The sequence below is a fragment of the Pinus tabuliformis genome, chromosome 2_1 (genome assembly GCF_031772625.1).
Source record: "Pinus tabuliformis cultivar Carrire ecotype Pingquan chromosome 2_1, CPIR1, whole genome shotgun sequence".
Classification (NCBI taxonomy): Eukaryota; Viridiplantae; Streptophyta; class Pinopsida; order Pinales; family Pinaceae; genus Pinus; species Pinus tabuliformis.
In genome coordinates, this window is record NC_142299.1 from 857,941,797 (window position 1) to 858,013,885 (window position 72,089).

The window sequence follows — 72,089 nt, forward strand, 5'->3', positions numbered from 1 at the left end:
TGGGGCACCCATAACAGGTTTAGCAACCCTGACTGTTTCACTCCACGAATCCACTCCACTAGCCAGCGCGGTGACACTTGATCCTTTATAGAATGCCCTCGTCATGTAATTTTCTATGGCTAAGTGGGGGAACCTCTCATGGTCCACCAAATCCAAATCTTCCAACTTGTGATGGGGAATCCGGGCCAAGCGCGGACCTTCAAAAGTGATGTGCTCCGTCAGTAGTGGTGTATTAAGGAGGAATATTCATGCATCTGGGTCCTTAGGGACCTTAAATTTCCCTTTGTGTAGAGGGATGTAATCCGGCAACATGGATATTAGATCCACCCCCTCGATGTCGATGTCCTCCATGCCCTCTTCAGCCTCCAAGTCCACCACTTTCCCCTTCTCTTTCGCGCTCGGTTTATCTTTCTTCTGAGCTTGGGTGATTTCATGCTTCCTTGGTGACTCGCGCACTGGCATGGGCTTCTTCTACTTGTCCTTCTTAGGTTTAGGGACTTCCCTCACCAGCGTCGGCTTTGGCCTAGGTGACCTCGGTGCCATAGGCATAACAGTTGGAGCCTCCACGCTCAGAACTTCCAAAACTGCTCCCTCGGAAGCGACATCTCCACTAGTACTCATAGTTTCTATAGGGCTTGGTCCTAACATCATTTCCAGGATGAATGTCCGATTTACCTCTGATAACTTGGAAAATGCAGGGCTTGTAACTAAATCCTCCCAATACGAGCGATTCATAGGCAATCAACAGCACGTCGCAAAAATTCTAAGGATGCAAAGTGTTTTTTGCTGAATGGCCACGCATAATTTGTAGGCGAATTCGAATTCAAAGTCGACCATTACCTACAAAATTCATCCATAAATGCTGATTTGGCAACATATCTCCAAATATTTCAGCCGTAAATGCCACCCCCCACTCCTCTTAACTATCTCCTAGCAGTCAAATCATGAACAGTGATTGTAACAATCACTTTCCGACTGTGCTATGTTGTCCCCCCTATAGTGTAGCACCCTTCACGCTTCTTCTGGTACTATGACAGCATTCATTTTCTCGCAAACCCCCTGTCGCATAGCTCTATCAACAAGAAAGTGTAGTTTAGAGTCCCACGCCTCCTGCAGCTACCTGGAGCACTAAGACTGTGCTACCATCATGTAGTCATTGGGGTGGATCTCCAATGTATGGCTTCAATTGGCTTCTGTTTACCCTTCCCAGAAATGGATTTCCATTCAACTTCTCGAGCTGAACTACCCCACCATCTTTAATCTCTTTGATAACATATGGCCCCATCCAATGCATCTGAAATTTTCCTGGAAACTTATCAAACTTACTGTCATATAATAAAACTAAATCATTTACCTTGAAGGTGCGGATTTTGATGTGCCAATCATTCCAAGCTTTTTCACGTCCCTTCTGAACCTACTGATGGAATCCAGCCAAAACCATATCTTCCTTGAGCTTTGTTAATTGTGTGAGCCTTTCTTCTAAGGCTCTGCGGTCTGCCATTACTATGAAGGCTACTATATGTAGACTAGGCACAATGTATTCCATAGGCATTACAACTTCTACACCATAGAACAATGGAAAAGGTGTCTAACCCATAAGCTTCTTACAAGTAGTTCTATATGCCCATAACACTGCTGGTCACATCCCAATCATTCTGTTGCGTGTTGCAAACCTTCGTCAGTGCATTCTCCACTATCTTATTAAAAGCCTCAACCGTTCCATTGGCCGGAGGATGGTATGGCGTACTCTTCTGATGGTAAACCTGGAACTCCTATGTCAACACGCTGATTGTTTCATTGAGAAAATTCATACCGTGGTCACTCATCAAAACCTTTGGGCAACCAAACTTGGTCAACACATATTCAAATAGAAATTTTGTTGTTATTGCCCCTGTACAGTCTTTCATAGGTTGTGCCTCTGCCCATCTAGTCAAATATTCAGTCGCGGTGATGATATATCGTGTGTCGTCTTCTTGCCTGGAGACTGAATCGGTCCTACAAAATCAATTGCCCATTTCTCAAATGGTTGCAATGACACCTATGGATTCAAAGGCAGCTCTTCCCTCCGCGATGGCCTGCCCATCCTCTAATATGCGTCACATGCCCTGCAATATGCTTTAAAATCCTTATGCAACATCGGCCACCACAACCTAGCGCGCAAAATCTTCTGCATTGTTGATTTTCTTGCATAATGTCCTCCCGCAGATCCTCTATGAGCTTCAGCAAGGATATTGGTTCTTTCAAAGTCTAGCACATAGCATCGAAGTATTTCATCCAAGCCCATATTATATAAATGGCCTGCAATAACTAAAAAGTCTGTCATGCGCACCACCAATAAATTCTTTTGTTGACTAGTGTATCCCTCTAGAGATGTCCTTGTGGTTAGAAAGTGGATAATGCCTGCAAAGTGATTATCCGCTACATGCACCGTGAAGAGTTGTTTCTCAGGCAACCATTCCTCCAAATTGGTAGGCTCCTCTCCTATTTCAATGCGTGAAAGAAGGTATGGCCTTACATTCAACCTTCCTGGCTTCACAATCACATCGAAATTATACTCCTGAAACAACAACAACCATCTGCATATTTTCCGCCCCAACATAGGCTTATTGACTAGGTATTTCAATACATAATGGTATATGTACATCTTAAAATATCTGCCTTGCAGGTAATGTCTGAACTTTTGGAGCACGTACACCATAGCCAACCCTTCATTCTCTGTCATTGAGTAATTATTTTCAGCCTTAGACAACTTCCTGCTCGCAAATGTTATAAGGTGATCCAATTCTCCTTCACCAACCTGTGTCAGCACTGCTCCTAGCGCAATACATGAGGCATCTACATGCACATGGAACTCCTTCTTCCAATCTAGGAAGACTAGGATCAGCGCGATGACCATTTTCTCCTTCAGTACATCCAGGTTGTGCTGACATTCTTTGTCCCAACAAAATGTAGCATCCTTCTTCAGTAAATTTTCCATAGGTGTGGTAATCTGAGCATAACTTTTGATGAACTTCTGATAATATCCAGTATGGCCCAGTGTTGTGCACAACTATTTAATACTTCTTGGCACTTCCAAATTGATGATTATCGCGATCTAAGCAGGATCCACCATAAGTCCTTGCCTACATACCACATGACCCAGCAAGATCCCAAAAGGGACACAGAACAAGCATTTCTTTAGGTTTAGCGCAATCTGATACCTTCAGCATGTATCCAACATTAAGTGCAGACTATCTACATGGCGCTTAAATAGCCCAAACATTGTCCAGTCATCAAAATAGACCTCCAATAACTTTTGAATGAACTCATTGAATACTGCGATGACCACGCACGAAAAGATTGTCGATGCATTCTTAAGTCCAAAAGGCATCATTGTATACTAGAAACATCCCCATTCTATCGCAAAGGTGGTCTTACTTCTGTCTTCTGGCGCAATATTTATCTGATGGTATCCAGAGAACCCATCAGTGAATGAATAGGCCTCCTGCCCACCAACATTATCTAGTACTTCATCTGTGAATGGAGTTGGAAAAGGATCATGAACGCAAGCATCATTGAGCTTCCTGAGATCTACACAAATCCTTATTTCATTCTTTTGCTTCTTTTCCCAGACAACCATTGGACTCACCCAATCAAATTCCTCCACTGGTTCAATAATACCCGTTGCAAGAATCTTGTCCAACTCCAAGTGGACCTTTTCCTTGTATTTGGGATTAAGGCGATATGGCCTCTGCTTAACAGGCTTCGCGTCCGGTTTCAAAGTTATTTTCATCACTCCCAAATCACCTATGATGCCTTTTAAGTCTGAAAATTTGGTAGGGAATAAATCCTGATATTCGCGAAGCAACTCAGTGACTTTATCCATGGTAGCATCATCCCAGTAATCCCCTATCTTCGCAAACTTCGGTTCTGCTTTTGTACCAATGTTTACCTGCTTAGTTTTCAGTGGCGTGGTGATGTCAGGGTTCTCTATCTGCGGTCCCTCTACTTCATGGTGGCCTTCTGCTTCAGGGATGTTAATATTCCTTGGATCCTCATCCTCTCCTTCAGCAGTCATATTATAGCATTCCAGCGCATGGCGCAGCTGGGTGCTCCAATCCGGTTGAATCAATTCCAAGGGATCTTGCGGAATTTTGAAGATTGTTGCCTTAACCTCCTGCAACACTTCATCAATACTCTCGAATCCGTCTTCAAAGTTGAATGTCCTCATGAACCCCTCTCTTAAGATATCCCATTCCATAGTTCCATGGCGGAGCTCTGTTTCCAAATACCAATTCATAGGGATGATGTCCAAAGTGTGACAGAAAATATGCACCCACTCGGGCTATGGCTCCATTCCATAAACCTTAGTCCACTTTGCCAAATGATCGCGCAAATCATTTCTCCCATCATACTTCTCAGTCAACCATATCGGGGGGTGACCAAATTACATCCTCATCATCCTCCTATAGACACGTCATTCTTCAAAAATATCTTTATGCATACCCCACCACCATGCAGGCGTAGTGCACAGTGCCAAATCTAGCGCTTGGAAGCAATGCTTCTCAGGCACTTCCCTTTCAAATGCATCTATAAATTTATCCACATCTGTTAGACCATCATAATAAGGTAAACTTCTTAGCTTGAATGATACGCAGCGCAACGATTTAGTCATCATATTACATCGCAGCGTAGATACTTCGTGTAACCTATTCTGCTAGTGCTCCAATTCTTCGTCCAAATCTAATTTACAGGAGCTTTCGTGGTCCCATGCAATTCATCCATTGATTATCAAATTAACCCAATCTTGGCCTCACGATGTTATCTTATAGATCCGATCAAAATCATCATCGCTTTCCTCATAGTCACAGACCAGTTCAGTATAGCACAGTCCTTCTGTAGGGTCAAATGGTAATACCACACGGAGCATTTTTTTCAAACAACATTATCTGCTTCTTCAAATGATGACCCCATTCACGTCAATAGCCCAATCAATTCCCAGGAGCACGGGATATGGATTTTTGTCATCAACAATCTCTATTACTTCAAAGTCAGCCAACGCGCTCACACCTTCTATATCTACAATTACTCCATGCAATCTCCCCATAGGGATAATCTTCTGTTGATTTTCCATTCTTAATTGAATCAGAGACCACTGCAGTGCAAGCCTCCCCATCTTTTCCCAAGTCTATTTAGGCAAAACATTCACATCCGACCCTAGATCCAAAATAACTTGATCCATCTCATATTCTCCTATTTGCACGGTGAGCCTCATCTCGTGTCATGTTCTCATCTTATGTCTGCCAATCTTTCTGACTACGCAATGCCCATCAGAAGCATTATCCCTTCCCGCACATTTTTTTATCAAATCTCGTAATCCTTCATAGCCCTTTTGTCGCATAGCAGTTTCATGCAAGTCTCCAAGAAAGTAGTAAGCATGGAGGGGTCAACTTCTTCAGATAGCCTATCCTGACTTCCTGAGGTAGAGGCTTCAGCGAAGCTTTTCTTTGCTTCCATGAATGTTTCCCTTGCGCGCTCTAAATCAAACCCAACTTATTTTTCTAGAGCCTTGCGAACCCATCCACCTTCTTCAAGCTGTTTTCCCTTATCGTCATCGGTCATCACACCACTTAGCAGCACGACATTGACATTAGGATCCTCTTCACGAGGCTCTACCCTCATCATCTACAGGTTTTGGGTAGGCTGTTGAGGTTGTGCCTTCTTCTCTTGCATTTTAGCTATCAATATAGGGCATTCTTCTATTGCATGGTCAAACTAAGTATAATACTAGCATGAAGGGCATGTCTGGCTTATACACTCCTGCGCATAGTGTCTTGGCACTCCACAATTATAGAAAATAACTTTCCCTCGACCTCTACCAGGCCCTTCTCCTCCTCGGCCTCACCCGCATCCCTGATATCCTCCATGCACTCCCCCGACGCCTTGATCCAAAGGCCGAGTTTCTATGTGCATCTAATACGCAAGTGTTCTTTCCATCATTAATTCATAGCTACGATAGTTATGCTCATCACGGCCTACCGATTTACAGAAGTTGTAGAATAATTGTTGCGGCGTCTACACAAATTTTTGCAGTAAGTGGCAATTTTTGTTACATGTTTTCCTGCTACTTGATAAATAATGCACCACAACATGGGCCCCGACTTGGTCCTACTAGGGCTTCGTGCCTTAGAGGCATGGACCCTCCTCTTGCCATATAATTTGCAAAAATAGGGAAATTATCCTTATCATGCCCCTGGTTCTTACACTTGAGGCACCAAACTTCTTCGCACACCTCCGGCCGACCCGCTTTCTCCTTTTTCAAGCTCCAAAACTCCAAGCAGAGGTTCTGCAACTCCGCATGAATCTGTTGAACTCCCAACATCGTGTCTTGGATATGTGTCTCGTGTAATCCCATTGTGATCTCCAACTCTTCCGCCTGCATTCCTATCTTTTATTATGATAGAGCAATCCTTAAGTGAGGCAGGAGCACGACTATAAACCAATCGCGGTGTTGATTGTCTGTGAGATTCATATTGGCTTCACGGATTCTGCACTTCAGTCTCTGATCCCACTCCCAAGGTGTTTCATTGATCCTCATTGTGATTTCCTTGAACCACACTACCGATTGTGTTTCAGACTTAGGCCTACTGAATTCCTTGTTCAGAGCAGTCTGAGTGTCTGCTAATGATGCCACCGGGTTAGTGGTGAGCACCAATATTGCAGCAATAATGCTGCAACTCCTGGGCTACCTACTTTACTCTTATCAACCCGGTAGTTCGTAACAAACTTGGAAGCATCGATGCTGTATGCACAAGTACTAGTTCTTACTGCAGGTTGTCACTTGGTCAACTGGTGCAAGATCACTAGGAGCTCAAGCCAACTTCTATGGATTCCAGAAGAAGCTCTATATGTGATGAAAGGAGAGAAATATTACTCTATAGATGCTACTCTAACTGCAGAAAGGAGAAAGACTGAAATGTAAAGCAAACCTAGTAAACCCTAATTAACCAACTAATCCTACTTTTGTAGAAAGCACTATGAAAACCATGAAAGGAATGCCATTACCTACTCAAAGAAGTAAACAGCATCTAACTATGCTATTTCTAGAAGCAAATAAGCAAAGAACATATTTTTGGATTTTTATGTATCTTTATGTGAAATTGACATGCATGTAATTTATTGTGTGTGAGTGTGGTAGCGAATAGGTGGCGTTGGAGGGTGGTTTTGGTACTTGAGAGGATGTAGGATGGTGTGGATGGTTCCTAGAAGGTCTCAGATGGCCTTCTGGAGGATTTTCCCACACTCGGCCTTCAAAAGAAAGGCTACAGTAAAATCTACAGGAGGACACAAGAAATCTACAAGAGGAAAAATAGCGTTCTATAGGAGGCCTACAGGAGGAGGCCGAGAATAGTTTTCACTATTTTGAGGGTGTGAGAGTGGGTGAAAAATATGGATGAATGTTGGAATGAGGCGTTAGGGCACCTATGGTCTACCATGAACCACCAGGAGAGAGAAAGATGGCTGGATTTTCTCAAGGAGAGAGGAAGAAGTTCTAAGAAAAATGCAGGAAACTAAGGCAGAATTGAGGTGAGGTTTAAGTGACCTATAGGGAGTGGATTAGATGGAGGATGTGATGGCTCATAGGCTAGCCTAGTGCAAGAAGAGATTGCAAAGGAACTGACAGTCAACAAATAAGATCAAATAAGCAATGAAATGAGTGCATCTAGAAAAACAGAGTTTTGCATCAAACTAATCTAAACTATGATCTATTAAAGGAAATGCTAAGAAATGATACAAGAAAGGAAAGCATGAAAGAAGACTATTACAAATAAATAAGTGAGTATGATGAAGAATATCTGAAGCAAAACAAAGCTAGACTATTAACCTACTGAAAAGCTCCAAACACTAGAAGTCCTATGAATGAGGAAAATCTGTGCTTTTGGGATAGCAAGAGGGTCTTTGCCTCAAATCATGGTCCCAAAGGGAGGAAGAGAGGCCAAGGCATTGTTGCTAGCCTTTTGAATCTTCTCTTTATCACTACTTAACCTGCTATAGAAAGCAAAAACGAAAGCAAACTACTAAATCATCAAAAGCAACCTATTCTTAATCATAAAAGAAATACTTCTAACAGCAACCTAATCTACAAACTGAAATAAAACATACAAATACAAGTAAAGAGTAGCTTGGCTGCTTGGATTGGGCCATAACCCAAGAGCTTCAACCATCTTAGGTAACTCAGTGCTAGCTCAAAAATGATTCCATCTTTATTTCCAAAAATAATAGCAAGATTACATGAAACTGTCACAAAATAATAAGCTCGAAGTTGAGCAGAGTTTACATAATTAAAAGTCCAACAAAAATCCGACCCTAGTGAGGCCCTAGGCCTCTCTACTTATACAAATGAAGCTACCAACATCTTCCTTAAAATCAGGGAAGCTTGGCTCCCCAACTCGAGATAATCATCAGTGATCCTCCACTTGCTCGGCTGCCTTCCAATGCATGATTTGGCTGCTTGTACTCCGAGCTGAATGAAGGGGAATTCAAAGTGAGGAGTAATAAATGAAGGGGATTCCATCCTATAGGTCCTCTAAGCACAAGATAGACCTTCCTAGAATCTAAAGAAGACCTAATGACAAGCAAACCAACCAGACACTATCTTTCTTTAAATATGCTTTAACAAACAAAGGCAAACAAGTGTTTTTAGGGCCTACCTTAGGTCCAACGCAAGTTTGTGGATGCCCTCGCTCCTTCGATCCAAATGTGCTCCTTTGTCGCGAATCTGCAAACACAAACAAGCAAACAAATTACATAGCACCTAAAAATCCAATATCATAAAACATATTTAACATGAAAGTCAAGGAGTTCATGAAACAAATAACATGAGATACTTGTTGAGAAAAATGAGTTTGATTGTATTAATTCAAAGGAAGAAGAACTTTACAACCTGTGCCTTGATGCTGTACAAGCTCCTCCCAGGGTCCAGCAAGAAGTCTCCTCTACTTTGACAAGTTTCACTCACTTCCCAATGAAGCCAAAAAGGTATGTGATCTCTCCTCTTAAGCTCAACTAGGAAGTCTTAATTTCACCAACATTTACCCTAAAAAATGTTCAGCTTCTAACCTCCTTAGCAACCAGGCCAATGCCTGAATTTATAGTGCAACGGATGGAGGTTACTAGGTCCTCCTTCAAAGGGATAAAGCCCTCCTTCAAAGGAATAGCTCCTCTCATCAAGGGATTAGCTCCTTCTCTTTTGGGATGCATGAACCACCTAATAGCGGCAAATCCACGTCAAAATTCCTTCTAGAATCTTCTAGAATTAACCCAAAGTGAGTGTTTTAGAATAAACTTGCGCCTTTTTTACTTTCACAGGGGTCTGTACCCACACCTTTAGGGACAGAGCGGGCAGGTCCGCAGTTTTTGTAAACAGAAGGTGCAGGACCGCAGGTAAAAGTGAGAGAAAGTGCGGAACTAGAGTTTCATTGATTTTTAATGTCTTTCTCTCATTTTCAAAGATTGACTTGAAGAGATGAGGTCTGAGACTTGCTTAGGAGGACAGTACAAGTGATGATAGACCCATACTGACTGCAAATAATCATGGTGACGATATTTTTGTGTAACACATAGGATTGAAAAGAATGAGTGGCTGATTGGGCATGATATTGAGATGTGAAGGACCAAGGAGGTGGTGTGGACCAGGAAGGATGAGCAGGGGGACCCCAAGAAGGTATGGAGGGCACTTGGTCGGGATTGTAGTATGCCTGAGATGTCCCTTGCATCCCCTGTTGGTATGGTCTAGCTCTAGGCGGCCTTCTTTGGTTTATGAGGTAGAGCTATTCAGTGACTCCCTCAACCCCTTGATATACAGTTTTAAGTCTATGCAAGGAAGGGCACTTATCTGTAGGATGATTTTCTTCACAGACTGAAAAAACCTCTATAGTGTTCAATGGGCATTCATTCCTAGGATGCCTCCTAGTGCATCTAGGGCAAAAAGTGGCCAAAGCCCTCTCTCCTTCCTATTGTTTTCTTTTGATATGTAAGGTGTCCATTTGCATGGCAAGAGTTTGTAACATCTCACTCTTGAAGTCTTCTAGCATGTTTCCAATTTCTCCTTTAGTGGATGAGTTGGAGGAAGAGGTACTGACTATGGGGTGACTCCCCCTACCTTTCTTTCTGGCTGCCCTAGAATGATTTCTAAAAACAGTCCTTATGTCCTCATAGGGTAGTTGGTAGATGTCTCCCCCGGCCAGCAAATGGAGGGTGTCTAGAAGATCTTCCCAACTTCAAAGACTCAGGGTCAAGTGTACACCCAACCCTTTTGTAACTGAGCTGGAACCTCTCTTCAGAGTCTTCCAGGGACTCATCACTTCCTATGGTCATTCGGAAGATTTCTTCTTTAGTATATTTTGACCTAAAATAGTCTCAATACTTGTTGTTAAAGGCTTGTTGCATCTGAGTCGAAGTTGTGATGCTATTTCCAAGTATTCCCATGAACCAGTGTAGTGCTACATCCTTGATAGTAGAAGGGAACAGTTTCAGCTTTTGCTCATCTTTTGCATAGTCATAAGTTCAATAGATGACAACAAACTCGAACAAGAAGGTGTCAGGATCTTCTGTAGTCAGACCATGGAAATGAGGTAGGGTGGAAGGGCTTATATTCTTCATTTTGGTGTCCCCATTGGTCTCCCGAATGGGAAAGGTACCCTCTATTCTCTCTCCATTCCCCCTAGCATTTCTATTTTCAGCCATTGGCTCCAAAGGAATGTTTTCTTCTTCTTCTTCCCATATAGTTTCTTCAAATATGTCTTGTTGTTCACCTAAGGGTTCTTCTTGACCCCGGCCACCGAAAAAGGGAGAAGGCTGGCTGTGTGAAGTAGCGGGGGTGTTGGGCAAATTTTTTCCTGAGTTATCTCTATTCCTACGAGGCATGAAAGGAAACATTTTTGGTTGGTTTTTGTTTCTTTTTTCCCCACACTAATAGTACCTACAAAACTGAAATTGATTTAACAAAACAAATTAAAACTAACTGAAATGAACTTTCTGAAATGGAAATTTGCAGAATTGAAAAGGAAAGCAAGGAAATGCAGAACTTGAAAGGAAAAGAAATGACTAGTCTACTTTTGCTGAAATGAACTATTAGCAGAATGTTGCACTAGGAAATAGAAGAAAGGAGTGATCACAAAATACTTGATGCTTCCCCCGCAATGATGCCAAAAAGTGGTGATCACCAGTATTGTAGCAATAATGCTGCAACTCCTGGGCTACCTACTTTACTCTTATCAACCCGGTAGTTCGTAACAAACTTGGAAGCATTGGTGATGTATGCACAAGTACTAGTTCTTACTGCAAGTTGTCACTTGGTCTGCCGGCACAAGATCACTAGGAGCTCAAACCAACTTCTATGGATTCTAGAAGAAGCTCTATATGTGATGAAAGGAGAGAAATATTACTCTACAGATTCTACTCTAACTGTAGAAAGGAGAAAGACTGAAATGTAAAGCAAACCTAGTAAACCCTAATTAACCAACTAATCCTACTTTTGCATAAAGCACTATGAAAACCATGAAAGGAATGCCATTACCTACTCAAAGAAGTCAAAAACATCTAACTATGCTATTTCTGGAAATAAATAAGAAAATAACATATTTTTGGATTTTTATGTATCTTTATGTGAAATTGACATGTATGTAATTTATTGTGTGTGAGTGTGGCAGCGAATAGGTGGTCTTGGAGGGTGTTTTTGCTACTTGAGAGGATGTAGGATGGTATGGATGGATCCTAGGAGGTCTCAGGTGGCCTTCTGGAGGCTTTTCCCACACTTGGCCTTCAAAAGAAAGCCTACAGGAAAATCTACAGGAGGACACAGGAAATCTATAGGAGGAAAAACAACGTTCTATAGGAGGCCTACAGGAGGAGGCCGAGAGCAGTTTTCACTATTTTGAGGGTGTGAGAGTGGGTGAAAAATATGGATGAAGGTTGGAATGAGGTGTTAGGGTTCCTATGGTCTACCATGAACCACTAGGAGAGAGAAAGATGGTTGGATTTGCTCAAGGAGAGAGGAAGAAGTTCTAGGAAAAATGCAGGAAACTAAGGCAGAATTGAGGTGAGGTTTAGGTGACCTGTAGGTCATGGATCAGATGGAGGATGTGATGGCTGATAGGCTAGCCTAGTGCAAGAAGATATCTACTGCAAAGGAACTAATAGTCAACCAATAAGATCAAACAAGCAATGAAATGAATGCATCTAGAAAAACATAGTTTTGCATCAAACTAGTCTAAACTATGATCTATGAAAGGAAATGCTGAGAAATGATGCAAGAGAGGAAAGCATGAGAGAATACTATTGCAAATAAAGAATTGAGCATGATGAAGAAGATCTGAAGCAAAGCAAATCTGGACTATTAACCTACTGAAAAGCTACAAACACTAGAAGTCCTATGAATGAGGAAAATCTGTGTTTTTGGGGCAGCAAGAGGGTCTTTTCCTCAAATCATGGTCCCAGAGGGAGGAAGAGAGGCCAAGGCACTATTTCTAGCCTTTTGAATATTCTCTTTATCACTACTTAACCTTTTATAGAAAGCACAAATGGAAGCAAACTATTGAATCATCAAAAGCAACATATTCTTAACCATAAAAGAAATACATCTAACAACAACCTAATCTACAAACCGAAATAAAACATACAAATACAAGTAAAGAGGAGCTCGGCTGCTTGGATTGGGCCCTAACCCAAGAGCTTCAGCCCTTTGAGGTAACTCAGTGCTAACTCAAAAAGGATTCCATCTTTATTTCCAAAAGCAATAGCAAGATTGCATGACACTGTCACAAAATAATAAGCTCAAAGTTGAGCAGAGTTTACATAAGAAAAAGTCCAAAAAAAATCCAACCCTAGTGAGGCCCTAGTCCTATCTACTTATACAAATGAAGCTACCAACAGCTTCCTTAAAATCAGGGAAGCTTGGCTCCAAAAACTCAAGATAATCATCAGTGGTCCTCCACTTGCTCCGCTGCCTTCCACTGCATGATTCGACTGCTTGTACTCCGAGCTGAATGAAGGGGAAGTCGAAGTGAGGAGTAATAAATGAGGGGGATTCCCTCCTATAAGTCCTCTCCTCTGTCCACTTCGAGTTATTGCTACCATTTGTCCACTAGATCCTTAACTTTGACTTCAAAAATCATAAATAATCTGCATTAAATACACATTAGACCACATGGCATAATAACTAACTCAACTCACTCTATAAGCATAAATATAATTAGAAAATCATGTAATAAGCTAAGAGAATGGTTGGTTTGACTAAGTTAGGAGGTAAAATGAGCCCATATAATTACCCATTTATGAGGCTCATCAGTTATCAGTGTAGTACTTAATGTACCACGTCAATGCGCGATCTTGTAGAGCAGTAACTAGCTGCACTTTCTTCATATGATCATCTGTAATATTCTGTGTTGTCCACATGACCTTCGTAACAAAACAAAATTGGTCTGGGTCCTCATTTCCTAAGCCCTTGAGAACAGGCAATTTCATTGTATTCGACATATTGAACAATGGTGGAGGTGGTGGTGATGTGGGTGAAGGTGTATGTTGTGGAGGTGAAGGTGGAGGTGGTGTGGATGGATGAGGTATTAGTGGAAACCCTTGCCTTATTAACTGGATAGTGCTCTGTGGTGAAACCTATGTTGCTCCCTTGTTGTCACTCAAAGGAGGCTCGATCAATGGGTTATATTAAGGGCCTGTTCTCCCTCTATCCCTGAAGAGCTTTCCACTTCGTGTAGCTCCAAACATCAAGGTAATGGAATAACCCGCTTTTTACACAAGAGCATCTTAATCCAAATATTCAAGGATCTCAAATAATTACCTCGCAGTCCCTTGAAAAAGCTTCGCTTTGCTTCGTTGTAGCTAAGTGAGGTATCAACAGCGAATTTTGTCACAAATCCTCCTATGACTTGATCAAGACAGTGATTGACAGCGTGTGCGAGCTTATCTTGAGAGGTTTCCAACCTTCGTACTAGTTCCAGGGTCCACACTATTGGACCATCAAGCCTCCACCTTCCTTGGCCATCTACCAATTTAGCGATCCACTCATATAATTTGATCGAGAAGGTGCAGAAGAAGATCTCATGTATTTCTATGTACAAATATCTATCCAACCACTGTTCTTTCATCAGGCACGAATTTCTATTTTCTTGTGCTGCGAATTCGTGGATCTTTCTATCCAGCCACTCCTTAATTTCTTTCTTGGTCGGATTCCATTGATGCAACATCACACCTCTTTATGTAGATCTCAGTCCCGACAACTGAATCATTTGTTGGCTTAGTGGGTCCTGACCCAGGTTCAGAATTAGTTGTGCCAAACAAATTCCTACACTATTGGCCCTTTCGGCATCAATATGCAGAGCGCAGACTGAAGTCTCACCCGGAGTAGTATGGAGGGATGCTGGTACCAAGTTTTCACACCCAAAGATGAGTGTGATGCCGTTTTATGCCCTAGATCTACTTTCGCGCAAATCAATCAGCCTTTAGGGCTTATCGATATAACTACCCTTAATTAGCTTCTATACCTCCACGAATGTTTACGACTATCATTCGTGGACCCTAAATAGGTGAATCCACTACTTACGTGCATCAAATATTACGCATAACCTAGTAATTACTCATATTAGCTTAAGTGTTTGATAACTTCAACATACAACAAGATAATCTTCACGTAAACAGTTAACAGTAATTGTGTTCATATAACAATATAAGTCATGTAAAGTCGCGCATCAATACATCATTATTTCATAAACCCATTATAACATAAGGCGCATTCATATAAACACAAGTATTTCTACAACAATCTTCTTTATTCATACTCAGTTCTGCTTACAGACTCAAGAATTCCTTACGCACTCAACTGCAAGGGTCTGCGCACTCAGCTACGGACTCTACTCTAGGCCTCTGTGCACACAACTGCAGAGCCTTTCTTCCTACTCTTCTTCGCTAACTCTTTAGACTTCTCCCATAGACCAAAACATTACTTCTCCATGACCATGCCTTAGACTCTCTAAGACACACCTATTTATACAATCCCATGGTCTGTGGACCATGGGTATATCTTCAAAAGCCGACTCAACTTACATAAAAGAAGGGTAAAACCCTTTATGACACTTTAACTATCTATGTGCTCCGCGACCACAACTTGTGGAGACTTTACATCTTTATACAACAAAACTTGGGCTTTTGCCCCAAAATTGACCCTAGGGTACCCCATCTCAACACTAGGACAACCTAGTTGTTCCAAGGACAGTCCATGGGAAGAATTATTGACTATTGATTCTAATTAGAACAACATAAAAAAGGTAAAAACAAGCCCCTCCAAACTGTTAAAAGTTTTCTTCCCACTTTCAACTGACCAAGAGGATCAATTACTCACTATCTTGAGGTAGCACATTAATGCATTTGCATAGGATTACAAGGGTACAAAAGGTATACATGCTTATATATGCATCCATCATTAAACATAAAAGAAGATCACAAGTTCATTCATCAGCCTCAAAGGAAAATGAATCCCGCTTTAAAGGACTTTGTTTAAGAAGAATTGTAGAAATTATTCAATGTAGGATTCATCTATCCAATTTTAGATAATGAATGGGTATCTCCTTTGGTTATTGTTCCTAAAAAGAATGGAAAATGGAAAATTTATGTTGATTATAGGGAACTTAATAAAGCCACAAGGAAATATCATTTTCCCTTTCCCTTCATTGACCAAGTCCTTGATGTGCTTGCTAGGAAAAAGTTATTTTCCTTCTTGGATAGGTTTAGTGGGTACAGTTAGATCCAAAACAATCCCGATGATCATGATTAGAGCACTTTCACTTGTCCTTGGAGGACTTTTTCTTACAAGGTCCTCCCATTTGGCTTATGTAATTCCCATGCCACTTTCTAAAGGGTTGTGCTTAGCATATTCTCTAATTTTATACATGATTCAGTAAAAATTTATATGGATTACTTCACACCCTATGGGAATGGCTTTCAAGAAGCTCTCTCTAATATTAGCAAGGTCTTGCAAAGATGTGGGGAGATGAAATTCTCCTTAATCCATGACAAATGTTTGTTCCTAATGAATGAAGGAGTTATTCTAAGACATTTACTCTCCTTAAATGGGATTCAAGTAGATCCTAAGAAGGTTGCAATCCTCAAACACCTTCCTACACCTCAAAGACAAAGATATGTTAGAAGCTTCTTTGTCATTGTAGGATACTATCAGAGGTTTATAAGGATTTCAGTAAAATTTCCTCTCCTTTATTTTCCTTGCTGACCAAAGATGCTAAGCTTTGTTGGACAACTCCATGCCAAGAAGCATTTTAGAGCATAAAGGAAAAGCTAATGACATCACCTGTTTTCAGAGGTCCTAATTGGACCTTGCCCTTTCACATTCACACAAAAGTATCAATCGAGGCAATTGGAGGAGCTTTAAGTCAACTTGAAGGTAAATTTCCTTATCCAATCTACTTCATTAGTAAGAATCTATCTAAGGATGAATTGAATTACACTGTAATTGAAAAAAAAACTCCTCATTGTTGCACACTCTAAGCACTATATTATTGGTTACTAATTATTTGTACATACTGACCATACAACGAGTAAGTATTTAATGAACAAACCATATGTAAATGCAAGGATAATTAAGTGGCTATTGTTTTTTCAACAATTTTACTTAACCATTGTTGACAAACCAAGGAAAGAAACAGTTGTTGTATATTTCTTGTCAAGATTAAACTTTTCTACGGATAAAGGGTTGGTTGATGATCAACTCTCAAATGAGCATCTTTTTTCCATCTCACTTCTCCCTCCATTATTTGTTGAAATTGTGAATTATCTAGCCACTGGCCAACTCCCTCCTCACTTGTCTTCAAGGTATAAATGCAAGATCATTATACAATGTTCCCCCTATACTTTGATTGGGGGAAGCCTCTTCAAGTTGGGACTAGATTATGTTTTAAGAATATGTGTGAGGGAGGATGAAGTCTATGATATCCTCTCAACTTGTCATGATGGACACTGTGGAGGTCATTTTTCTACAAGCATAGCCTACAATATTTTGCAAGTGGGATACTTTTGGCCAACTCTTCATAAAGATGCCCAAAGATACACTACACAATGTGATGAGTGCTAGATAATGGGAACCCTACAAGGATGAAATACCCCTTCAACCTCAAGTCCCTTTTGAGCCATTTGAGAAATGGGGCATGGAATTCATTATTCCTATTGATACCCAATCGAGATTATAGAAAAAGTGCATCATCATATGCACTGATCACCTAACTAAATGGGTTGAAGTGAAAGCCATAAAGGTAGTCACAGAGAAAAAGGTAATTGAGTTCTTAAGAGAGAATATTTTCTACAAGTTTGGTTTTCCAATAGACTTAGTGACAGATCAAGGAACCCAATGTACTTCCAACCTCATTAAGGGGATAATGTAGTAGCATTGCATAACCATAAAAAATTCACCCCCTAGAACCCCAAAGAAAATGGGCAGGTAGAGGTCACTAACAAAGCATTAGATAACACTCTTACTAAGGTAATTAGTGGAAGTAATAAAGACTAGGAAGAGATGCTTATTGAATCCACTTGGGCCTACAACATTACTTGCAAAGTCACCACTGTTTTCACCCCCTATGAGCTAGTTTATGGAAAGAAGGCTTTGTTACTAGTTGAGTTTGAATACAACATTTTAAGGATGGAATCTCAAACAGACATGAATTTTACCAAGACATGAACCAACATGTTACAATAATAAAATTCCTTGGATGAGTATAAGATGTAGGCCTTGTTGCATACTAAGGTATTCAAGATATAAAGGAATATATGGCATGATAGATACATCAGAACTAGAGCTTCCAACAGGTTGAATGTGCTCTCTTGTATGGCTCTAGTTACAAGGGACTCAATGACAAACTCATGAGAAGGTGTTTGGGACCTTACCTGGTGGAAATATGTTATAATAATGGCTTTATCAAGATTATAACCATAGATGAGGAGAAGATACCACTATTATTGAATGGTTACAGACTGAAGGCTTACAAGAAGCCCCTTTCCAAGGTTGAATTTTAAGTTTCAATAAGCAAGGAATTGAATGTGATTGAGAGAATCAATGCTTTGAATCCATCCAACTCATGATTAGTAGAAAAAATAGATAAAAAATTAAAAAAGAAATATAAAGTGAAAACCTTCTTTGAGGCACTTGAGATAGTCTCATTGGTTGAAAACCTCCATGAGGGAGTCAGTGAGCTCGAAAAAAAAAATATAAAGAGAATAAAGCTCCTTGTGAAAACCTCTTCTTAGGCGCTTGAAGCAAGTTTGTTTGTTGAAAACCTCAATGAGGTAGTCATTGAGCCCAAGAAAAGGAAAATAAAAGCAAAAACATATTGATCTCTCATACTGATTATTGTGTAGGAGCATAGTTCCTTATAATAAAAGAAGAAACAACAATTAGGTCAACCAAAAAGGATAGTCCAACACCCATTTCAGGACATTAGCATAGATTTCCTCAAGGTTGGCCCAATTGGAATCGTTGTACCATTTTCCATTCCCTTAGATCATTCCAAACATCATCCATCTCATATGCCCCACTTTCCATAGGTTTTTTGTAGCATTTCTGAAATGCTACATGAAAGTCCAAAACTACTACAGGAAGGACCTGCCTCTAAAAAAGGCTACAGATCCAAGTTTTTTTTTAGTATCTGGTCCAATGAAGAGCACCAATAGGGTCCTAATAATTTCCCTTTCCATGTCCAAGGATCACAAATGTTCTCCTCTCACTATGTTCACCCTATTCCACCTTGTAGCAACCCATTTCTTTAAGCTTTTCATCACATTTAGATATAAAACCTTCTCCATCAAAATTTATCCCATCCCTTTAAATTATCAAGTCACATGCACCAGTTGAGGATAATTTTCGCTAAGCTTGAAAGGCCTCTATTCCTGCTATAAGAAACTACACACTCTTGTAGCAAGTTGCAAAGACGCTAAAGACCTAGTTTTTTAGCACATAAGAAGCCCTATGAGGGGATTATATTCTCCAACAAACTCCAAAAATCCATAAACGCCCTCTAGGAATGATGAAGAGGTTATGAGTAGCTATAGGATCCCTTATGTACTTCTATAGGATGAATTGTACACATCAACCAGCACCAATCTAGTCCCTGAAAATCACTTGTAGCTATGACATCCATCAACACCAAGTGTCCAAAAGGTAAACACGAGGTATGAATCTCTGAAATATCCTTGAATTCATCTAAAGAATAGTGAAAATCATCATTTTGTGCAAATCAAGGTTCAAATAGACTAGAAACTAAAATCTAACTAACTAGCAACCAAAATCTAACCAACAACCCACACCCACTTTTCTAAAGTTCTCTTCCCATATATGAAAGGCAAGTAAGAAAAATGGGCTTATCTCATTGACTTATACAAAATTGTAGTTGTCTTTTTATGTTGTAATGGTGAGGTGTGGAGTATGATTGAGGATTACATCGAGTGGAGTGGTAGACGGGACAACTAACCATTGCACTTTGAGTCCCATCCGTATTGTCAGTTTGTTACTACTTTATACTTTATGTTCACCATCATTGTGAGAAAAAAAATATGGTAATATCATTGTCGACAAAGTGCACGCAACAGATAGAAACCATAGATTGCTATATAGATTGTCACAAGTTGCTACAAGAGTTATCAAATGTTACTACATGAACTATTACAAATAGTTACAAATCTGCAGGGGTTTGCTACAAGATTGCATAAACACTTCCCAGTTTCCCTCACCAAGCTCTCTGCATGTGTTAAAAAGGTTGGTAATCCAAAACAACTCCTGCATTTTTTACGAAGTCCCCTTCCCGAGAAATTATTGAGTCTGGATAACCTATTATATGTTAAACTAGGCACATGGTCTAAATAGAAAAAGAAAAAAAATTGTGTTAAATTGTATGTGGGAGGAGAGGAGAATCACCATTTTCTCATTCATATTTGATGTCTAAATTTTTGGAGGTGTAGAATCAAGATCGTACTAATATTATGAAACTTTGTCCATTCTAAAAAACACATAGAGGTGCTACAAAAAGAAACATTGCTTCCTATAGTAGTATAACCAGACCATCTCCTCTAAAAAATGTTATAACCATAGAGAAAACCATTTAATTAGACTAAGTTTTTAGGAGTTATAAGAAGGAAATTTATGAGTGTGGTTTGAAATTGGTTTCCAAAACCTAATTGAGGTAACTCTACGAGGATAGAATGGGGGCAAATTTTAATAGGATAAATCCCATTGACACCAACAAAATTTACCAGCACCCTGGAGTTGTAACATTCCGCATCAACCCCACACCCAAGTAGTGCAGCTCTTTCTGTACACTCGTAGTCCCTCAGGTTGTGTCATTACCTCCACAATGCACATGGGAACATCGACTCCAAAACATATACACACACATGCACATGGGCACACCAAGCCCCGAAAATTAATCCTTGGCTCAACAACCTAATTAGTATGTATCGACTCACCAACCTAAGTTTTTTATGTGCATGTTATTTACAATCCAAGTGTCAAGTTGGGGTGTTACAAATTTTTTCATATATCATCATACCATCCTAAATCTAATGGGAAAACTAATATTGTGAGTAAATGTTTAGAAGGATATCCACATTGCTTTTCATCTGATAAATAGACACATTGGGTCAAATGGTTGCCTTTACTAGAATGGTGGTATAACACATCCTTCCATACCTCATAAAAAATGTCACCTTTTGTGGCACTTTGTGGATATCATCCTTCATCCAGCACATCACCCATGAAAAGGACTATAAATGACACATATGAAACCAACAAGAGGTTCTCAAACTATTAGAGGACAAGTTGGTTATGGCACAAAATAGGATGAAACAACAAGTAGATTACAATCGTAATGAAAGGTAATTTGAAGTGGGGGATTGGGTATTTGTTAGACTACAATGATATAAATAGATGTCCCTCAAGGAACAAAATAATGACAATAAACTAGCACCAAAGTATTATGGCCCCTATAAGGTTTTGTAGAGGATTGGAAGTATGGACTACAAATTAGAGTTGTGTCCATTTTCACGTGTACATCTAGTCTTCGATGTTTCTTGCTTAAATAAGGTAGTCAATCACAAGATCCTAGTCCAAACTATTCTACCAAATATTTTATGAATAAGGAAAAATAATACTAGAACTAGAAACAATCTTGGAAACAAGGATTAAGTCACTGAGAAGTTGAGCAATTACTAATTACGTCATTAGATGCAATAACCTTCCAATGGAAGAAACGACATGGGAAGATGAGTTGTTCATGCAGAAACACCCACAGATAGTCAAGTGTTGAGGAAAACTCTTCTTTGAAGGGGAGGGGCATGTTAAGCCCTATATAATCCCCATGTTAACCCTATAACCCCTTCTTAAGCCCAAATATTGAGTGATTACATTTCTATTGTTATATTGTTATATAGGCTAGAATCTCTCATGTTCCCATTTTATTATAAGTATACCCTTTGTCTCGTATATATATATAAAGGAAACCTGGTCTTAGAATCATCAAAGCGTGTCTTCTATATTGTATTCATTGTAAAAGGAGGTTTCCCTCTCAAAGAGGACTATAATTATTGGTTTCTTATCATTTCTAAGGTTCAAGGTTCATAACATTATATCATTGCTTGTGAATATGCAAAATTAATGTTTGATTTTGTTATGGAAATATTTGTGTTTTGCATGTGTGTGTGATTATGCTTAAATATGGTCATGGACATTGATTTCCATGAACTTATGTTAGTCAATACTTATTTAATTCCATTGCATTGTAGGGAATTGCGCCTATGTGTGCATTTGGTTTAATTATGGTCCTTCTTAGGAGGTCTTCTCTCTTGGTATTGTGGAGATTTGGCCACTCAAGGCTAGAAATTGAAAGCCCTATAATATGGCAACCTATCCCATGGTTGGGAGCGATGGGTGGGGAGGCTACAATACAATACTGGACTCTCATCATTAATCCTTAACTACATTATTCCCAACAGCAATCAATTTTGAAAGGTCCTCTATTCACATTATATTGGTTTGTACTAATACATCGATAACCATTTTCATCATCAATGGGCCACTTCATCTTTAGCAATGATTTTGATTATTGATTACTAGGCATGGAGTTTCTACCATGCTTTACCAATTCATTATCACATCATGAGGATTTGTACTTGGTGATGTATTGGTCCATATCCAATCACAAACTATAGGCATGTACAATGCTTCTCCATAATTATCATGAACCTACATCTTAAGTTGATCTCTAGTAAACTTGTCCCAACCCTTTGACCACTAAGGGGCTCCTCTTATGTGTATATGTGCCCCCACCAAGTGACTTTGTTGCCTCACATGTATTTATGAATGAAAGAAACATTCATCTTCATTTGTAACATGACCTAGATTCATTTTTACCATCTTACATAGCCATGATATCCTATTGTACTTTACTTCCTCATCAAGAAAGAATTGATATACTAGCCTCACTTTGAGAGATTGTATATACACTCAATTTCCATATGCTTTGCAAATGGTTTCCTTTATATCTCATACAAGGATCCTCTTGATTTCAATGCATTTTCTATATATTTTATAGAAAAGTAGCAACTATTTCAACTATATGACGGTCTCATGACCTTAAACACCAAGGAGCTTTTCTTATCCATACCACTTTCATCCTCTTATGAAATTTATTTATTTTGACCAAACACATTGTAAATAACTTTAAAGCATATGTGTAACCTAAAAATACAGTAGAAAAGTTCAATTTAAGAAGAACAATCAAAGTTCATCACAAGTTTGAGCAATGAAAAACCATGTGATTACCCATTTATTAAGTGCATGGTTGCACACTTAAATCTTTGAAAAATGCACAATCCTTAATCAAGCATGAATTTTATCAAATTATGTGGCCTGTTTATGATGAATTCATCTCGTGGTGGCCTTTGGTAAGATGATGCCTATTAGAGTTGAGCTAACTCATTAAATTGAAGAGTCCTTGGGAATTCATGGAGTTATTACACTCACATGGGATAATACTCTCCATTTAAGTTTCAAATATATCTATAAAAAAGACCTCCATCCTACATTTTCATAAGCTCAAATTTAGTAGTGTTATGCTACAATATTTCTTTAAAGGTTAATTAAGTACCCACTTGCACAAATTCTTCCCTTGAGCCATCTTATCTTTATGTTGCCAAAGGTTATCCTCAATATTGACATTTCATAGGAGGAAATGATGTTGAATTCGTTGTTGAATATGTGTGTGTGTGTGAGTGTGTGCATGCGTGCGCACTAATTGAGGAAATAATTTTCTAAAGAGAGCATTGGAGACTACCTTTAAGACTTCTTAAGGTGAAATTCTCATTTTGTTTATATCTTTTCTCATTGATGATAATATAGATCTAATTTTCTTTCCCAGTGATCTGAGCTTAAACAGGAACACAACAAATTACAGATATAACCATAAATACAAAGATGCAACAAAAATAACACTTCATTTCATTAATGTCAAATAATTCAACATGCTTACAAACAAAAAGGAAATAAAACCAGCTCGGGTGATGGTAGCTTATCTCTAAGGAGAGATTGGTGGCTACATGCCTCTAAACTATGTTACAATGAGGCTTGAAGGCCTATTTATTATTGAGAAACAATGAAAAACCATAAACATCCAAAAACCTAACCCTAAGAGATGAAACAACAAAACTATGGGCCCCGTTTAGGTAAATTGGTACAACAACTTCCCCGGGTCATAATTTTGGCATACAATCTTTGTTTGATGTGCAAAATACTTCGTTAGAAAGATCTATCGAGTACTACAACTTTTGAGTGGAAAAAATTAGTCAAAAAGTTATGTGTACCCCTATTTTCCCAAAAAGCGTCGTTCAGGGCCTCAAAACAGCTCCAAAAGTTTAGGACCTGAAAAATTGCCAAAAATAGTAAATTGTGCTACAATTAAGGAAACTAAAAAACTAAAAGAGACATCGGTGGGGGTCCAGGTGGAATAGGTGGGTGGCCACCAACATCCACCTGGATCATTCCTCCCCCTAGGAAGCAATGGTCCCCATTGCATTGAGTACCTCCATGAGATGGGGAAACTTCTGCTGAACTTGGTCCATAGTGAGCCACTTGCCTTGGTTCAGGAGTTGGCCAACTTTGACAACCTGATATAGTTAGATCTTTTGATGGCGAGTGTTCTTGATTTGTGTGTCCATGATCTGATCATTTGGGGCATGTTCCATGCAGTCTGGGTTTAGCTTCGTTGGTGTGAGTGGTTTTGCAATGTCAAATGTGTCCAACAATGGTGGAAAGTGTGGCAGAAGATGGTCTACATTGCACATTGGGTGTAGACCGAGGAAAGGTGGAATGTTGAGCTCGAAGGCATTGTCCCCTACAACCTTGGTGATGGTGTATGGCCCATATCAGAGTAGGTGAATCTTGCGGTGGGGTCCAGCGAGGCGCTCCTTCCACAAATGTAGCCAAACTTTGTCGACCACCTGGAACTTGTGTGACACCCAATGTTGATCATGGCATTGTTTGTACTTAGCATTGGCCTTGTCCAATATATCATGGACTTGTTGGTGGATATGTTGAATTCACTCAATGAATTTGTTAGCCCTGTCATCTTCAGACTAGACGTGGGTTGAATCTACCTTAGTGGCTGCAAATGGTATGGCCACATCAATGGGACATAATGGTTGAAATCCTAGCCCTACCTAAAAGGGATTGTGGCCTGTTGAGCTATGGAGAGCTCTGTTGTAGCTGTGTTGGACATAGGGGAGACTTTCATCCCATGTGTGTGGATGCTTCAATTTGTACATGCACAAAATGTGTACAATCATCTTGTTGACGACCTTTGTTTGGCCATCAGTTTGGGGGTGGAAAGTCATGGACTTCGTGAGTTTGGTAACCAACATCGACCAAAGACTTAACCAAAATGCACTGAGGAATCTTCTCTCCCGATCTGAGACAATGGATTGTGGGATCCCAAAGTGTACCCACTCTTGCTCAAAGAAGAGCTTAGCATTGGCCTCTGCTATGATACTCTTCTTGCAGACTGCCATAATGGCCATCTTAGAGAATCTATCGATGACCACAAAAATGCAGTTGTTGTCATGCTTAGTAGAAGGAAGGCCAACATGTAATCCATGGGGATGGATTCCTAAGGTCAACTAGGAGTAGGTAGAGGAGTATATAAGCCTTTCTTCTTGATGGTTGGTTTGGCAATGACGTAAGCAGTGCAGGATCGAATGTACTTCCCAACATCCTAGTGAAGGTTCGACCAATAAAAATACTTCTGCAATACTGCCATTGTTTTCTCTACTCCGAAATGTCTAGTGACCCAGCAGTGTGCCTCCCAAATCATATTGGCATGCTTGCTTGAAGGAACACAGATGTGTCCTAGGTGGCATAATAATGCATCCTGGAGATGGAAATTTGGGAATTTCTTACCTTCCAAGAGTGTCTGGTATGTGTTGTCGAATTCTAGATTGCTCTTATAAAGATGTGGCCACCCTAAAGTGTCATGCCTAAAGGAGTTGAGCACAATGATCAGCACCATGATTGGTGGCCGACTAAGGCAGTCGGCAACATTATTGGTGCTGCCCTTCTTGTACTTAATGTTCAAATGGAACTGTTGTAGGTATGTGGACCATTTCTGATGGCGATCGTTTTGCAACTTCCCTTGTGTCTGTATGAACTACAGGGGTCGGTGATCTGTGTGGATGACCGTTTCCTTCCCCATAATGTAATGCTTCCATTGACGACAGGTCTGCATAATGGAATACATTTATTTTTCATATGTGGGAAGCTTTCGAACTATGTCTGAAAGTGTCTCACTGTGGTAAGCCACTAGATGCCCCTGTTGAGTAAGAACTACACCAATAGCATAGTCAGAGGCATCTTTCCTCAATCTCAAATGGTTGTTACAAGTCTGATAATGTGAGCACTGGTGCAGAGCAGAGGAAATGCTTCAACTTGACAAGCTCCTTCTATTGGGTTTCAGACCAAAATAACTCTGCTTTTGCTATGCCCTTGGTGACTTGACTTAAAGGCCAAGTGATATGAGAGAACCCCAACACAAACCTGCGATAGAAATTGGCAAGACCCAGAAAGTTGCGGAGCTTTGTTAGAGTGGTTGGGACTTGCCAATCTCAAATGACTTGTATCTTGGTTGGGTCAACATGCACACCCTGCTCATCAATGTCGTACCTCATATATTGAATCTGGGTCATGCCAAAAGTGCATTTCTCCGAATTGGTACACAACTTGTGTTGTCACAAGGTTTGGAGAACCTATCGAATATGGTGGAGGTGCTCTTCCCAATTATGGCTGAAGATCAAGATGTCATCTAGATAAACCACCATGAATGCATTGGTGAAGGGTCGTAAGATGTCGTCCATCAATCTCATGAAGGTTGTAGGGGAATTTTTCAACCCGAAAGGCATGACCAACCATTCGAAAAGGACCTCCTTGGATTTGAAAGCAGTCTTCCACACATTAGAGGGTTCGATAGGCACCTGGTGATAACCAGAATTCAAATCGATCTTGCTGAAATATTTGGTCCCTTTGAGCTGGTCCAAAAGGTCATCAATCTGTGGGATTAGGTACCTATTCCACACAGTGATATTGTTCAACGCCCGATAGTTAACACAGAGTCTCCAGGTCCCATCCTTCTTCTATACAAATACAATTCGGCTCCCACGGGGTGATGAGCTTAGCCTGATGTGCCCTTTCTGCAACAACTCTTGAATCTACCTCTTAATCTCATCGTTCTCTAGAACAGAGCGTTGATAGATCGGTCCATTAGGTAGCAACGTGCCCAGGGTCAGTGCGATGGAGTGCTTGACCTAACAGTGCAAAGGCACCCCCGTAGGTGAGGAAAAAAACAAACTTCCTGGTCTGTGAAATGATCTTATTGCATTGCTTTGCAAATATCAAAGAGATGGAAGTAGGCGGGGCTACCTCCAGTATCCTATACAACTTATTACCCAAAGTAATAATCACAGAGCAAGGTATAGTCTCATATACAACATGTCACTTCTACAAGTATGGTTGTCATAATAATACATCAAAAACTTCAAGAGGGGCAACATCACACAGTACCTCATTTGTGAAGGGCTTGATGTTGTAGGGAAGGCAACATTGCTGGCTGACACGAAGATCTCATCCTTGGTGAAGCCACCCGATGGTGTACGAATGTGGATGTGTTGTAGTAGGTAGGCCCAGCCACTTCACGACCTCTACTGAAATAAGGTTTTTTTGGCTTCCACCGTCGATAATGAATTTTAGCGGAGAACCCTTCACCCACATCTGTGAGTGGAAGAGGCATTCTCCCTCCTCTGGATCTTCAGCATCATTCTTCTGGATCCTAGTGGTGGCCACAACGACACTGGGATCTGCGTCAATGATCTACTTCCCTTTATCATTCCCCTTGTCGGGTTCTGACTTAAAGTCAGAACATGCGTCTGATTCATAAGCATTCAGCTCGACTGCCAGTAACTGCTTGGCTTGACACTCACTCGTGTTGTGCGTGGAGCTCTTATGTAACTCACACCATTTTCCTATGTCCTTCTTTGTCTTCGTGGTGGTTGTTGAGATTGCAACAAGATGATGGAGCTTAGTGAAAAGAGTCGCCTTCACTAAGTGGGCCCGCAGGCTATTTTTGGCGCAAGTCTATTTTTTAGACTATGTCTATTTTTAGACATATGGATCATGTCTATGGATTGCAGGTTGTTGTTTATGGATGATTGATCAAGTTGGGAAAAATAGATGGACTTCTATTTTTGATGAAAGTGTGAGTGATCAAAGTCTATTTTCAGACTGGCTGTCAAAAATAGAAAAGTCAAATATTATTATCTCACAATAATATTTGGACTATAAACTTAATCTTATTCTCTTGGAGCACTTCAGTTTGAGCTACAGAGGTGGCACATGCAGCTGTCAGAAGGAAATACGATTTTCTTATGAGTCAGTTGAGTTGTTGCATGCATGACTTCAGTTAGAACTCAATCAGTTGAGTTTGGTGGAGTTGATTGTGGAGTTGATGGAGTTGTGTTCAGTTTAGCTTTGTTAAACTGGTTGTATTTAGTCTAACTGGCAAATAGACTAGAGATGAGTTGGGTGAATTAGTTATTAATTAATTCACAAGTTATTAACTCATAATACAACTAATGAATACATCAGTTAACTCAGTTGCATGTCAGTGCATGTTCAGTTCAACAGGGACAGGTGGTAGAGAATCAGATTGTTATCAGTTGTGACTATAGTTGTGCACCAGATCTTGCACAATCAAGGGATTGAGTATGCCAATGAGTTTGCTCACGTATTGGCCCACATTATAGCTTGTGCTCACATCCAACAAAGAGTGAGAGACTATTTTGCAGGTGAAAAACGAGTTTGGTGAGCCATTCTCATCAGTTCTTGAGCAAGTATTGAGCAGTGGAGGCAGGCAAGCAGTGGAAGAGATTTGGAGATCAGATCTGAGCTGTATTGTGTGTAACAGAGGTGGAGATACTTGTGAGAAGTATTATGTTGTGTAATGTTACATGACTCAATCATTAATATACAGATAGTTGGGGTTTTTAGCGAGATGCTTTCCCCGGGATACATACTGTGTTAATGTGTGAATGCTCTTGATGTTTTATTGTTATTGATGCTGCTATATTGATGATCAACGTAGAGGAGCTTATGTATTGTGTATGTTTTCCGCAATAGTACATGATCAGGATAATCTCCATTGAATATGTGTTAAATTATTCAAAATTTCTTCAGTGTTGTTCTTTGCTTGCGGTTTTGATGGGTTGTCCTGAGTCACCTGCCTTTGCTTTGTCCTTTGCTCTATGGATTGGGGGCACCTTTCCCTTGCTTCAGATTCACAAATCCAATGTCTCATTTCTTCTGTTTAAACTTATGCTCAATCTTGACAATGTATTGATATTCCGTGTCGAGTGAGGAGATGTCCAGGAACTCCATCTCATCCTGGATGTACCTGTGGAGGCAGCCGCGGTACTTGAGTACCAAATGTTGCTCAAAATCCTTGATAACCAATTTCGTGTGAAGGGTATGAAAAACATTGGTAAACGCTGGCACGTCTTGTTCCCTTCCCTGTAGTAGCATGGTCCACTTTATGTATTTATACTCATAGCTCCTGATGGGGTAGTACTGCTCCTTGATGGCGTCTTGAAACGAATTCCAAGTGGGTGCACTTGAAAATAATGTACTGTGCTACAATTAAGGAAATTGAAAAACTAAAAGAGACAGTGGTGGGGGTCCAGGTGGAATAGGCGGGTGGCCACCAACATCCACCTGGATCACACCAATAATAACTTTCTGTTTGTTTCAATAATGGAATTTTGAGTTTATTGAATGTAGAACTTACCATTCATTTTCTCCCCCCCATAATAACTTGTTTAGTTGTCTACATGTATTTTCAATGTATTTTTTAGTACATTGATTATAGAACTAATCACTAGTAGGAAATAATAGAATTTCCTTATTGCCATAACAACAAGAGCATAAAGATGTTGAATATTCATTTAGACCTCCTATTCAACATCGACATCATGAATTCTAGAAGGAGCTCACCAAGGTTTTCTTCAATTTTTCTCTTTAGTTCCTATTGGTTTATCTTGTTTACTTTCTTAGAGATAGAGAAAGTTGAAAGTAGTTTAATTGTTTCTCTTTGTTTCTATTTTCCTTGGTGAACCAACCCATTGTTTAGGGATAAATTGGTCACATTGTGCATATAATAACGTACCCACAATAAATTCTCCATTAATAAATGTAAATATGAGGAGGTGAACTCTTTGTTTCCATTAGACAAGGTTTCTTACTTACATCAACCTTGTATATGGTGGCCACTAAACTAGTGCTTGTATTTCTCAATGATGCTTAAAGAATTAGTCAATAACTCGTTTGTGGCATCCCTCTTCTAGATTGAGATGTAGATAACTAGTGAAAAATCACTTTGTAGGGGACTTGCTCCTCACAATATAAGAGAATCATGAATCAATGGGGAACAAATGGGTTTCCTTGATTATGACATTTTTTATACATTTGTAAGTTAGAAAACACAATGAGCTAAGACTTAATGCTTCAATGAGAGTATTAGAGTCGCCTTGTATTTGTTTACAAGTTAGTGTTGGTCTTTCTTTGAATTAGGTTAGCACTTTAAGTTCCCATACATTCCCTTTGTGTTATAGGTTTCTCCTAGAGAGCTCTAGAACATGGCTATTTAAAGAGTGGATAATAAACTTGACAAATAGATGACCAACATGTCTTGGTATGCCTATGATTTGGAGCAAAGGCTCGACAACCATGCATGTCTACCATTCTTCATTTTGACACTATCTCTTGACACTTAAAAAGGGTTGAAGAAGTCCCTCAAAGTTTTATAAGGGCCAATTTTGAAGGTTGCAATGATTTTTATTAAGTTAATTAGAACTTGTGCTGCAGTCTACTGGATTACGGTGGTATGGACCTTCTCAAGGTTGGCATGGATGCCCAAGTCTAATATGTTAAATAAATATCACAAACCTTAAAGAGCCGTGAGGCATGTGATGTTTTAATTACAAACTACATTATGTAGAATACCTCTTATAGAAAACATCTATGGTTAGAATGAGTATGCAAGGCTTTGTTATAATTTCAACTAAGATGAATATCAAAAGTGGTATTGTATCCTAGAGCATTTGGAAGGTTTGGGATGCCATCAAATCCTTCTTCAGATGGATAGTGTGCAACTTTACCTAATACCTCTCATTCAACCAACACCTCCTCTGGTGATCATTAATTTTTCTTTATGACAATGAGCCCATCATCGAAATTCCCTGGGTTTGGCCTTAGGGCTATATAAGCAAGGGATCACAACTATAATGAAGACTAGATCCCTTGGCATGAGTTGAAAGACAAGTCAAGGCTCAATAATGTTGACATACTGGTTTTCGATGGTCCAGGAATTGGTGCTAGACTGTCCATTTATGTAATGCCCCATATTATCAAATCAATCAATAAAATAATAAACAATAAAGTGAGAATAATAATAAATAAATAAAATAATAAACAATAAAATGAAGTTCAAAATAAATAAATAAAGGAATCTATAAAAAAATAAAGAGTAAGTTATGGAATAAAGTTAAGTTAAGAAAAAAACAAAGAATAATAATTGCATGATGACACATGAATTATTTGCTTGGACAATTTGCTTCCATTTTTGGAATGTGTTGCTCTCTTTAATGGATAAGAAGGGGGCTGTGAGGCATTCTTCTTTCTGAGAATAATTACAGGATAAGAGGGATTCATTGGCAACAATGGTTGATTGACGGCTCAACGGTGGTCAATTGTAGAAAAACATAGTGCAACAGAGCCTATGGTTGAGGGGAGAGTCATCCACATGACATCGGTTGCAGTCAACATGATCACAACGACTCAACATTCACAAGTTATAACTAAGCTGGATTCATCAACTTCTAGGTAAAATTTCTCTCGCTCACATATCATTAACAATATTTTTTTGTGTTGTTAATTATGGTCTCAATTTTTTGCAAGTAATTTTGTATTTAATTATGTTATAATTTTGGGGCATTACATATGGTATCATAGCTCAATTGCAACCCTTGAGACTTATGAGCCTTTATCTAACAATTTACAACAAATTTTATATGCATATTTAAGTTATTAGATAGAGCTTGTGTTTGAAACCTTGCTTAAAACCTCGATGTACGTATTACCTTAAACTCCAAGCTCTTTCTAAATTTGCATGAAAATTTCTTAGACCAATTTATCAAGTATTAAACTTTATATTTGTTAGGTCTTGATGTAGATCAAATTCAATCATAAAACATTTCATAGAAGTTTACATTCAATTCCTTTTATTGACAAGATTTTTCCCTATTTTAAACTTTTGAGTTAGATAGTCACTACATATAGAACTGGATATTAGTAACAAAGGGCTACTAATCTGCTTAAGGGGGAATGAATTGTGTTTTAGATACCTCAAAGTTCATGCTGAGCATGACCATTGAAAACTAATGGTGCCTAAGAAATAACCATCAAATTGTCATTTCATGAGATCAACTTCCTTGTACATGTCACACCCTTTCCTTACGAGTATTAGAAAGTTTTACATGCATTACATGCATGCAAGAAATGGGCATTTTGGTATGACTTTAGGGAAGTTCTATAAAGAAAGTTGGAATTTTTTTATTTATTTTTCACATGAAAAACATGAAGGTACTAATTAAATCGATTGTAAGTTGAGTTTTGCTTTAAGATAAAGAAATTCTAACATAATGTAATTATCTAATTATATTTTATTGTTATACAATGAGTGTATAACAAATAGCAAGAGATCAAGGAACAATGAATTTTTAATATAAATTTAGATAATTTTCAAAAGGAGTAGAATAGAGCTTCATCTCATGGATTCATGTTGCTTTAAATCATATTCTCCAATTAATTTGATGATATGGGGCATCACAATTTAAGTTGACTATTACATTTCAAGGCAATCAGTAGGAGTTTGGAAGTGAAATATATCAAAGGCCTGTCATAGATACAACCTTACATATGGATATTAGTAAGTTGTAGAGAGGCTAATTTTAAGACAAGGCAATTTTCAATAATGTCAACATACTAGTTTTAGATAGTCAAGGAATTGATTGTTGACTCTCTATTTATTTTGACTATTTCATTACTAGGCAATTGGTGGAAATGTGGACGTGGAATATATCAAAGGCATTTCACAAATATAACCTTGCATGTCGATATTAGTAACTTGCTGAGAGGCTAATTCTAGATATTGATTTGAATACAAATTATGTGTATGAAGGCCACAATGACCACTTTTTTTTTGTTTGAAATCCTTAATTGAGCCTACGAAAGCATTTATTTCCTAGTCCCTCATTCTTGGAAACCTTGTTGTTGGCCATTGCCTTATCCATATCGATATCCCTCACCCTCAATGCTTCCTTTCCATTTGCCTTGAGTCACTTAAATAACAATTTTTTTTATTTTTTATTATTTATTTATTTATTTATTTTTATGGTTTTTTCCTTCTATAAATTCAACATGATGGTGGATTTTTACCTTCTACACACATCTCTTTTAGTATCTTGAATCCCTACTATTTAAGTTGGGCATTGCATTGCTATGGCACTAGGGAAGTCTTGGAAGTGGAATGTATAAATGGCCTCTCACAAGTACAACCATGCAAATGGATGCTAGTAACTTACAAGGAGCCTATTTATAGGTATTCATTTGAAGCATATTTAACACTTGAAGGGTACACTAATTTCTTGGCTTCTTTAACTAAGGAATGTGTGGACATCTTTGATTGAGTTTAAACAAGCCTTTTTTTACTTAGTCCCTCAATCTACGAGGCTTAGTTGTTGGCCATCCCTTGTTCATTTGGATATTCGTCACCCTAAAAGCCCCCTTTGTATTGATCTCGAGTCTCTTAGATAACACCTTTTACAACTCTTCCCTTCTACTAATTCATCACAATAATGATTATTGGTTTTCTACAATCATCCCTCTCGAAGTATCATCTCTCAAAAAGTTAGACAATAAACACTCATAACTTGTTGAGTCTCATTCTTCTTTTAAATATCTTTCTTTTATATTCAAAAAAATATATAATGTTTTTTAATCAGATTTTCATAGATAAATTTTTTCATGTCCAAATAAATTATAACAATTCATCATACCAAATTAAAGAGATGATTAGTTTACCACAAGGAAGACACTATTTAACAAGCTCTAACAAACTAAGTAATATTAGAGATGGAAGTATAATTAAAGATTGAAGCCACCTTTTTTTTTCGAATGAAATATGAAATTAAAATGCATTTAATTGGTTAACCATAACTTATATTGTTAGGTAATGAATGTAGCTTGAAATCATCTATAATAGCACAAACCTCTTAAAATGTCTACGTACTAATTATCGTTATTAAGCATATAATCATGTTTTGACGTTTACTAATAAAATTTCACTAGCTAAATAAACACTTTTCAAACCCTTTTTCATACATTAAAGTGAGAATATATGTACTGAACCACTTATTAAAAAAATTACAGTGATTTTCAACGCTGAAAAGGCTCGGGATTAAAGAGAAACACCATCACCAACCCCGTCGTCGCTGTCATGGTTTTGAGCCTATGTGACGGTTGAGCTCGGATTCCCGCCATTATCCAGAGACACGAGCTGCCACGTAGGTATTCCCGCCACAATTACAAAGGATTAAGTAATGCTATGCCATGTGATGCTCTGAACTAGATACCGTTTTTGAGGGTCTTTTCCAAGAAAGGAAGCGGAGCAGCAACGATGGACAGTGCAGGAGGCAGAGGAGCAAGAAGCCGTGGTAGAGGCAGATCAATATATTCCTCTCAGAGATCACTCGACAACAATGAGAAGAGTCGGGAGGCTACAGGGCTCCCTTGCAAGAAGCCCATGCGCCTCAGTCATTCTCCCAAACCATCTTCTGCCGATTCCTCCAAAATGCAAATCAATGGAAGATCAGAGAAGGCCGCTGCCACAAGTCCGTCGTTGGTGTTGGGTGCTCCCACGCCTGAGAAAAAAAGCAGTCAAATTTCTTCTTCAAGGGTTAAAAACAGGGGAGTTGCTATGTCTATCAAAGAGGTCGTCAACCAAGCAAAACAACAATTGCTGAGCTCAAGCGATTCCACAGCTCAACCCCACACAATTCAGCAATCCGAGTCCATTTCTATTCACCCAAAGGCTCCAAGCCCTACAAATATCAACCTCCCAGAAAAGTAAGTACTAATCTTTCACTGCATTACTGCCATATGCATTGTTGGGTGTTTGGTAAACTCATATAATGTGTGGGTTTTGTAGGTATGCAATGCTCGCAGAGTTTTTTGATTCCATGGAAGCTGCCATCAGATTGCTTCGGCTCCGCAAGACAATCAGTAGCTTCCGTAACATCTGTCCCCAAGTCGAAACAATGACCCACAAGTATGTCTGTGTAACCACATAATTTTTCTTGTTCTCCTCTCATACCCACAATGCTTATCACTAGAAGACCGTAGTAGATATGGTACTAATCGTTGCAGGGTCGATAGGCCAGTAACAAGATTTAGGGTTCTTTCTAACTACAAAGACCAATTTCCTTAAATGTGTGCTTCAATTTTACTGTATCATCAACTGATAGTAAACCCTAAACTGTTTTTTCAGGAGATTTATGTATAGTCATGTGGCACAAATGAAGCACATTTTCCCCGAAGGATTGCTGTTGGAGAAGACCATGGTACATGACGAGAAGACACTGTGCATGAAGCCAGACTTGAAAATCACTCTCTTGCATGATGCACTGCTAAGTGGCAAGGAGAAGGCCTCCAATGGCAACAACACATTGGGTTTGCGAAAAGCATTCTACACCCGCCTAGTGGCATTTGTCAAGGCTTATCCCAAGGCAAGTCTACTCTTGCTATCTTGTAATTTTTTTTTTTTTGTCAAACCTTTCAATAGCATGGGTTTTAACTTTGAATGTATACTGTATGCATTCATTGCAATGCAGGGAGATGATGTTCCAGAGGCAATCCTACCAGAGCCATTCAATAGAAAATGTCAGCTAACTTCCCCAGTCTCCTCCCCACTTCCTTCTTTGATATGTAACAGCCTTACCCCAGCAAGAGTTGCTGCTTCTACTCTGCCTGAGAATCATCAAGAAGAATCCCAACCCTCTATGATGTCTTCACTATTACCCAAAAGTTTCCAGAGGCGTTTTTCTCAGAGAATCCTCACACCCCAACCATCTGTGGATTCATCATTCCCTGTGCCCAAGCAAGATCCAATTCCGAAGCCTAATTCCGAGGTCCTTGAAATAGTGAAAACAAATGATGGTCCTGAGTCTTCGCCATCTCCTTTTCCCACGCAAGACCCAATTCAGAAGCCTCCTTCCCAGGTCCCTGAAACATTGAAATCATATGGTGCTGGTGGGGGTCATCCCTCATCTTGCCACTCTCATTTTTCTCCAGGATTTAAGAGCCAGTTTGCTGCCAGTTTCTGCCCCCGTCAAATACTCAAGACATTAAAGAATCTAATGAAATAGAATGTAAATTATCTACTTGTAATAAAACCAATCTAGCGTCCCCCATCTCAAAGTCTTGCAGCACTCCTCAAATGTCGCATTCTCACCAGACCCCTTCTAGGATCCCTAACCCAGTCGTTGTAGCCGAAGGTACTATTGATGTAGACACACCTTGCGAAGCAGTACTAGTGTCGGAGAATGCAAGCTCCCGTATGACAAAGGGGTGCTTTTCCCCAGTAACACCAGGGTTTACCCCTCATTCTATTCAATTGAAAAAAGCTTCTGATGTCTCCTCTGCTGACAAAACTCCAGTTGTTAAATCCATACCGAAATCTAACATTAAGAGCCCCATGAGTAAGAAATCTCTGCGATTTGGGACTGTTTCAGTTGCACCTAATACATCCTCTCCTATCCGGTCTCCCGGAACACCAGACTTTGCTTCTCCAGAGTCCTCTCGTCTTTCTCAGTCATCTGTGAAGAAATCAAAAAATTCTAATGTCAAAAGATCAATAGCTTTTAACAGACAATTAGAAGACTCCTCTATCCCCCCTGCTTATCCTGTTTCTGAGCAACCTCAAATCCGTTCAACTTCTTTAAAAAGAAAGGCAATGGAGGCCAATCTGGATGATCTCTCTGAAAGTTTTCAGTCTAAATCGTCCCCTGCTCTCTGTACACCTGTTAAGTCCAGTGAAAGAGATTACTATGTGGGTTCAACCAAGCCATCTCCTTTGAGCGCAGCTGCAAATGTGCTTGCCATATCGAAGAAAAATGAGAAGGCGATGCAAAGCCCTACATGTTCTCCCCAGTCTCATAGAAATCCATTAATCTTGGAGAACACTCCAGAGAAAGGGGTGCTTGACACTCCACCATTGCGTGCTCCCAAGCGTCTCAGATTGAGTGGAGATGAACCACAGACACTGCAAGTTGAGGCAACTAAGACTTGCTCTCAAACAGCCTCGCCATGCTTTCAATGTCCTAAAAAAGGCAATGTTGAACATTGCAAGCTGGACACTGGTAGAGCATCATTTATTTCGGAGCAAGCTGAGAAAATGAGTATCGATGGAATGTCTGAATCAGACTGGAAAATTCTTCAGGTCCTTCCCATGCAAGTGTTACAAGAGGTAAGTTAATTTCATTATCTTTTGTGGTTTTACATTTTTCGTACTTAGTTGATTCAAGTTAATAATAGTGAATTGCTTTCAGATTAGGCAGGAGACCTGCAGCTCTGCCCCTTGAATTCAGTCCCTGTTGTCTAGCGTCTTCGAATTTTTATTTACATGTCTTGTCAAATAGGAATGTATTTTCCTTCTGATTTCTCTCTAGAAGCCTCAATCCTTCGCTGCTCTGCTCTGCTCTGCTCGATTCTTGGTTGAATACATGCTTGTTGCAAACTGAATGCATGTTATATTTCAAGTCATTAGCAGTGAAGATAATTTTGCAGGTCACCTTAAAACTATAAACTACCTTAAAACTATAAACTACGCTATGCTCCTGAATAAGATCATCTGTATCTGTAAGTACTTATTTTAAGACTCGAGAGTATTTTTTGCAGGTTATTGAAAGAGAATCGAAGTCACTAGAGGAACGTAAGTTGGGTGTATCGGCTGCCAGAAAGCGTCAGCAAATGATTGGATATTTGCCTAAACTTTTCAACATGATACGTCATATATTTCGTTCAAGCAAACGCTCAGTGCTTACACGGCAGGAGCTTGTGCACAAAATACTATCAAATCACACAGATGTCACTGATAGAAGTAAATTACTTTCTTACTTTGAACTTTATCAGATACGCCTCTGTTATGTTTTCTTGGCATTGTTGCTATGACTATATAATCTCCTTCCTTGTCTAGTTTTGCAGGGAAACAAATTCAGTGCCATTTTGTTTGATGGGATCTCATGCTTAATATTTGTATTTGCAGGTGAAGTCGAGGAGCAGTTGGGCCTCCTTCAAGAGTTGGCGCCTGACTGGATTTCTGGAAGGACAGCCTCCAGTGGTGACTTTCTTTACAGGTAAACTATGCATGAATTGAATTGAAAGAAATGGTATCCAATTAAAACGTGAACGACATTATTCTTGTGCGTTATATATAACTTGTTTTACTTGGTTTCAGTGTCCAAAATAACATAGATGTGCAAACGATCCACACAAGATTTGCGAGTGCCGCTTAAACACAGGCTTGGAAGGAAACCTGAAGGAATACACCTGTGAAAGTTGTTGAGGACATGGAATATGCGTGCCATATGGGAGTGAAACTAGGCATAACCGTCTTGCAGACTGTGCATCCGTTGCTCGTTGTTGAAGAAAAACTTTCATGCATCATTACTTCTGTGGGTTGACGCTATCGTTTATCACTTATTTTAGATAGAAGTGAGGTCAAATCTGCATGGCTTTGTTACGAGACTAAGGGTTGCCTTGCCACTGATGCTGTATATAATTAAATTATAACTACTGATCCCTTATTCTTCCCAGCTGGGATATGAGGAAAGGATGTTAGATAATCAACATTGAGTCTCTCTGTACATGACTGAATGACAAGAAGGATTAACGTTATCCATTAATGTTATAAAAAGGAAAACCACTTCATCTCAAATTACTTTAAAAAATTACTTGCTTTCCCATGGGACAGGCTTTCACTTTTGCACTTCAAATTACTTGCGTGCTGGTTCCAAGGGGACAGGTTTTCACTTTTTCACTTCAAATTGCTGGCTAGTTTCAAAGAGAAGCTTTCACTCCTATTTTGCACTTCAAATTGCTTGCTGGTTACAAAGAGAGGCTTTCACTCCTATCAAATGTCTGGATTTTAAACCTATAACATAATTTAACCAAACAGGAACATTATTTTGTTGATTAACATCACTCTTAACCAAACAAAAACATTATTTGTTGATCATAAATCATGAGGGAGAAAACTTTTTACTTTGTTGTTTGTTGGAAGTTGTAACGAGTTAGCCTTACTAATAATAATGCAAAGTTACATTACAGCTTATCTTCTTAGAAGAATAGCCTAATAGCCTTGTACTCAACCAGTGCCAGGTTGTCTGAGGTGTACTTGCCAGTGTCTATTTTATAAATGGTGTGTCATCAATTTGTCTTGGTGCTTAAATGTTCGGGCTGTTTATTTTATTTTGTCTAGCTTTTTAAATAATCCATATTTTCATATCACTGTTTATACCGATGAGACATCTGGTGCACAATGTAACTGGGCAAGTAACTCGTTTACATTTTCTTTTAAGGCAAATTTAGTTCTGATGTGCCACTTCCTGGAGATTTATTGGGAATATATGCTATTTTTTTCCAACAAAGTCATAATCGTCTTCACTCTGATACACCTATGAAACCGATAAAGATGAGACCCACACAAACCCAGAGACAAAGGCGTTGCAAACAAATGAGAGGGGAACAATGGTTGAAATTTTGCGAATTGTTTGCAGTTCCCGATCAGCAGAACATATTCAGATGATTAATCTTTATCATGTATTTTTCAATAGATTGAAGTTCCCAAAACCATTTTTCGTCTGAAACTGTAGTTTTAGTTTGATTCAGAAACAAAATCACATTTCGCCTCTTTTATTAAGCTCCAGTGTTTCTATACACTTTACGGGGTTAAACGGCGTTCTGTTCATGGCGTATGACACATGCACAGGGATTTTTTTTACATACAGGGATTGTTTAATTGTGTCTATTTTGCTTTAGTTTTTATGCAATGAACCCCACATTTTCCTTGAAAATAGCACTCACAGTTTCAGTGAACACTGAACTTCATGTGAAACAATGAAAATGAAAATTTTCTTCTTCAAACTGTGGTCATAAGCTTTCCTACCAAAGGCTGGCTATGACAAGTTTTATATGCCATGGATCAACAATTGGGATTTTGGAAAAAAATAAAAAATTTAATGACGTCTACAAGACCTAAGCCCTATAAGGGACCTAGGACACCAAACTATCACAATTTCGAACTTTTCTCTCAAGTTTACTTTATTGTCATGAATCTTGACCAAAAATTTCAATAAATTTTGACCAAAAAGTTCACAGTTTTGATAAAACCTCTTCCTCGAACAGCTTGTTGGAACTTTGGAAGATTTTAACCTTTTTAATTAAAACTACAGTGCACATAAACCTAAAATCCATGGAAGCTAATGAATATGAATGATATATATATAAGCTAATGAATATATATATATATATAAACAAACAAGTTCCGTAACAGAGATTAGTTCCTGTCATTTCAGTGGAAATTATGTTTTAATTGATATATGGAGTGAAAAAACTGCATAAATTTTGGTGGTAGGTATTCACATTTATATTTTTACTCCTATTTATTAAAGTGGTAAAAACACAAATAATGATGTCATTTAAGTATATTTATGTACATTTTATTCCTATTGTATTTTATGCAAATAATTTTTTAAATTATGGTGGGTAGTAATTTATGATGTAAATATGAGTTATCAAAGATTTTAATTTTGGTTTCATGATGTAAATATTGGTTTTAGTTTAACAAGACTTAGTATTTGCCCGGAAAACAATGGAAATTCGGTCGTGATTTTGATAAATTCTGGCATTTCTTTTTTCTTAAATCTGGGTTACAGCTATGAAGATTCAAGATTTTGGGTGCTCCAAAGGTTTTTGAAGGTGCTGAATCCACATTTTCACCATCAAAAATACAATTCAAATACTCGTAGTGAATGGGTGGATATTTTTCACAGTCAGGGCAAAAATGATGCCTCCTTAGATAACACTTAAATATTGCAACTGTATCCAAAAAATTATGGCTGTAAAATTCAAGGCAATTATCCACATGCCCCAAAGGCTACAATAAGACCTTCAAATTACGGTCTAATCAGATGTTTGAAAATTAATTTGTACAATAATATCCAAAAGTAAATCTTTGTTTTCCAAAGTTAAACACTATAAGTTGCATTGTTGAATGCTAAACTAATAGTGGTCTATTGACAAATTGATTGCTAGAGACTTGGCAAGGACTAATAACACATGAATGTTTACTTAACTTAAATCATTCATATATATAATATATAAGGTACATATTTATTAAACTCATATAAGCATATTAATTTTTAGTATGGGGATGATCATCATCTCATAAGTATTAAAGTTTAAGAAAATAATATATTTATGTGATGTTAATTTTCGTGATTTTATTTTATTAATTTAATCTCAAAATTAGTAATTTAAATTATGTTGATTTTTTTATAATTTATTCATTATTCTTTAATCTTTTAATACATAATTTATTAAAATTATGTCATGTATTTGGACCATCACTTAATGTACATATACATCCAATGTTGTTAAACAATGAGCATAAATGGTTAATCCACACAAACACCTCACAACTTCATTAAAAGATAGGGTATAGGTAATGCATGCTTGCATTAATTTGATGCACCTATTTTATGTTACTATAGAGAACTATTCTATGCATTTTGAGGTGCACCTAAGACACATACCCAACATTCTTAAGCAATGGGCATAAACACTTACACACAAAAGCACCTAATAAACCTATTAAAAGATATGCTCACAGGTGATGCATCTATTCATGTGCTTATGTGATGCATCTACTCTACTTGTGTAAATGATGAACCTATGTGCAAGTATTTGGTGACAATAACCTACTATCTTTACCATCCAAGCCCCTAAACCACTAGGCCCTATAACCTCAAGGTTCCTTAACCCTTTTTCCAACAAACCCACTCCCTTTGATTCCGCTAACACTTAATTGAATAATTCTATCCACTAAATAAAGCTAGTTGCATGCCCAACTCACATAATCACTTAATGCACATAAGCTCCCAATGCACATGAGTAACATATAATATCTAGTGCACATAAAGACACATAGAAGAAACTAAGCAATGTGCAAGAACACCTAGCCCACACATGCACCAAATGAATGTAAGGATGCACATCAACAACGCACCTATGAGACGGATGAGTAATGCTAACATTTGGCTTGATGGCTCATGTCCAATATTGCACCAATATTATAGTTATGTCCAATGACCACTCCACCTTACACTACATCTTAGCACTAGCCTTTTCATAAAGCCTAATTATAAGACTATGGAGCTTAGGAGGGGTATTGATCTCTTTGAATGTTTTCTAAAGCTTGGCTGGGAATGCGTTGACAACTTTTATGAATTAATGAAACAATATGTGGTTTTTTTTTATTGTGTAAACAACTTATTGATGGTTGAATCAGTTTTTCCACCAACAACAAGGGAGAATCAGCTGATGACAAGTCCCAAATAGACATACTTTCATTTGGTATAACAATTTCTAGTTTCTTCTTCAGGTTGCCACCTGAAGAGTTGGAATCGATTTAAATATCAATTCAATATGAAATAACTATTCTATAGTGCTTGAACTCTATCTATATTATATTTGCTATCTATAATAATACTATATTTAATTATCTATTTTAGCTAGGATTGTGTTTGTCTAGATTAAATATAAGAAAAATAATTAATTATTGAATTAAATGAAGGAATTCATAAAATCAACAAAGTATTAAGCTCAAATACATATATTGGTATTTTCAATATAAATAGTTATCCGAAAATTCATATGTACTCTTTATCCAATATAAAACAAACAAATCGTAAAAGAAAAATCACAATTAAAATGAATATGAAAATTGTACAATCTATAGAAATACAAATTACACAATATCACACTCACAGAAAACACTTCTCCAAGGATATTTGGCTTTTAATTGTCATTAGAAGATTGATGAAAAAATACAAACTTTTGGAGTTTAAAATTTTTAGGCTTCTCTCTATCCAAAGAATTCCCTTTTAACCCTATTACTCCACACAATACATTCAATTTCCCCTTCTTTTAGTTACAACAACTTTCATTTTCCAACTTGTATTTATATAACACTCTGGAAAAAAAATTGTTAGATAAAATCACAATTATTTTTTTCAAGCAATGATGTTGATACACGTTTTCCATTTTTTTATTCAAAGAATTTTTGTTATGTATACCAAATCACAATTTGTTATAGACATGATTATACTTACTCTCCTAGTCATTAGGATTATTTTTGTTTCCTAACAATCTACCAAATATACAAAAAAATGATAATTAATAAATTTATGATAGAACAATTTTTTATTCACACAAACAATGTAAACAAGCTATTGTTTCAATAATTATCCCTTTTTAAGTTTTATATTGTTTGATTCATTCCCTCGAATCTTAAGATCTATTGTACAAGGAATGCCATTTATTGCTTTTTTTAAACACCAATAAGAAGAGATTGTATTAATTTTGCGTCTAGTCGCAGCGAAATGCACAAGAGAGTCATTAAATTTGCACCATCTTTAAAGGGTCCTTCACAGAGGAGCTAATTATCAAAACATGTAAGCTACAAAGGGACCTCTCTGTCATACCCATCGAACTTCTGCAAGAATTGTAGAAATCCCGACTCTCGCAACAGTGCAAGACTGTTTCGATATTCGACAGTTTGCTCAATTTTGATGAGAGACAGGGGTTCATTTCAGACAGGGGACATTGCTGCTAGCGGCTGTGAACAGTTCAGCTTTGAGACTTTGCATGCAATACCAGGGAATCGGCCTTCATAAATAAAAATCTAACCATTCATCCTCCATATTTCCGATTTATTTGCCGTAGATACTCATCATTTTCTGGTCAGGCCCAATTGGTACGTGCGGCGGCGGTTTAACGGTTAAGTGCAATGATAATCACAGTGAAGGAATGTTTAGGATAAATGGAGGAGCGGGGTAGATTATATTCAAGCAATGATTAACACAATTCTTACATTTCTTCATAATTACAAAAAAGACTTAGCATTCATTAAAAAAGGATCATGATTTCTACTTAAAAACTTTGTACTTTTAACTAATTTCCTCCTAGGTAGTATAATAGCATAAATACTCATTGATGACATGAAAAGACGTCATATAACTTTCCATAATGACCACTTTCTTATGTCATATGATAACTTGTACTATGCTGCCGACGAAGTGCATGCTCATACTGATCTTTGTACTGCTTAAATCATATCGTTATGTTGGTACTTTTCTGCTCATCTTATCACATAGGACAACATGCTTGCACTAGTGCAAGCATAATATTAAGACAGAGAATTAAAATATAGGTTGGATTTCACATGATTTCCTCAACTTTGTTCTGAAGTTTGCTTCGCCCTTTTTGATGTTTCAGAGCACATCCTTTTGCTCTTCATATGCAAGATCCTGCAATAAACTCATGAGGGAATAAAGGAGTGGGAAAGGGGAATTTTTAGAATGGGAAGGAATTTTGTTATAGGGATTCCAGGAAAGTACCAAAAGAGGGAATAAATAGAAGTGGGATAGGAAAAAAAATTCAGGGTTAAAGTGGGATTTTTTCAAAGTGGACAGAGTAAATTTAGAAGAATGTGGGAAAGTCACTATTTTGGGATCAAAGAAGAAAACTGAGGGAGTATTACGAAAGTGGAATATGAAGAAAGACATTTTTTTTTGGAAAATCTGCCTGCACTGGTGCAAGAAAAATAACTGCAGTGAAAATTAAGCGTTACTTGAATAAAAAATATCCATGCTAATTACCCCAACTATATAAAGGTTGGTTCTGATGAACCTGCGTCTACTTGGTGGTAGCTGAGCATATCTAAAAATCAAGCAACATTTTCTTTTTATTAGAAATTTTTGATCTTCTTAACAACAAGCTAGTTTTCAGGTTGATCCTTCTGCAATCATGTCAGCAAACTGATTTTCATAATTATAGGAAAACATTTTTTCTTTATATATATATATATATATATATATATATTTTTATTTTTTATTTTTTTTTTAGAAGAAGAAAAATTCATGTCTCCAAAAAGTTGGTATTACCATTTTCCACTACTGTCCCAAATTGCTATCGGACTTCTTGTGAAAAATCCTTCTTGGTAAGTAGCTGAAAGTACTTCTTTAACCTGTGTCCATTTACCAAGAATACTGAATCTTGTCCATCAATAGTTTTAACTTCAACTGCTCCATTCTCGAATACTCGGATCACTTCATAAGATCCCATCCACCGTGTATGGAATTTCCCTTTAAAATTTTTAAATCTAGAATCATAAAGGAGCACCTAATCACCTGGTTGGAACTGCTTTTTCTGAATAAACTTGTCATGCCATCTCTTACGTTGTTGCTGAATTAGTATGTTTTGCTGAACAACATCCCTTCGAAATTCATCTAGCTCGTTTAATTGGAGAAGACATTGTTGCTGTGCCTCAGAGAGATCTAGTCCTAACTGGACTGCAGTCCTGAAAGTTTTGATCTAGAATTCAATTGGTAACAGAACCTGTTTGCCATATACCAGCTCATATGGTGTATGTCCCGTGCTATTTCTCCAAGTGGTTTTGTATGCCCACAAAGCTTCTGATAATATTTCAGCCCAGTCTTTTCGATGCATATTGACTGTCTTTGTAAGAATGGACTCGATGACTTTGTTTGTAGATTCCACCTGGCCATTTGCTTGTGGGTGATATGGCGTGGACCTCTTGTGCTAGATCTTGTATTGCTCCATTACACCCTGTACCAGATTAGAAATAAACTGCGAACCATTGTCAGAAACGATTTCTCTAGGCACACCAAATCTAGTAAAGATTTCGGTAAGAAGAAAATAAACAACTTTTTCTGTTGCAAAAGAAACAACTTTAGCTTCTACTCATTTTGTAACGAAATTTTTACAAACCAAAATATGCTTTTTACTTAATGATGTTGTATTTATTGGCCCTATAAAATCAATAGCCCATTTTTCAAATCGCTCAATCATAACTTGAGGGCATAAAGGAATTTCATTGGTTCGATTAGGCTGGCCCATTTGCTGACAGCTATCACAGCACTTGACATACTGTTTGGCATCCTTAAACAAGGAAGGCCAAAAGTAATCAGCGCGCAATACTTTATATGCAGTTTGCTTATAAGCGAAGTGGCCTCCATAAGGTTCATCATGAGCAGATTTCAAAATGTCAAACACTTCCTCCTCTCTTACACATCTATGGATAATCAGATCTGGGTCGGTGTAAAAGAGATCTCCTTGAATCCAGGAATATGTAGCACTTTTCTGAATAATATTCTGCTTTTCACGGGTGGACAAGTGGGGTGGTGTTTTCCCAGTAACCAAGTAATTAGCAATGTCAGCAAACCATGGAGAATCTGTTGACATAGCAAAGAGATGTTCATCTAGAAAATCATCATTAATAGGAGTTGTTTCACCAGGATTATCTAATCTAGAAAGAAAATCTGCTACAACATTAGATTTTCCTGGTCTATCAACAATAGTAATATTAAACTCCCGCAACAATAGTAAACACCTAGTCACTCTACCACTAGTTAAAGGTTTGTTCATCAAATATTTAATTGTGGAATGATCAGTGTGTACAAATACTTCATATCCTGTAATATAGTGTCTAAACTTATTAATTGCAAAAATCACAACTAAAAACTCTCTCTGTAACTGTATAGTTTAATTCAACAGAAGACAATTTTTTAATAATATAATAAATAGCATAGGATTGCTTATTTTCCTCTTGTCCTAGAGCTGCGCCAATAGCCAAATCTGAAGCATCAGAGGAAATATGAAAAGGCAGAGACCAGTTAAGACCTCTCAGAACTGGTGCTTCTACTAACTTTTCCTTCAATGTTTCAAAATTTTTCTGCAACCTGTAGTCCAAGAAAATTCACTATCCTTAGCTAGAAGTCTAAAAAGAGGAATAGCTATCTTAGAAAAATTTTCAATGAATCTTCTATAGTAACCAACATGTTTTAAAAAAACTCTTACTTCCCTTTGAGTTTTGGGTGTAGGAAGATGCAGAATGATTTCAATCTTTGCTAGATCAACCTAGATACCTTTACTGGAAATCAAATGGCCAAGTACCACCCCTACTTTGCACATCAATTTGCATTTCTTGTCACTCAAAGCGAGATGGGCTTCCTCACACTGAAGAAGTACTTTTTCCAAATTTTCAAGAGCTTCCTGAAAAGAATCACCAAACACAGAAAAGTCATCCATATAAATTTCCACAAATTCTAGATCAGCAAAAATAGCCAAGACTGCCCTTTGAAAGGTAGCTGGGGCATTACATAAACCAAAGGGAAGCACTCTATAAGCAAATGTACCCCATGGACATGTAAAAGTAGTTTTATCCTGATCTTCGGGTGTAATCTATATCTGGTTATAACCACTGAAGCCATCCAAAAAAGAAAAGTATTTCTTTCCTGCAAGGGTATCAAGCACCTGGTCAATGAATGGGAGAGGGAAATAATCTTTGAGAGTGGCTTTGTTTAATTCTCGATAATCAATACAAATACACCATCTTCCATCCTTCTTAGGTACTAGCACTAATGGAGAGACCCACTGACTATCAGAAATAGGATAGATAAAACCGGCATCCAAGAGTTTCTGTACTTCTTCTTTCACAATATCTCTTAGAGCTGGATTCATTCACCTTTGGGGTTGTCGGACAGGTTGGGCTCCTTCCTGAATATAGATATGATGTGTGCAAGTTTCAGGAGGGATACCTTTCATATCTTCATAACCCCATGCAAAGGCACTAAGATGGTTTCACAACAAATTCACAAGCTTCTCTTGCTGGGATAAGTCCAAATCTGAAGTAATATACAAGGATTTACCAGGGTTAATCTCAACAAGAGTAGTATCAGGCTCGGGAGTATTCAAGGGAGTGGTCAAATGCAGTGGTGCAAAAGAATGAGGATCATGATCTTCTTGAAAATCTAGGCTGAAAATTTGGCTCAAGGGCTCAAAATTAGGCATAGTGTCTAGATTATTCAGGAAGTCTTGAATCTCATCTTCTTGTGAGGACCCAGTATAATGATGGATAAGGGAGATGGGCTGAGTCTTGTCATCGCTACTTTGATCCAACCACAAAGTATCTCGAAGGTCCTGAATGGATCTGGCATGGGGATATAGGGTAACTTTCTTCCTAGAGTCTCCATGTGAAATATACATATCACCAAAATGACATCCAATATATGTATCGACGGTAGCAAGCCATGGTCGACCCAAGATCAAAGGGTGTCCTCCTATTGGGTTCTTTGGCTGAAGCACAATGAAATCAACAGGATATTCCCAAGAATCTAATGAAATTATCACATCATCCAATACTCCTTCTGGCTCAATTTTAGATCTATCTGCTAATTCAAGCATAGTGGGAGTAGGGCGAAGGTGGGTTAACTGAAGTTGATCCATGGTTTGCTTAGTCATGAACAGGCCATGGCTATGTCCAGATGTTCGTTCCAACTAAGTTCGATCTCAGCTACTCCAGATTGATTTGCTGTTATAACTGGGACTCGACTGCCTTCAGATATGTTCTGCTATTCGTGGCTAAAGCGGTGCAAAATTGGGCGGCAATCTAAGAGATCCGGATTTGTTGCCAAGATTCGCGGCGCTGGCACTAGTGCGAGATCTGGTCTGCACTTAAAATCAATGGTCAAGGTGAGCATTTAACTATTAAATAACATAGGAGGTAACGATAAGTTACAAAAGTAATTCTAAGTAGGAAATCACGTAATAAATAGTTAATAAATGCTAAGTTAAATTAAAAAATGTAAAATATGAAGTTAATGCAAAATGTGTCATCGTTCTTGCACTAGTGCAAGATGAGGGCGCATAATATAAGTAAAATTGGGGTAAATAGTTATGATTTGGGAAGGGAAAAATGGTAAAAAATGATGCAAATTAGGGAACTAACAAAACCTTTGGCCAAAACTTAGCCAATTTTTGCCTCCTCCAACCTCCTATTTCCTTGTGCAATTTTGAGCTAATTTGAGCTACTAAACAATAGGGAAGTCCCTATTTCCTTGCACAATTTCCAAGGAATTGATCTCCTGATTGCATGCAAAAATTGTACACTCAACTAGTATAAAATTAATGTTACACTAGCCTTTGTCTCCTCCACTCCAACGGTGCAATTCGGATTCCCTGCATGCCTAGGCTATTTGTGCTAATTGATTAGTGAACTTACATATCTCTGAGTTAAATTGTTGTCTTACTGCTCCACTGACTTTCAACTGACTCTATTAATTGTTAGAGGTTAGTTAATTGAGTACCATTGAAAATAATTGAACTAGATTGCTAAAATTTAGCAATCAACACATGCATGAATGAACTCCAAGCCCACTAACTCAGATATTTTGATCTAACTGAGTGACAATAGCCATTTCACACTAGTTAACTCCATCCAAGTTATCTTGCTAATGTGGAAATTCAATTTACTCAGTTGGAATAAGGCTAAAGTCAAATTGAGTCTTTCTTGCTACACTTTCTAATGCTCCCTCTTAGCAAGAAAGGGATTTTTCACCATCCCTATCGTGCACCTGGGAATTCGAATTTACCTCTTGTAAATTCCTTTGTTAAGATGTCAACATTTTGTTCCTTAGTTGGAATGTAGTGTAGCAACATAATTCTCCTATGCACATAGTCCCACAAATGATTATACCGAATATCAATGTGGTTGGGCCTGTCATGAAATACCAGATTCTAAGAGAGATTAATGTAACTCTGATTATCACAATATATCATTGTTGGATCCATATCCTAACTAAAAAGACCCACAAGTAGTTTCCTCATCCATATGGCCTCACATGCTACTTGAATTGCAACCATGTATTAGCCTCTACTAAGATGAGCGCCACAAACCTCTGCTTCCTCCTATACTAGGAAATAACTATGGACCCAACACTGAAGATTGTTGAATTTCCACAACCTTGGGTATAGATTAGAGTCTTAAAATCACTGACGCTACCAAACCAATAATCTCAACCATAAACTACTTTTCACAATGGAAATATAAAGCAGTAAATCACATATGCAAAAATATACACACTTTTTAACAAAATTGTACAATATTGTACAACCCCAACCTTCGGTATTTTAAACCAAATATGAATAATACAATAGTGTATGGTATACAAAATACAATGACAAACTTTGTTGCAACTTCTATGTTGTATCTTATCTTGCCTGTATTTCACTTCCATACTGCTCAATAGTAGTGCCTTAGTTCATCTACGCCACTACACATTGAGACTCTAGGAGGGCTGCCACCTAACAATGTTGCATGTCACTTCTACTACATGTACACGGGCTCATAAATCTGCTCTCTGGGTAGGCCTAATTCCTGAGCTCCAATCTGATTTCTACTAGCCTCTTTTTTCCATCAAAGAGCTACTCATAAAACTGCAAACTTTACCCAATCACCCACCAAACAACATCCTTGTATGCTGCACTAGGGCCACTTTGGGTAGCCAACACATTGCCCTCCAATCAAATCAATGGCACCCAATCTAATCACTACAAGATCTACTCCTAGTTGGAGTTTCTTCACATCTAAGCCAACTCCAACACTTGGCTCCCACAGGCTGCTAGAAAAACCAATCCAAAACAAGTCAAATCTTTGACTTAACACAAGACAAATGCTGCTCCAAGTTTGTAGTACTATTGTTATGATAGTGACGGGTTAGGGAATCATAAGCACACTGTAACAGCCTTAATCAAGAACTCAACAACCCTTAATATCTGTGTCCCTACTAAGGAAGAGTCCTCCACATACATATTGTTGTTCTGGGCACAAATATACCCCAAAACCTCTCCATGTTGTCCATGTTTTGGAGTGGTTAGGCTTGCGGCCTACCACAGTGCCACACTGTCACCCACAACCCACTCAAAACATAGTTCCCTTACCTTGTTTGTTGGAAAACAAACCTACTTGACCTCTATTGAAACTCGACCCTCAAGACAACTCCTCAACCCTCTAACAACAAATTAGATACCCTTCAACGAACCATAAAACAGTCCCCAACTGCCTCACTATCCTTGCCTCTTTATTGCGTCCACAACAAAACCTTTTGCTCCCTTGACCGAGTTCTTCTTCACCTTTAACGAGCTCTTGTATTTCACTTTTGTATGCCTAAATGACATTAACTCACCCTTTATTTATACATTAATAAAGGGGATCCACTAATTCATGAAGAGACACATCTATTGGACAATTTTACTTCAAGCCTACATGACTTGAATACTAACAATTACTTGTCAACTTCAAAAATTCATAACTTTGTTTCTAGATCTCCGATTTGAGTGATCTTTGGAGTGGTGGAATTGGCTTGCCAAGCTCTATCATCTAAAATTTTATCAAGCTCAAATTCATCATGGTTTTGACCCAAATCTCTATGGGTACAAAACCCCATGCTTGGGTTCCAAGCCCACAAGTGACCCTTGTGGTGCTTTTCCCTCCAAACCCTAGGGCTTGGAGTACCTCCTAAGCTACACAAATTAACACTTCCTCTTAGAGAGGGAGGTACTTCGAAGACTACGAAGTATCTCATCATCATTATCACTACTTGCAACACTTGCCCAACTCCTGATGCTCACAATCACAACAATCCCTATATGATGAACTACACCCTTCTCGGAAGTGTCGCTGTCACTGCTGGAAGCACCTTGCTTCTTTTTCTTATCCTGTAACATCTTCCACTCTCTCCATGATTCCTTCTTGGCAACTATAAGAGCACCCTTTCTTCCCACTGACCACACACTCTTCTTGGGCTGCAGATTCTCCCTCTGAATTTGTAAGCTCCCTCTCGAACTAGACTCCCTCTGAGTCTCTGGAACCTAGACCTTCTCAGGAAGGTGTACCTTCTTCTCGGGAACCTATACCTGCTCCTTCGAAGCCTGCATCTCCACCTGCACCTGCTCCATCTGCTTATTTCCATGATCCACAGGCTTGCCCGTCAACCTATAGAGACCATGCTCTCTAATTTCGAGTAGAATCCCATCGGACTTAGATCCTCTGGGCCTGAGTCTTGCCTTCCCATCCTGGAACAAGACCTAAAACCCCTTCCTCTCGATCATTGAGATGGAAATCATGTTATATCTGTGTCTTGGTACAAATAGTACATCCTGGACCTGCGTCACATGCCCTATCTCCATCCTGAATGGCACAACACCTGAATCTCGGATTTCCCATTGACTCTTGGTGCCCAACACCATGTGCAACTTTGAGTCCCATTCATATAGAGTCTAAAAAACATCCCATGACTTTGTCATATTCTTCGTCACAGCACGATCCACGTATCATCCATCCTCATTGACGATACCCTGTGAGAAATGAGAAATCATAGCAAAGTCCTCCTCTTCCAATCTCCTGATGAGATCATCTATCTTAGCTGAAGTGGCAACACCAGCAGCCTGCTTTCCTTTCCTCTACTCATCATCTACCTTCTTCTTCATCAGACATATCAATCAATAATGACCCATCTCGCCACAGTTGAAACACTTGACTTTACTCAAGTCCTTTTTTTCTTACCCTTCATTCGTGCTGCAAGTGCCATGTCATCATCGAAAGATTTCTTCTTTGGATGAATATCCTCGTCTCGCAACTCTTCTTGAATGAATTCATCCCACAACCTATCCCAGTCTGGCAACTTCTCCTTGGCAACGATCCCTTTAATGAAGGGCTTACATTCCTCAGTGAACCCTTTCAAGGCAATCCTTACCATATCTCCATATGTGATAGTCACACCGATGGCATCAAGCTCATCTTTGACCTAAGACAATCTCGTTAGATATGAGGTCACACTTTCACCCTTTATTATCTTGGTGGACTTCAACTTATCCTCCACGACTAGTACCCGACTCTCGTTCTTATTCTGGAACAAATTCTGAAGATCCATCCACATCTTATGTGCATTGTTCTTCCTAGAGAAATGAGTTATTAGGGCATACTTCACACCATCTAGGATGATCAATCTCACCCTCACATCCAAATCTTCAAATATTTCCAACTCCTTAGGGTCAGTTGGATTCTTGATCTCTTTCTCAGCGAACTCCTAGATCTTGTTGACCTGCAATACAAACTTGATCCTTTCCTCCCGAGGACTATAGTTGGAGAACCCCTCCAACCTGGCCTCATACCGAAGACCTGCCTGCAACTTCGACATTGTAGTGAGCCCTTCACTTACAATGTGACCAACTCCCTCTCATGCTGCAAAAATCTCATTTACTTACTTCCAAAGTAGTTCAGATATGCTCTGATACCATGTTGAATTTCCACGACCTTGGGTTTAGGTTAAAGTATTAAAATCACTGATGTTACCAAACCAAGAATCTCAACCATAAAATAATTTGCACAATGGAAATATAAAGTAGTAAATCACATATTATGCACAAATATACACACTTTTTAACAAAATTGTACAATCCCAATCTTCGTTATATCAAAAAAAATCTGAACAATCCAATAGTCTATGGTATACAAGATACAATGACAAACTTCGTTGTAACTTCTATGTAATACCTTATCCTTCCAGTACTTCAGTTTCGTATTTCTCACTAGTAGTGCCTTAGTCCATCAAGGCCACTACACATCGAGACTCCAGAAGCACTGCCACCTAACAATGTTGCGTGTCACTTCTTCTACATGTACATGGGCTCAGAAATCTTCTCTCTGGGTAGGCCTAATTCCCGAGCTCCAATATGCCCTCTAGTAGCCTCTTTTATGCATCAAAGAGCTACCCATAAGGATGAAAAATTCACCCAATCACGTACCAAATAATGTCCTTTTTGTAACCCGCTCTAGTGATACTTTGGGTAGCCAACACACTGCCCTCCAATCAGATCAATGGCACCCAATCCAATCACTACAACACCTACTCCTAGTTGGAGTTTCTTCACATCCAAGACAAATCCAACACTTGGCTCCCATAGGCTACTAGAAAAACTGATCCAAAACAAGTCAAAATTTTGACCCAACACAAGATAGAAATGCTGCTCCAAGTCTGTAGTACTATTGTTATGACAATGACTGGTTAGGTCATCATAGGCACATTGCAACAACCCTAATCAAGCACCCAAAAACCCTCAATCTCTGCAGCCCTACTAAGGAAGAGTCCACATATGTATTGTTGTTCTGGGTAAAAATATGCCCCAAAACCTCTCCATGTTGTCCTTGTTTTGAAGTGGTTAGGTTTGTGACCTACCATAGTCCCACACTGTCACCTACAACCCACTCAAAACAGAGTTCCCTTACCTTGTTTTCTGCCCAACATATCTGCATTGACCTCTGTTGAAACTCTGATCCGAATGGAAAATGACATCAACCCATGGTATTCATTCATTCATGTTATTCATCCACCCATGGAATTTACCCATGTTATTGTAAGTGGCATCCACTCATGGTATTTATCCACCCATGGTATTGTAGGTGACATCCACCCATGGTATTTTCCCATGGTATTGTGACATTCACCCATGGTATTCATTCACCCATGGAATTGACCCATAGTATTATGACATCCACCCATGGTATTCGTTCACCCATGGAATTGACCCATGGTATTGTAACTGAAAAATACTATAAGTAACAAGTTGTATTTTCTAAAAGGAAAGATTGTCCACCACAATGTAGTCCTTACAATTATTATCTGTTTTAATAAAAAGTTTCTTTGTGGTTTTGTTTATTGGGCATTCTCCTCTTTTTCTTCTGGAAATTTCAATTTTTCAGATCTTGGGGGCTTCCCCCCCAAGATCCATTTCAATCTTTTAGATCTTGAGGGCCCCCCCAAGATTCGGATCAGTGGTATCGGAGTAGGTTAAGATTCCATGGGAATAAGGGTTTCATGCATATTTCAGTTTCAAATTTTTCAGCAATATTCAACGAACTTCAGGCATGTGCTGCGACCTCCATAGAGCAGTTTCTTGGGCCAAGCAGGAAGAATTATTATTATTATTATTATTTTTAAATTTATTTAAATTTATTTATTTTTTGTTTTGTTTTATTTATTTATTCATTATTTATTATTTATATTTATATTTATTATTATTATTATTATTAGTATTATTATTTTTAAAGTTTTTTAGGAATGTTTTTTGGGCGGCGAGTTTGCAGATCAGATCTGAAATTTTTGTTGAAAAAATTACAAAAAAACAACATATCTAGATTCCTTGCGAAAAAATACCCAAATTCAAAAAAAAAATCGGTCGAATTGGAGTTCAGATGAGGGAGATATCGTTGATTTAAAATCAGCTATTTTGCAGAAATGTTTCAGACGACAATTCATGGACAGTGTCTCTTCTATCCTTTTTTTTTTGAAATTTTGGTGCAGAATTTCAGAAAATTTATTCTAGATTTGAGCTCCTCTTGAAAAATCACCAAATTTAAAAAAAAATGGGTCGAATCGGAGTTCGGATGTGGGAGATATTATTGATTTAAAATCAACTATTTTTTTTAGAACTTTTGTGACAACGCAACAATTGCAGCGCAAATCTGAGATTCCAGAGTGTTAAGATAAGAATTTCCAACACATGGGAAGATGCAGAATGGTCCTTCTGCTTCCAAAAATAGGTTGTAATAAATATTTTGAGTTATATTGGCCGAGTTATGTCCATTTTAATTTTGGAGCAACATTCAGAGCGGGTTCCCGTTGGAGACATGCCCTCGCACCCTACTTTAATAGGCACTTGCTTCACATTCATTAGTTTCAGCATAGCAACATTCGGCTTGGGTTATTTGGAGAGGTGCCCTCCCATCCCAGGCCATGTAGGCACCTGATACTTCATCAACAATCAACATCATGGTTATGGGTCAACTGCACAAAATCCTTGTCATCGAAATACATTTGCTAGGCTGCACACTGTTAGTATCACAGTTGGTCAAGAGCATTACAGGGTATCTCTATCCTCGGATCTTCGTTTGTCATGGTTATGGATCATCCACAAGCCCACACTTCATCAAATTCCATTTGCTAGGTTTCACACTGTCAATATCACAGTTCGTCACAAGCATTACAGGGTATCTCTATCCTCGGATCTTCATTCATCATGGTTATGGGTCATCCACAAACCCACACTTCATTGAAGTCCATTTGCTAGGCTGCACACTATCAGTATCACAATTGGTCAAGGGCATTACAGGGTATCTCTATCCTCGAATCTTCGTTCATCATGGTTATGCGTTAACTACATAAAACCCTTCTCTTCAGTGGCTCTTCATATTCAACAAAGGCTTCGCAAGAGGGAACTTCATGCAATGGGGACCTTCTTAAGGAGGGAGGAATGATCCGAATGGAAAATGGTATCAACCCATGGTATTCATTCACTCATATTATTCATCCACCCATGGAATTTACCCATGGTATTGTAAGTGGCATCCACTCATGGTATTTATCCACCCATGGTATTGTAGGTGACATCCACCCATGGTATTCATTCACCCATGGTATTTTCCTATGGTATTGTGACATTCACCCATGGTATTCATTCACCTATGGAATTGACCCGTGGTATTGTGACATCCACCCGTGGTATTCATTCACCCATGGAATTGACCCGTGGTATTATAACTGAAAAATAATATAAGTGACAAGTCGTATTTTGTAAAAGGACAGATTGTCCACCATAATGTAGTCCTTACAATTATTATATGTTTTAATAAAAAGTTTCTTTGTGGTTTTAATTATTGGGCATTCTCCTCTTTTTCTTCTGGCAATTTCAAATTTTCAGATCTTGGGGGCCTCCCCCCCAAGATCCATTTCAATCTTTTAGATCTTGAGGCCGCCCCCAAAGATCTGGATCAAACTCATCCCTCAAGCCAGCTCCTCGGTCCTCTAAAAACAAGTTAGATACCCTTTGACGAACCATAAAATAGTCCCCAACTACCTCATTGTCCTTGCCTCTTTGCTGCATCCTCAACAAAACCTTCTGCTGCCTTGACTGAGTTTTTCTTCACCTTCAACGAGCTCTTGTATTGCACTTTGGATGCCTAAATGACATCAACTCACCCTTTATTTATACACCAATAAAGGGGCTCCACAAATTCATGAAGAGGCACACCTATTGGACAATTTTACTTCAAGCCTACATGACTTGAATACTAATAATTACTTGTCAACTTCAAAAATTCATAACTTTGTTTCTAGAACTCTGATTTGAGTGATCTTTGGAGCGTTGGAATAGGCTCACCAAGCTCTATCAACTCAAATTTTCTCAAGCTCAAATTCATCATGGTTTTGACCCAAATCCTGACGGGTGAAAAACCCCATGCTTGGGTTCCAAGCCCACAAGTGACCCTTGTGGCCCTTTTCCCTCCAAACCCTGAACCTTGGGCTTGGAGTACCTCCCAAACTACACAAATCAACAAATCTAACACCTAAAGTAATTTTATTGTCTAATGGACTCCTTTCCCAATATGCATTGGTGAAGCCTCGGAGATTCACTCCATTTGTCCTCCTGCATATACTCTGTAGTGCCTCTGAGGTATCGCAACACATGCTTTGTTGCCTTCCAATATAGCTTGGTAGGCCTCACCATAGCTTGACTAAGCTAGTTTACTGCATAGCACATGTTGGGTCTTGTGTTCACAAGATACATCAAAGACCCCACAAGTTGCCTGTAAATGGTAGCATCAACCTCTTCACTTGAAGTGGCATTCTCCTTCCTCCAGTTTGTAGCTAGAGGTGTGTCCATAGGATTACAATTCTCCATGTGAAATCTCTAAAGTATTTTAGAGGCATACTTCCCCTGAGACACAAACAATTCACCATCACCTTGCCATACTTCCAGCTCGAGGAAGTAATGCATTAAGCCCATGTCTTTCATCTCAAATTCCCTTGAAAGATCCTCTTTGCAAGAGCGGATCAACTGCTCATCACTTGTCAATATTAAATCATCAACATACAAAACAAGAATAAGCAACTTACCATCTACCACAATGTGATAGAGGTTCACATCTACTTCAATTTTGGTGAAGCCCAATATACTGAGATACTTGTCAATTTGAGTGTACCCTGCTTGGGGTGCCTATTTGAGACCATACAATTCTCTCCTGAGTCTGCACACATGTGACTCTTGATCATATGTCTCAAATCCTTCTGGTTTCTCTATGTAAATTTCCTCCTCAAAAACACCATTGAGAAAGGTGATCTTCACATATATCTGGTGGATCTTCCACCCCATTTGCGCTTTAATGCAAGAATTGATCTAATGGAGGAATACCTTGCCACAAGGGAAAATGTTTTTTCATAGTCAACTCTCTCTACTTGAGAAAATCCCTTGGCCAAAAATCTGGCCTTGTACTTATCGATGCTCCCATCAACTGCATGCTTAATTGATTTCCCACTTGGTCTCGACACCACTTCCCATACACTTTTCTTCATAATGGATTCATATTCTTCCACCATGGCATCAACCCAAATAGGTTGAGAAACTGATTCCTGAAATGAAGAAGGCACTGACTCAATGATCTCTGTTATGAGAGCCATGTGACCAATGTACCTCTCAAGTGACTTCCTTTGTCTGTGTACTGATTTAGGGGCTCCAAAATTCTCCCTAGCATACTGCTGTTATACTCCTATAGTTATAGGTGTCATATTTCATGATTGACTGGTTGAGCTCTGTAATATGTTCATACCTTTCTTTGCTGTAAAGGTTTCCATATTATCAAAATATCAAAAAAAAAATTAAAAAATGTAAAGAGGGTATACCCTGAAAGAAAAATCAAAAGGTGAAAAAAATAAATTGTCAAAAGAAAAAATGAAAAGAAATGAACCCAAAATAAAAAAAAGACCATGAAAGTGCACAAGTCCAAATGCCACTACTATTTCATTTTCTGTAAATAAAGCATCATGTACAACTTGTTGAAACTTTTTGCCACAATTGATGAATGGCCAAACAACTTAATCTTGGCCAGTTCATGTTTGAATTTCATGTTTTAGAGATAGAGAATAAAAATCTGACCAAACAACTTAATCTTGGCAGATAAGTAGATAGGTAGAAAAACAAAGGAGCTCAACAGTTTAATCTGAGCCCTTGGAAGTAATAAGTACAGACTTAGGTAGGCTTACCATGTAAAGGAAAGAAAAGTTGAAAGGGGTTTGCTAGTCTAAGTGCACCCAAGTAAAAGAAGAAAAAATGTTAGGCAAAGTAGGCTAGGTAGGTAGATGAATTTGCAGAATGAGACTTGTGATAGGTTTTGTCGCTAAAAATGTGTTAACTTACACTTCTATCACAAAGTGCTATGGCAGACATTACTCTTTGAGCAGCTCAAGCGAGGCAAATTTCATAACTAATTTCCCTTCACACTTCTCCCCAATCACTTACTAATATCCCCACAAAGATATTAAGATCTGCTTAATATTCCCCTTAAAAACTCATTTCATTAACATTGCCTAAGTGAATCCACTTTTTTACTTAGGGACATTGGCAAATACTCTGTATAAAAACCCTTTTCACCCTAAGCCTAAGTCTAGCACTTAACGCTTTCATATTAACCATTAACCTTTATTATATAATTCCCATATATTTACCCTTCCCCGTATTAATGTAAATATACAACAAAAACCCTACGCTGTCAATATCCCCACCCCGGTTAGTTATAACCATGTCACTGTTTGAACAAGGGATTAATGGTTCATTTGGAACCCGTTAATAGCCTCTGCCACGCTCGTGGGATTAATTAACCCTAGGTTAATTAATAACCAAAGCCCCGCAACCAATGAAAACCCACTCGATACCATTAAAAACACCGTATATTATGATTGGGCCTGTGCGTTAACTCCCCACCATCACCGTTGAGCGCCCACCGTCCGATCAACAGCTCACCATCCGACGACTGTTATCCATTTCGCGACCCCCCCATCTGCCACACGTTAAGTCCTGGGGAACCGACGGTATTGCTCCCGTACCAAATGCACGTGTCACTCTCCCGCCATGTTCGCTGCCCCTCCGCCCGAAACCGCCCAAGCCCAAAAGTGGTGTGGGCAAACCATTTACTACCCTCCCCCTCGCTGACGTCATCTACTGACGTTAGCTGTCCTCTGTTGACATCACTGGCATGTCACCTGCCACATCACCTTCTGCTGACGTCACTACCATGTCATTTGTCCCGTACGGCATGCTGATGTCATCCGTCATTCGAACCAAATTTTCTCGCCAAAAATCATTCTGTCGAATAAAAATGGAAAAAGTCGGTTTTGCTATGTTTTTTGCATATTGCGCTCCAGGCATTAAAAGCTTCCAAGTTCGCAGTTCCAACTTTCAAACTATCGCTCGACCAGAAAAGTTACAACAGCAAGCTCCGCGGCCAACCATTCAAACTACATAATGTAGTCTTACTCTTCAATACAGTTAAAAGCAAACAAAAGGATTTCTAAGCTCACAAAAGAGGAAAACAAAGATAAACGAGGATACTTGTTGCCCCAGCCAATGTGAACCTTCCGAGACATGAATTTCCAGAGAAAGGCGGTGAGTAGGGTCAATTCAGCATTAAAGAGGATGAAAACAAGTCAAAGAGTATCAAAGGAGCATTAAAGAGTATCAGATCAAAGTCACAGAAATATCAGATCGGCCATAAAGAGTACCAATGCAGAATTAAAGGCAAATCAAGTCAGAATTAAAGAGTATCGAAACCGACAAAGTGAAGTAGATCAGAATTAAAGAGCCAACCTCCAGCACAACATAAGTTAGCCACTTCTATGTTACTTGTAAATTAGTTAGGTTAAATATCTAGACATTATCTCACAGCTTTTATGAGATATCTATTGTACATATTTTTTTGTATAAATACCCCCTTCATTAGAGTTTTGAAGAGGTTGGGTATGCGTAGATTTTCTAGACTTTGCTGTAAATACTGAAACTTTGGAATAAAGAGATGTTGGAAACAAACTATTGTCTGGCCTACTGGATGAAGAATTGATGCAGAAGACTTGTCACAGAATTCTTGAATCAAATTCCGAATCAATAATTCCCCTATATCTTATGTTTTACAGTTTTCTTGTTTATTATGTCATCTATGTTTCATGATCTGAATGATATAGAGAAAGATTAATTCAAAATTCGCTTAACTGCACTCTTTTTTTAGTATTTATTATTCTCTGTGTTTTCTTCAGAATTAGCATAAACAATGAATTCTTAATTGCTCCTGTTTCCTGATTCTCTCATGTTGATTATTTGATAAAGAATTCTTAACTACTCTTTGTCGGTAAGCATCCATTTTCTCTCTTTCAATATGTTGAAGGATTCTTAACTGCCCTTCACCCATTTGAGTCTATTCCATCTATTTTCAACTCTTTAATTGTTCCATGTTTGAGTACCTTGCTCTGTGATGCCATCCTCTGTTAGAAACCAAATCCAGGAAACCATCCTTCTTTGACTCCATCATGCCCAATGGATTGAACTACTCAGTTTTACCTCACTGTTCTATTGAATCTCACCACCCAAACTCAAAACAAAACCCTTGAACTTCATAACTAGCCTAATACCTTTCAAAACAAAGCTAAATCATAAAGAGAGATCCCTCTCTGGATGCAGATTGGCTAGAATCTGTATCTAAAAGATTGGTCTGTGGTTACCTCGGCCGTATTCCCTTTCTTACAACTTTTGGGAACAACCTGAGTGATAACATCATTGGCGACTCCACTGGGGACCTGAATAATTGTTTGTTACTGTTGTTTATTTCATAAGCTACAGATGGAGCCTGAAGTTAGCCAGGTAGCCTTTGAAACTTCTTTTGCTTTGCAATTGCAGAAGTAAATAAATGCTGCTTCAGTCTATCTCCGTTCTAGTTTATGTATTGAAGAGTTGTTTTCAAATCCTTGATTAGTTCTTCTTGTCAAATAAATTCTTTAGGAAAGTTTAAATCTCATATTTAAAGACTTTTAAAGAAATCATAAAAGTTGTTTCGAAAAATCACAAAAAAATCAAAATAATAAAAAAATACTCAAAAATTTGGTTTCCTGGAGAACTAAACCTTCTCTTCAGAATTGTTTTACAGGTTTAGATCTAATCTATGATGGTGGACAAGGATCAGACACATAAAGGTTAAAACCATCCACCTGGCGACTCCACATCAATTTCACAATCAAGACTCTACTGGAGAAATGAACCTGAAAGAACTGTATGAAAAGATCAGTATTTTAACTTGGATTGTTATCCAAGACATTATGTTCTTTCTCATTGATAAGATTTTTCAATGTATATTGTATTTTGGAGATGAATTTAGATTAAATTTTTATTATTTTCCTTCCAAAAATGTAGATAAAAAGTCTCCTTACACATTTGAACAACAATCTTCTAATTCTTATGAAGATCATTTTTCAGTTAAGGAGAATCCAAAAATCAGGACCAATCATCCAATCCCTAAACATATTTCGGTACCTCATAAAGTTCCTGATAGGTATAAACCACTCATTTTTCCTCCTACACTCCATGCTTTCTCTAACGATTATCCCAAGTATCTCCCTAGATTTGATGGAGAGAATGGTGTCACTGCCCAAAAACATATCCAATTTTTTGAAGATTATCTTAACTTATTTGAAGTAGATGAAGAAGATGTGAGTATTAGGCTTTTTGCTCTTTCTTTGCAAGGCAAAATCAGGAGTTGGTTCAAAACCCTGCCTGAGACAAGCATCTCAAATCTTGAGCAGTTTCTCAAACTCTTCCTTGATAGATGGGTAATCAAAGTCAATCTCCTCATGATCATAGAAGAATATAATCAGTTAAAAGGACATCCATATGAAACAGTACAACAATTTTTAGACAGATTCAATCAAATCTATCATTCGATACCATTGAATATATAACCTCCCCTTGATTCAGATCTACTGCATTACCCAAGAGCATTTGATTTAGAGATAGAATTTCATCTGAGAGAAAGAAACCCCTCCACTATGGAACAAATGCAGAACATGGCAGTGGATGTAGAGGTTAATCTGAAAATTAGAAAAGAAAAGATGAAAACTGAAAAACAGGAAAAATTTGACATTTTGATAAAGAAAGAAGAGGAAATGATGCAGAAGATCACAATGAAAGTTGAATGTTTAGTTCAGAATCATCATGACACATTTGTTTCACAAGAGGAAAGGGTTGATATTCATGAACAAATTCCTACCAACCTGATCTACCATAGATCAGATGATAGATTCATAGAGAAATATGTGGAGGAGCAATTTCCTGATCTAATGTGTGCATTTGATAACATTTCTTCTTTTAATGATTCACCCAAATATGATCAATATGATGATGATTATGTTTCTCAAATCCAATTTAACCTTGCAGAGGAATCAGAAGCTAATTTGGGGAATAAGGAAATTCAGGTTCAACAGCTTGAAAGTAGTGATCAGCTTGTTCATTTCAGCAAAGTGAATGAGGAGGAAAGTGCAGAAAATTTTGAAATCAGTGAAGGAAATTTACCATTTTGTTTTGATTCATTTCAGTTTATCAGAGATAACTATCATGCAATTAAAAATCAAATGTCAACAAGTCTTGATATTAACCATCTAGAGGGCAATCAAATCTTTGTTCAAGATTTATCATATCTAGATTTGCAGCCCCAAAATGCCATTGAATGTCAGGTTGCAGAAGAAGACTTGAAAGCAACAACATATGATCAAAAAATCCAAGTTGATTCCCTGCCCCTTTGTTTTGAATCATCTAAATTGTTTAAAGAAAAAGAAGAGCAGCTTGTAGAAATCTGTCAAGTTCCATTTGAACCTGTATGTAATAAGTTGCAAGAAACCTTCCAAGTTCTTTATGATCCAATAGCTGACAGGTTGAATGATGAAAGAAATCAGAATTCTTCTCCATTAACAGACTGTGAGAGTCAAAATCAAGATGATAATGGTTTTACAAGATAGACATTACAGTTATTAAAAATATCACCACAAAGAACAGTTGAAAACATACATGGTGATAAAGACAAAAGTGATTTCTCAATTCCATGGCAGGTAGGCTATCCAGAACATTTGTACAGTTGTTTGAATCAACTCAAGAATAGTGTATATATTTTTCAAGATCCTTTTGTACAGTTTCTAGATTCAGCAAGGGAGATCAAGAATTTCCTTATCTTCTCAAAGTTTAATAAAGCCAAATTTGATTGCAAGATCTCAATTTTAAACACCATCAAACACAAGCAACAAAGCTCACTGATGTATATAATGCTTAAGTGGTTGCATTGGTTGTTTCATTTTACCTAACCAGCAGTCAGAAGGCTGATTAGAGTAAAGTAGGTAGGATTTCAGTTTGTTTTAATTCAGTTTTCAGTAAGTTAGGAAATAAATTTTTAAATGTTTGAATCCAAGATCTTGATGATTTACTAATTTGGTTTGAAAGTTGCAGCACTTTTTGTTTTAGGTCAGATCTCAAAGTTGTGCAGGAGAAGGTTGAGAGGATTTTGATGAAAAGACCAAGGCTGCAAGTTCCTACCCAAGTAACAAGGTGCTCAAGTAGGATTCAAGGAGGAAGAAAAAATGAAAAAATGTGTTTAAATGTGGATTGGATAGTAACTTGTAGTAGTTGAAGCCCGAAGAAAAGGCCCTAAGCTACACAATTGTGTTGTCATATATACAAATAAAGCAACCAGCAAAGGAAAATTTCAGAGCAGAGCAAAAGTTATGCAGAAGGCCATCTGACTTGTTTTTCTTGACTTTCCACGAGGGAAAGCCATCCCCAAGTGGAGCCAGTGTTATACTCCTATAGTTATAGGTGTCATATTTCATGATTGACTAGTTGAGCTTTGTAATATGTTCATACCTTTCCTTGCTATACAGGTTTCCATATTATCAAAAAATCAAAGAAAAATAAAAAATGTAAAGAGGGTATACCCTAAAAGAAAAATCAAAGGGTGAAAAAAATAAATGGTCAAAAGAAAAAATGAAAAGAAATGAACCCCAAATAAAAAAAGACCAGGAAAGTGCGCAAGTCCAAATGCCAGTACTATTTCATTTTCTGTAAATAAAGCATTATGTACAGCTTGTTGAAACTTTTTTCCACAAATGATGAATGGCCAAACAGCTTAATCTTGGCCAGTTCATGTTTGAATTTCATGTTTTAGAGATAGAGAATAAAAATTTGACCAAACAGCTTAATCTTGGCAGATAAGTAGGTAGAGAAGCAAAGGAGCTCAACAGTTTAATCTGAGCCCTTGGAAGTAATAAGTGCAGACTTAGGTAGGCTTACCATGTAAAAGAAAGAAAAGTTGAAAAAGGTTTGCCAGTCTAAGTGCACCCAAGTAAAAGAAGAAAAAATGTTTGGCAAAGTAGGCTGGGTAGGTAGATGAAGTTGCAGAATGAGACTTGTGATAGGTTTTGTCCCTAAAAATGTGTTAACTTACACTTCTATCAAAAAATGCTATGGCAGACATCACTCTTCGAGCAGCTCAAGCGAGGCAAATTTCATAACTAATTTCCCTTCAAACTTCTCCCCAATCACTTACTAATATACCTCCAAAGATATTAAGATCTGCTCAATATCCCCCTTAAAAACTCATTTCATTAACATTGCCTAAGTGAATCCACTTTTTTACTTAGGGACATTGGCAAATACTCCGTATAAAAACCATTTTCACCCTAAGCCTAAGTCTAGCACTTAATGCTTTCATTTATATTTCAAGTTTCATATTAACCATAAACCTTTATTATATAAATCCCATATATTTGCCCTTCCTCGTATTAATGTAAATATACAACAAAAGCCCCACATTGTTAATATCCCCGCCCCAATTAGTTATAACCCTGTCACTGTTTGAAAAAGGGATTAATGGTTCATTTGGAACCCGTTAATAACCTCCGCCGCGCTCGTGGGATTAATTAACCCTAGGTTAATTAATAACCAAATCCCCGCAACCAATGGAAACCCGCTCGATACCATTAAAAACACCATATATTATGATCAGGCCCGCGCGTTAACTACCCGCCATCTTCGTTGAGCGCTCACCGTCCGATCAACGGCTCACCATCCGACGGCTGTTATCCATTTTGTGACCCCCCCATCTGCCGCACGTTAAGTCTCGGGGAATCGACAGTATTACTCCTGTACAAAATCCACATGTCGCTCTCCCAACATGTTTGTTGCCCCTCCGCCCAAAACCGCCCAAGCCCAAAAGCGGTGCGGGCAAAACCATTTACTGCCCTCCCCCTGTTGATGTCATCTGCTGACATCAGTTGTCCTCTGCTGACATCACTGCCACGTCACCTACCACATCACCTTCTGCTGATGTCACTGCCATGTCATCTGTCCCGTACGTCATGCTGACATCATCCGTCCTTCGAACCAAATTTTCCTGCCAAAAATCATTCTGTCGAATAAAAAGGGAAAAAGTCAGTTTTGCTATATTTTTTTCATATTGCACTCCAGGCATTAAAAGCTTCCAAGTTTGCAGTTCCAGATTTCAAACTATCGTCCGACCAGAAAAGTTACAATATTAAGCTTCGCGGCTAACCATTCAAACTACATAATGCAGTCTTACTCTTCAATACAGTTAAAAGAAAACAAAAGGATTTCTAAGCTCGAAGAAGAGGGAAACAGAGATAAACGGGGATACTTGCTGCCCCAACCAATGTGAACCTTCCGAGACATGAATTGCTAGAGAAAGGCGGTGAGTAGGGTCAATTCAGCATTAAAGAGGATGAAAGCAAGTCAAAGAGTATCATAGGAGCATTAAAGAGTATCAGATCAAAGTCACAAAAATATCAGATCAGCCATAAAGAGTATCAGTGTAGAATTAAAGGCAAATCAAGTCAGAATTAAAGAGTATCGGAGCCGACAAAGCGAAGCAGATCAGAATTAAAGAGCCAGCCTCCAGCACAACATAAGTTAGCCGCTTCTATGTTACTTGTAAATTACGTTAGGTTAAAAATCTAGACATTATCTCACAGCTTTTATGAGATATCTGTTGTACATATTTTGTTGTATAAATACCCCCTTCATTAGAGTTTTGAAGAGGTTGGGTATGTGTAGATTTTCTAGACTTTGCTGTAAATACTGAAACTTTGGAATAAAGAGCTGTTGGAAACAAACTGTTGTCTGGCCTACTGGATGAAGAATTGATGCAGAGGACTTGTCACAGAATTCTTGAATCAAACTCTGGATCAATAAGTCCCCTATATCTTATGTTTTACAATTTTCTTGTTTATTATGTCATCTATGTTTCATGATCTGAATGATAAAGAGAAATATTAATTCAAAATTTGCTTAACTGCACTCTGTTTTCAGTCTTTATTATTCTCTGTGTTTTCTTCAGAATTAGCATAAACAATGAATTCTTAATTTCTCATGTTTCCTGATTCTCTCATGTTGATTATTTGATAAAGAATTCTTAACTGCTCTTTGTTGGTAAGCATCCATTTTCCCTCTTTCAATATGTTGAAGGATTCTTAACTGCCCTTCACCCATTTGAGTCCATTCCATCTGTTTTCAACTCTTTAATTGTTCCATGTTTGAGTACCTTGCTCTGTGATGCCATCCTCTGTTAGAAACCAAATCCAGGAAACCATCCTTCTTTGACTCCATCATGCCCAATGGACTGAACTACTCAGTTTTACCTCACTGTTCTATTGAATCTCACCACCCAAACTCAAAAAAAAACCCTTGAACTTCATAACTAGCCTAATACCTTTCAAAACAAAGCTAAATCATAAAGAGAGAGCCCTCTCTGGATGCAGATTGGCTAGAATTTCTATCTAAAAGATTGGTATGTGGTTACCTCGGTCGTATTCCCTTTCTTACAACTTTTGGGAACAACCTAAGTGATAACAACTGCAACAATATATCAGCTTCTCTGGTTCTTTTTCTCCCTTCTATAGATGTTTCTGGTTGAGTGGATGTCTCCACTCAGCCTCCTCTCTGCTCCTCCATTTGTAGTTTCTCCACAACTTCCTAAAGCTCATCCCGAGGCTCGTCCTTCATAGCTAGAAGCTCCTTCCTTGGTGAGATACTCATGACTCGTTCCAGAAAGAATCTCATAGCTTTCTCCTCATCAAACTTGACATCTCTCCTCACCACTATCATCCTCAAGGAAAGTAAATACACCCGGTAATTTTGTGGAGTTTGGGTGTATCCTACAAAAACTCCCAACTTTGCTGTAGGCTCAAGGTTCTTCCTTGGATCTTTGGAGACATGACAATAAGCTGAAACTCCAAAAATTATGAAATGAGACATATCAAGCTTTCTCCTAGAGGAAGCTTCCTTCGGTGTGATCATACCAAGTATTCTATGAGGACTTCATTTCTGCAAGTAAACTTCCATGTTATATGCTTGTCCCCATAGTTGCAAATTATGGAAACCCTTGATCATGTAGCATAGTTATTGCAGCTCCAACTATGTTCATGTTCTTCCTCTCATCTACCCCATTCAGTTGTGGGTTATGGGGTGCTATCATTTCTCTTCGAATACCTTCTTTGGCACATAAATTATTGAATGCATTCGAAACAAATTCACCTCCATTATCACTTCTGAGAGCCTTCACCTTCTTTCTAGTCTCCTTCTCAACTAATGCTTTAAATTATACAAATTTTGGAAACACTTCATCATTTTTCCTCATGAAGAAAATCCATCATTTTATAGAGAAACCATCAATAAAAATTACATAGTACTTATGTTTTGTTGTGGAGACTGTAGAGACTCAGGGTCCACAAACATCAGAGTGGACTCTCTCCAAGATTGCATCTACCTTGCTATCTCGGACATGAAAGGTGGATTTTACATATTTCGCAACCCTTGCAGACATCCTGCTGGTCAAGGGAACCTTTAGGGAGATCAATGGTAATTTGCTCCATGATTTTTAAGGCACCATCATGTATATGTCCCAATATCTTGTGCTAACATTCTCCAATATCTCGACTCTGTACTTTTTCTTTCTTGCTACTCAATGCAACACACTCTCCCACCTTAAGTTTGTATAGGTTTTTCATTCAAATTCCAATCTGCTTCACTTTCCTGGTAGTTATGTGTCTTAGAAAGGCTTTCTCTTTATTGAAAATAACATCATAGCCTCTACCCTCCAATACTGCTAGAGAGAACAGGTTCTTCTTCAGCTCAGGTACAAACATGACATCTTTGAGGTGAAGAGGGGAGGATTTATCCCTCTCAAAGGTGACAATACAAATTCCTATAGCAATGTAACTCATGTCATACTCGAATTCAATATGGATCTTTAGATCCTTCTCCTCCAGGCAACTAAAACATTCCTTGCACCCTGTCATATGGAACGAGGCACCAAAATCAAGGCACCACACACTCCCCATAATAGTGTTGGCCATGCATGCTATTAGGGTGAAGTCCAATTCAAATTGTGAAGTCAATGCTTCACCTCCTACTCCTCCCGAAGGCTTCTTGTTAGACTTCTTGTGTGGACATTTTGTTGCACAGTGCCCGTATTCGTGGCAGTGGAATATTTTATCTTACTCAAGTCTTTCTTATTGCCATTATTTTAGCTGGATTCAAGTTTTCTTTGGGTCTTCTTTCCTTTTCCCTTCTTCCCATTCCCAACAAAGGAAAAATTTTCTTCATCCTTTACTCTAGATGGTACAACATCTTTGGTATTTCTCTTGATCTCTTCTTGAACCAAATCAAGTCACAACCTTTCCCAATTTGGTAATTTTTCCCTTCCATTCATAGAGTCATGGTAGTTGTACCAAGATTTTGGAAGGCCTAGAAGTGCTAGGCTCACTAGATCACCATCTGCAACATTTTCCCCAAGCCCTCCAAGCTCATCTTGAAATTGAGTGAATCTGGAGAGATATTATGTAATGGTATCATTTTATGCATCCTAATGTTTCGAAGTTTGTCTTTTAGGGCCAACTTTCTATGGTCACTGCTATTTTTGAATATCTCAGTTAGTGTCTTCCACATAGCAAATGGTGTTTATTTTCCATGGAGATTTGAGACCACATGGTCTCTCACACCTTCCAAAATAATTCTCCTGGCCTTTGCAACATCCTTCTTCCATTAGGTTAATTGTTGTGCATCAGATTGTTAGGGTTTCACAATGTCATTTTTAACATATTCTAACACACTATTATAATCAAGCACTGGTTCCATTTGGTCCTTCTAGGCTATGAAGTTCGAGCTAACTTATAGGTCATACTCCAATCTCAGCCCGTTGAAATACATTCTCCCCAATACGAAGAAAAGTTGCTACACTAAAGCTGCAAATTCGAAATTCCTGAGGGGAAAATTCGAAATATTGGTTCTAATGTGATTTTAGGGCTCTGATACCATGTAGAAGATTGATATAAATTTCAATTGCTCAAGAAATTGAACCGAAATTAGGAGACATAAATTCTACTCTACTAATCTACAGAATGGAAATCACAATTCACAAAAACATACATATACATGCAACAAGCAAAACCAAAAGTACACAATTATTTCTAGGGGAACCCAACTGGAAAAAAATCCTCAAGCCTTTTCGCATTAATTAGTTGAATAGAGAAACTATTACAATTGCATGCTCCAACTCCAAGCACCACCTGCAAAATAAAAACTGTTCTCTCTACTGAATGAGAAACTTTGGCCAAAACTTAGCCAATTTATGTCTCTTCTTGCCTCCTATTTCCTTGCGCAAATCTAATCTAATTCGAGCTCTCAAAAAATAGGGAAGTACCTATTTCATTGCATAATTCCTAAGGAATTGATCTCCTGACTGCATGCAAAAAATGTACACTCAACTAGAATACAATTAATGTTACACTAGCCTTTGTCTCCTCCACTCTAGTTGAGCAATTCAAATTCCATGCATGTCTGGGCTATTTTGGGTTGATTGATCAATTAACTAATAGATCTATGAGTTATACTATTGAATCACTACTCAACTAACCTTCAACTGACTCTATTAATTGTTGGAGGTTAGTTAATTTAGTACAACTGAAAATAATTGAACTAGATTGCTAAAATTTAGCAATCAACACATGTATGACTGCACTCCAAGCCCACTAACTCAAATGTGTTGATCTAATTGTGTGACAAGAGCCATATCGGACTAGTTAACTACCTCCAAGTTGTCCTGTTGATGTGGAAATTCAATTTACTCAAATTTACTAAGGCTAAAGTCAAATTGAGCCTTTCTTGCTACATTTTCTAACAGGGAGAGGGTGTCATAGGTTCAACAAGGGATCCAAGATACAACAAATGACTGAAGGGTGCTCAGAGACAAAAGAGTAGCACCAAGGAATAAAATTTATGCAAAATTGTTGATAAATCACTAAAGAGCCAAGCACATGGAGGCAAGAGTAAGGATGGAGACACTAGAGAAGTCGAGAGTGGGGTAGCAAGGATTATTGTCAACCCCTGAGAGGAGGGATAAAAACAAGGTGGTCTAAGACAAAATGGTTGGCCATTTATTGCATATTACCAATTCTAGTAAGTTTTGATTTTCTAAAAAATGGAAACATTAATCCCATATGCTCATATGAAACCATTATGAAGGGTTTATAAGTTATCTTTTACTTAATGTAATTTATGTGTTCAATAGAATGCAATATGGACTATAGTGTATCCTTTTAATCTCTATCATATGTTGGAATAGTATACAAAAAATTGGAACTCAGAAATGATAAGAAATAGAAACATCGAGACACATCATCATCGAGTAGATGCCATGTATGATTATACTCAATAGCCAATATATTATCTGTAGGTTTTAACCCTATACAATTAAGCACTTCAAATGAATTCTTAATAAAAATTGAAAAGATAAAACGGAAAACACAAATTTACACTAAGATTTTATTCTAGAAACCCAAACTCAGGAAAACCAAATATTTTTTTTTTTCATTATATTTTATTTACTATATATATATATATATATATATATATATTTTTGTACATGAAATATAATAAAATAAAAAATATTGCTAGTACTCATGTGTTTATATATCCCATAGGGTAAAGGAACTGTTAATCCAACCATAGTTCCATAATTGAAACTGAAAAACCATGGGAGAAAATACCAGTCACAGCAAAACCACTTTTAGCCAAATCACAGGCCAAAAAATAGCAAAAAAATGCCAAAATTATCCATTTTTTTTTGGGAGAGGGGGATCCTGCCCCTAATAACCCCTCTTTGTTCATGGTGCATATAAGTTGTGTAAAGCGTAATACCATAAAATAAGAAGACTAAGGTGTATACCTTTATATAAATAATTATATTTTTCAGCTCCTTCAAACCACT

General features: G+C 38.2%; 1 protein-coding gene across 1 annotated transcript; it reads left to right on the plus strand.

Moving 5' to 3' along the window:
- The first annotated feature begins 34,304 nt into the window (after positions 1-34,304).
- LOC149203385 (uncharacterized) lies at positions 34,305-38,712 on the plus strand. Its single transcript, XM_089400184.1, is given in 8 exon segments — positions 34,305-34,819; positions 34,902-35,021; positions 35,241-35,482; positions 35,588-36,106; positions 36,109-37,217; positions 37,649-37,850; positions 38,016-38,106; positions 38,208-38,712. Coding segments are annotated over 8 exon segments (2,790 nt in total). The 5' UTR covers positions 34,305-34,370; the 3' UTR covers positions 38,266-38,712.
- The last annotated feature ends 33,377 nt before the right edge of the window (positions 38,713-72,089 follow it).